Source organism: Seriola dumerili, unplaced genomic scaffold, assembly GCF_002260705.1.
Source record: "Seriola dumerili isolate Sdu_G_001 unplaced genomic scaffold, Sdu_1.0 BDQW01000191.1, whole genome shotgun sequence".
Taxonomy (NCBI): domain Eukaryota; kingdom Metazoa; phylum Chordata; class Actinopteri; order Carangiformes; family Carangidae; genus Seriola; species Seriola dumerili.
Window position 1 is genome coordinate 3,344,940 of NW_019174446.1, and position 71,713 is coordinate 3,416,652.

Here is a 71,713-nt window from a genome sequence, read left to right on the forward strand (position 1 = left end):
ATTTAATGTGACCAATCTAGTTATTAAAAGAATAACAGCCCTGTTTACTACAGCTCTGCCTACTAAAAAAGCGTCTTTAGTCTACAATTAGTTGGATTTAGGGCGTTCCTACATTGTTGTAGCTAATCTTGGTTAGTTTTTTGGTTAATCATTTGGCTAAATTGTCGGCTAGACGTCCGTAGTTTCTCCTCTAACCTGTGAGTCTTTACTTTTCGCTAAGTCTTCTTCATTGAGACATTGGAGGTTACGAGCAGCACGTAAAGGCAGCATTGACACCGCGAGAGTTCCAGGCGCTGATGAGATCGATGCTAATAATGTGTATGACAGTGTCAGTCAGGTCATTGCTGTTATTAGAACCTGAAATGTTGCAGTCACTAGAAGGTGCATCCACTGTCTGCTTGCCCCATTAAAGACGAGAATATACATTCATGAAGATTTGGGTCTTTTTACACAGGTATTCAGAAAATACGCCCCCCCCCCGAATCTCTCTGACCAAAAGAGTAAACTAGCCTAACACACAGGGTGTCAATGTGTTAAAATATTTTTTGAGTGACATTCAAAAGTGCAGGACTAGGGCTTCACTCTGTGTATCAGCTGGTCCATAAAGTTTTGATTAATTGTAATTTCGCTTGAGAATAGAGATATGCTCCACTAAAACATAATGTCCATTGACACACCAGGTCCTTGTGATAAATCCAGTTTACTTACCTGACCATCTTCACCCTGTGATGTATAAGGTGTCTGTGTCAAAATCCAAAGTCTGTTATTTCCAACCGTTGTTATTTGCGCTGATTCTGCGCTTACATTGAACTGATTCCAAAATAAATTTATGGTTAATCAGATGCTGGAGCTGTTTAATGTTCCAGTAGCTACAAGACAATCATATTTTGTTTGATAAACATCAACACCAACAATCTCAGGCTGTAAAACCTTCTCTAAAAAACTAAAATAAAAAGGAAACCTACTTTAACATGCAGTTTTTTACATTTTTAAGCAAAATCTTTAGAGAAACTAGTTTTTAATGAGCTAAACGCCTTTTTAAACTCAAACTCAAACATACTAAAAAGTAGTGAACAATATCAGTACAAATCTTGGTACCAACAAGCCTACAGGTCCGGTGCTGCTTGACCTGAGTGCTGCCTTTGACACCTTAGACCACCAGATTCTTAGGTTAAGTGAGCATGTCCAAACTTAAATTTCTCTCTGAGCGACACAGAGACAGACACTTTTTTAACTAGCAGATTCTAGCACAATAAATAAGCTACATTTAATTCAAAATTGTGCTGACTAAGACAAAAAGGAGAGCACACATTAAGCCAAATTAGTCTTTACACTAATTAGTTTTTGTATTAATTTTAAAATTCTTTTATTAGTTTATAAAGCACTACATGGCATTGCACCTGACAACCTCCCAGAAATGCTTTTGCTTTATGAACCAGGAAGAGGAAGGTCCCCTCAGATCCTCCAGTTCTTCTCTTTTAGCTGAGCCCAGGAACACAAACATCTGGAGATGCTGCTTTCAGCTGTTACACACAAAGCTGCTGGAACAGTCTTCCAGAGGAGCTGAATATTTTGATATTTTTTAAACCTAAACTAAAAACCCATGTATTCAGTCTGTCTTATATGTAGTTTTTTTTATAATTTCATGGTTATAGTACTCTCAAAGAGGTCTTGGATGTTGATTTCAGTGACTCTACAATGAGAATCTCTGCAGGCTTCACACACTCTTCACCTTGAAAACACACTGTTCATTTTGTGTCTGAATGATCAACTGTGTTTGAGCACTCTCCAATCTACTGTTACACTTACAGTCATGAAATATTCGCTGTCACTTTGACTGTTAAACGGCAACAAAACATCTCCTGTCATCTCTACAGTGCAGGGTGACCTGACCAGCAGTGCTGAACCTCCTGCTAACTCCATCATCCACAATGGTTCGAACAAAAGAAGCAGAGGAACAGCCGGCACTCAGCCCAGAATCTGCTGTTATGTCTCTTCCACGAGTTCTTCTGAACCCCTCTCCTGACCCTCCTACCAACACCTCCAACAGCAGCCAACGCTCACACCAGATCCTCACTCCGCCTTTGATACCACTCGTGCTGATGAGTCTCCTGTCACCTCTGCAGTACAGGATGACCTGATCGTCACGCAGCAGCTAGTCAGGGTGGATGAGTCCTTCAACGCCATAACAGGTAGGAGTTATTATTGATGTTGACTTGTGTCTGAGCCATCAGGTCCACTCAGAGACAGAATCAAATTCCCTCTGTAAAACATCATTTTAGCAATGCATTGCATTAAGGCATGCCATTGTAATTGTGTTACATACTGTAATTTGTATATTAAATACTGCATATATTGTAAAGGCTCAGTATCTGGGGCTGCATTTCATGACCACTTTTATATCAAGGTGACAAAAACAAATGAATCTTTTCAACACAAACAGAAGAAAGTGGGAGATGGCCATTTTTCAGCGGTGGGTACTTGTAACTTTGCAGATTCAGATTTGAAACATAAAACTATTACAATTAAATATAACGCTTTGTTATCAGTCTATCCAACAGAATAAAGTAGGCAGATTTGCTCCAATTAGACCAACTACAACATTAAAATGTTGCGTGCAGTGATGCATCATCAGTAACAATCCACTAATATAACAGGAGTCATACTGCCACCTGATAAGTACTTTTACTTTTGATACTTAAAGCACATTTGCTTCTATTACCTTTAGACTTTTACTGAAGTTAGCTCTTTACTTGTAAAGCAATATTTTTGCATAGTGATATTACTACTTTTATTCAAGTAAAAGATCTCAGTACTTCCTTCAACACTCCATAATATCAACTGAAATATTAAAACTAGTTTATTTTGACACATGGCCACAAGATTAATTAAAAAAAAAAACAGAAACCTCCCACACACACAAAACAAAACAAAAACAAAACAGAAATTATTCTATTTGGATAATCCAACCTTTTAGATGGTTACGATAGTGCCATCGGCCCATTAGCCTCCGACTGTCACCCTGTTGTAAGGAACCCTGGTGTGATTTTTGACTGTGCCTTCAGATTTGATAAACAGATCAGCTCGGTTGTCAAGATTAGCTTTTCTCAATTAAGGCTCTTTAGTAAGGTGAGGGCCTACCTCCCTCCACATGATTTTGAGAGAGTAATTCATACCTTCATTACCTCTTGTTTCCATTATTGCAATTCTTTTTATGTTGGACTTGATCAGTCGTCACTTCGTCGCCTGCAGGCTGTTCAAAATGCAGCAGCCCGACTTTTGACAGGAAAAAAACGGCGTGATCACGGCGAGATCACATCGCACCTGTACTGGCCTCTCTACACTGGCTTCCAGTCTATTTCAGGATCCAGTTTAAAATTCTACTACTTGTTTTTAAGAGTCTCAATGGCATGGTGCCACCTTACATGTCCGAGCTCTTACAGCCTCACACTCCAGCTAGAGCGCTGAGGTCAACGAACCAGTTGCTCTTGGAAATTCCTAGATCCAGGCTCAGAAACAGAGGCGATAGAGCCTTTTCAGTCGCGGACCCCAGTCTGTGGAACAGCCTACCTATTCACATAAAAACTGCCCAGACCCTTGATCATTTTAAAACGCTGCTGAAGACCCATTTCTTCTCGCTGGCCTTCAGTCCTGGTTGAGCAAGATACCTTGGCACAATTTATTTTACTCGTTTTATTTGATGATGTTTTATTGTTTAATTTGCTGATTTATGTTAATAGGGATTGTGGATTATATTTATATTTGTATAGCTTGTACAGCACTTTGGTCAACTGAGGTTGGTTTTAAATGTGCTATAAAAATAAACTTTGATTTGACTTGACATCCTTACCACTTCAGTTTATATTGTGTGCCACTTCATTTTTTTTTGGATGAAACTGTGATTCACCACATTACCACACAGTAATTGCCTTGGGGCCTTCAGGGCCCATGAGAGTCTGATGTCTCAGTGCAGTTGTCTAGTTTGACCATTTGGTAATCCAGCATTTTCTCCTCCCGAGTGCTTGTGCTTCTTAATGCACAGAGATGTTTCTATGGGTAGAGGGCAGCGGACTGTACGCACACGTTTATCTTTCCTGGATAAACTTCAATGGCAAGTTTAACATAGAAACATTTTCCAAAGCCAGACTAATGAGTCTGATTAGCCTGTAACTACAGAGTCAGGTGGAGAGTCTAGTGTGCAGTTGCTCTGCAGCTCTGACTGGATGTCACAGGTTTCCTAAGACATGTCTGAAATATAGTTTGTTGTATAAAAGGGTTATTTGCAGGTGTTGTTCAGCGCTCTGTCATGTGCTACATTGGTGTTAAGATTGTGTTGTTGATGTGTGTTCACTGTGAAACGTTGTGTTGTGTGTTAATGCATGTCTGTGGTTTGGTGTGAGGCTAGGTGAGACTGGCAGTGACAGTGACAGTCACATGGTGAGAGCAGAAAGATTTAACCTCCACTGCTGGTAGATGAACATCCCAGCACCACCTTATTAGTTTCTTACAACTGTCTCACACAGGGGGGAGGGTGCTTTTCATTAACTGAGATTAAATCACATCTAATGCTTCAGCAGCATGTCCTAGAGCCATGAGCCAACCCCGCCTCAACCCCCACTTTAAAAATAGACAAATACATTTCAGAAAAGATTTGATCTTTTTGTTGGTGGCGGCTTGACAACCTGCTTTAAAGCTCCAGCAGCATGACTGGGATGTCACAGCGTGTGGGAACGAGAGGACCCGTGAGGCGATGTTTTTGGACGTTGCCCTTTTCCTGATTCCACACCCACCTCCTCTTCACCAGCTCGCGACATGTTCTGAAGCAGTGCTGCTCTGCACCCGTCAGGGCCGATCACCGGCGAAGATGGGTTGAATATGGCGCCCTGGGATCTGCGGTGACAGCTGAGAGCAATGGTGGACAACATCTCGCTTACAGTAAAAAAAAAAGGATGACATCAATTCCAAAGCAAAAAACACAAAATCCATTGTGATTTCTCGTCTACTAGTGCTGTTGCACAAGAGAGGCCACAGCATAAAGAGAGACGAGTCCTGTGAAATATTCAGTTCATAAATTAGATTTATTTTGATATAGGATGTAGTTATACTCATTCCAAATGTTTATTATTTCAAAACTGAACAAAACAAAACTCTGTCTTGAGGAAAAACCCTGCACGTCTGAAGCACCATGATTGTGAATTGTTACTCCTATGTACAATGACATATACTCATTATTTTTGCTTACAGTAACTTATACTGTACATAAATACACCACACATATCCCTCTTTGCATTTGACTCTGCATATGTTTTTCTTCTCACCATGCACAGATTTCTTAAACCCGAAGCACAGGCACTGAATTTGTCCTTATTTCAAAAGAAAACAATAAACCTCTGAACTCTGATGCATATGTTTCACACCTTTCCTTCTACTGTTTTGGCAAACAAGCAAGAAAATGTTTTCATCTAAAATATTTTCATAGAAAAAGATGACCAGCTCATCTAACAGACATTTCAAGAATAGGCAATACATTCATTTGAACATTAACCCATGCACATTACAGCAAAGATGTTTTTCTCATCCGGCTTGAAGCCTTCAAGGTTTTTTTTTTTTTTTTTAAATAGTTTTCTTATTTGCTGGACCTTATTGATAATATTAGGGAATAAAAAGTCAGTCCTGTAGCGTCGACTCTTCCTCAAACGTCTTCACGGTTTTGTGTGAGCGCCTACAGAGTTATAGTAGAGCTGAAATACAATGAAAGGCAAACAAGGTGCTTTGTTGGGCTGATTTACATCGTTTGTGCAACAGCACTTGAGAACCATACTGATGACCTTGAAAGAACAAATATTAAATAAACTCTGTATGATGTTTGGTTCTGATTTTCTGCTCTGACATGCAGCTGCAAAACTCATCTTTGGCAAATGTAACTGACAGTATTACATTTATACATTCTGATGTAAAAAAAAAAAACAACTGTTGTTAACTGTTTTGTGCTACTCTTTAAAGGTGCTGTGTGCAGCAATTTCCATCAGTGTGTCGATGTAAACTGCTGTAAGATCTGATAATTTGGTTTGTATTATTATCATAAACAAACAGGGGCCGAGGCTGAAACAATAACTCGCCACTATTCAACAGCATTGGGATTATTAGCGCTAGAGTCTCTCAGATGTGTGACCATATTTCCCATAAACTCTGTCATGACTCATGCTCAAATGTCCTCAGTAAAAAGGACAAACATGTCTGAATTCATTGTTCTGCTGCAGTTTCCTACCGTCTATCATCTGCCATTACCAGAAACAGTCAAACGCATTTCTCAGCACGACTAAGTCAGTGCCAAACAAGGTCAAGTCTTTTGTGTAGTGCGCTGACAGAGGAGCCAGTCTTCTGTATGATGTTCCTGAATTATTACGTTAATTATAACAACTATGCCAATTTAATCTGGCAGTTGTTTACTGATATGAAAATGGTACACACAACACCTTAAAACTACATTCTCCTGTCTCTCACTCACTCACTCACTCACACGTGTGTATGTGCACAGACACACACATACATACGGTATTGACATCAACTAGTCAGCTTAACATGCAATAACTCTGCTTATTTCCTGTTAGTTACTGTAACAAACTCCTTCATGCAGTTTAAATCCCAGGCACGTGGTCGTGACGGAGATAGACAATAAATTCAGAACAGCTCAGGTTCAATAACACTCTTTTCACTCGACCTCTTTTTAAAGGGTAGGATTTTTATAATAGAAACATGAATGACTCTATCAAAGCAGAAAATGATGACTTCAATGTCTGATGTTAATCTTTTATGTATCGAAGATATTTAGAAGTGCCCATTTTAGATTTAGATTTAAGAGTTTGCATGGACATAACACAATGGCCATTCTTCTCATGTATGAAAAGTGAGTGTACAGTGAAGTCTTTCCCTTTTCTTCCCTCCACACACTCACAGATACAGTAAGAGGAGTTGTACAGTCTGCACCAAAAACAATACAAAGGGAAAAATTTCTAGGGAAAACTACGTTCGCTGGTTACATTACAGAATTTCCTCATAAAAGAGCAGGTATGCCTGAGAGTTGAGTACCCTTGACTCTGGTACTGTCTGAACAGTAGTATCGCTGACGTACACCCACTGGCCCTGGGAGCTGCTGCTGGCCTCCCGCGCACCTAAAAGACACACAAAGCTTCAGTTGAGAAGTGGGTATTTATTTGCCGTTGTGCTTGTCCTGGGGTGGGGATGTCACGAAAAAATATAGAAATAAAGAAAATACGTGTAGGAAGCATTGTTTTGCACTCATCCTCTGTGGCCCATTCAGGGTATACTATCATGTTCAAGGTAAACACACATGGAAGACGGCTCCTCAGCAACAAAGCAACAACAAATCATGCTATTCCTAGAGAAAGATGTACTCTGCCAAAACTTGCCAATGTTCTGTCTGTGTGCGCGTGTGTGTATGTGGGTTAGGTGGTTCCTGTCTTTATATTCTTCAGTTCAGTTCAGGTTGGTAGTTAAGAGCAGAAGCAGTGCTGTCCTTGCTGGTCTCCAACCTGGAACTTGTACATAGTATAATAGCATTAAAAGCTACTGTATCTGCTAGAAATACTCTGCTTTCTGGAAGTTGTATGCGTAAACTACTTTTTCTTCTGTTTATTTTCAGTTAAGGACTTAGAATTATTTGTTTATTTCATTTATTTCCTTTGGTAGGTGGGTTAGTATAGCAATTCAACCATAGATATTTTGTTATTTTGGTCAGGGTTCATCCTGAAGGTAAGATTCTGTAATGTTATATAAAAGACACTGTGTAATAAATGAGAAAAGCATAGTTTTCCAGTCTTATAAGGCTTGATTACTGAAGCGGGGAGGGGACGAGACCTTCTTTGATGTTGCACACATTGCGTTTTGTTGACTTAATATTTTAACATATAGTCAAATGACAGCGTGTGGAGGTGAACTGAGATGAAGGTATATACTGAACTACATGATTGGAACACAGTCTGTCAGAAGTCATTATAACACGTTTGAACCCTCTGTCATCACATAGCAATGGCTCCAGTTATGTCAAGTCTTATATTAGCTTGATAGTAGCAAGGACGAATGCTTTTTGAGTTTTCCAACTACCTTTCAGCACTACACTTTGCTTAAGAAGAGAAAAGAAAAAAAGAGAAAACAACATGGATCTATACAACACGAAGATCTCAATTCATTGTGCCCTTTTTATAGAGCACATCTATAAGCTTAGGAGAAATTAGGCCTTTGCTGCACAAATACGGACCACTTTCATGAAGTGCACACAAACACACTGACGCAGGAAACAGATAAACCGTCTTGAAAAGAACCTGAACCCTGACCTGACAGGTTCCTGTGGTGCTGTTCTGTTTTCCTCTGGGGAGCTCGCACTTTTACATAAGCAGTGTAGTGGCCTCCCCGCATTGAGCCACTATGTTCGACAATCCCATACAGACTGTAGAGGACACGCTCACCGGCTGCCAGGTTCTAGCAGAAATGAGAAAAAAAAAAAAAAAACATTAGTAAAAAGGGAAAAAGAGCTAAAAAAAAAAAGAAAAAAAAGAGAGAGAGAGAAGCCTCCCGGAACAGTCCCAACCAAGGACATTCATTACAAACTGAACTACTGAAGCATGGAGTAATAACAAAACCCTTTGGCAAAGTAAAAGTGAAATAGTATAAAATGTAAATTTGACATAAAGGAGAGTCATTCACTTTCAACTACAATATTTTTTGACTTTGGATTAGTTGCTTCATACCTTGCAGGAGGCTGAACAGAATGGAGCCAGATCCAAGATCAGTGGAAAGTCAACATGGCGGTTCACCTTTCGTAAGTTCATCCCTGCCTTAAAACACAAAAACAGAACCACAGCCACTAACATTTGGGCTCGCAGACTAATGACGATTAATTCGTTGATTGATTGTTAATGTTACCAATGATCGGTTAAAGATTGTGTTTAGAATTTGCAACCCTACTGTTTAGGATACATAAAAAAAAACAAAAAAAAAAAAAAACAGAGATATATACAAATATAAAAGCACTTGAATATCTGTTTGCTAAAATGGAGAGTGATGAAAAGGCTGTGTGGCTGCTAACCTGGTGGAAGCGTTTAAGATGCAATGTGATGACTGGAGGCAGCGAGGATATCAGCATTTGCTTCCTGGCACTGGTGTAAATCTTCTCCACCTTCTTATCTGTGCAAACAACAACGGAAACACACGGACATGTCAGGTTTCACTGTTAAGACATTAATTCTGTTTTGTTCAAACAATCAAAGTCATTAATCTCTTGTAACAACAAATCAAATAGATAATGAGAGTTTGATATTTAAAAGATGGATTTCAGGTGGAGTATCACTTTAAGGGTTTCCTACAGAGGGTTTCTTACAGAAAATCTGTGATGTATTCATCAGCTGTATAGTGTAATCTGGTGATCATTTTAAATAAAATTTGCAGGTAGACAACACTGACTGGTTGTTCATCCTCATTGCTCTTTGCAGTGTGGTTCCAGATGTTTTGTCTTACCAGCTGAGCTGCTCTTGCGCAGCTGTTTCTGTCTGCGTTCAGTGCAGCTCTCACACAGTAGCTTGTTGTTGCCCATCAGCAGTTCCACAGAGGTGAACTGGTGGAGGCAGGACTGGATGGAGCACTCCTTGGAGCTGGGTGTGTAACTGTGGGACAGCGCCTGGAAGGCTCCCTGGTGGTGCTGATGGTGGAGGTTATCTCTTGGCTGTGCTTCTCCCTGCTCCTCTGGAGAACAGTGCGTGGAAGGCAAGCAGTCCCCAGAACTGAAGCCCAGGTTGACTTTAGACACTGCAGAAACTAGCTGCTCTACGGCGCCACCATGCCTTGTGGAGGATGATGAGGAGGGGGAAGAGGCAGAGACAGGTGTAGGAGATGGAGTGAGGGTGGACGCTGACGATGGAGTGGACATGTGCCCGTGCCCGTGCCCATGGCTGGAGGAGGGGGTGCGTGGGGCCCACTCACTCTCTGAGGCTTCACTGTCAGCGTCATTGCTGCTGTCCTGAGCACCTGAGTCTCTTTCACTGCCATCTGATAGGCTGCCCGCAGCGGCCATCTTGCAAACTGTAACACCACGAGCTGATCCACTAGCTACCCCCTCCTCTTCTGGTCGCTCCGCACCACAGCCTGCTCCCTTCTCCTCCACAGAGCTTGAAGCCCTCCTGCTCTGTTGCTTCTGGGGAAAGGAGAACAGACACATTATCATTATCAGAGACACAGTTAGTGTCATGGTTTAAAATAATTTTTCCATAAAAGTTGCTTTGACCAACTACAGAGGGACCTCTGTAATATTTTTTGCACAGCTCAAAAGTGTGTAAAATAATTCACATTTCCAGTGTAAAAGATTCTGACATTCTTCTGTGCAACATTTTCATGGGAGACTTAAGAAGGAATGCTTAAAATACTGACACTTAACCACAGAAATCACTTTAAAGCAGAACATTTCACTATGAAAAGAGACTTTTACAAGCTACAAGAGCTATACTACTACTGCTATACTGCTAGTAATTGGTTCGATCCCCGGCTCCTCCAGGCCGCAGGTCCAAGTGTTCTTGGGTAAGATACTGAACCCCACATTGGCCCTGATGGCTGTTCCATCAGTGTGTGATTGTGCATATGAGTGTGATGTATGTGAGTGAAGTATGAGGTATTGTAAAGTGCTTTGAGTGGTCAGTAAGACTTGAAAAGCGCTATATGAATGCAAGTCCATTTACCAAAAAAAGAATCTGCTCTCTCAGCACAAATATAATACAACGATCGAAACACTTGCAGTGAACACTTGCCCTCTGCCTAAATCAGCATAAGTATCCCATGTTACTTAGTCTGGAGTGGCATTGTGTAAACAGTCTTTACTGAACATCTGCGGCTCAAGTCAACATGGAAACTGGAAGGGAAAGATTTCAGAGGTTAAAGATAAGCTACCAACTTCCCCACCATTACACCACGTTTAATTTGACATCATGTAATTCCCTTTCATCTCTATTGGTGGTAGAGTTAAAAAGTAAATTTCACTTTTGAGTACATATTGTATTTATAGTGTATTTGTTGTTCTTGTTCTGCTCTTTGTTGATTGTATTAGTGTGTAAGTCCATTGAGAGAAACAAACAGAGTCAAATTCCTTTTATGTGATCACAAGCTTGGCCAATAAAGCTGATTATGATAGAACACAAAGGTGTAGCGTCCTTGCAGCCAATGTTGCTGCAGAGAAGCTACAAATTATAGAATATGAATCCTTCACTCACATCTTCAACGCGGCAACACAAAAGATCTACACAATCACCATAGTTTGAAGATGGGCACCCAAAATTTGTGTCAGTGTCTGAGCAAATGTGAAATATAGTCAAAATCTCCCCTTCTTGAGTTACAGCGTTGAATAATGGCCAGGAAAGTGTTTTTGCGCAGCATTATGATGTAACAGAGACCTTGACCTTTGACCTCTGATCACCAAAATCTGATTAGTTCATCTTTCCAAGTGAATGTTTGTGCCAAATTTGTGCTGCTGAGTGGCTGGAGCTGGTCAAAGGTCAAAGGTCCAAGGTCAAGGTAACTGTGACCTCTCAAAACACTAACTCAACATAACTCTAGAATTTATGTTCTAATGATGACACAATTTCACACAATTGTCTAATAGGATGAACGGATGAAGTGATAACATTTTCTATTCAAAAGGTCAAAGGTCAACTTCACTGTGACGTCATAAAAATTGAAACTAACATGAGTGAATGAGATATGTGCATTTGGCCCCAGCACTGCACAGTACAATCATGTGTATGTGCATCAGTTTACAGACAAATAGAAACATAATTAATATGATTCAGAAAAACAAAAAGAACAAACAAACAAACAAACATACAAACAAACAAACAAGATAATTACCTGATCAGAAGTGTGAATGTGAACAGTAAAGAAAAACCCTTTTCATAGGGATGAAAAGCAACTACAACACAACACAATACGTTCAGACACGCATGTACACACTCTTACCTGTCCACTCAGCTTCCTGGTGTTTCTGTTGACAGAGTGCGCTGCAGAAAGAACCTGGTCAGTGTGAGCTGCGTGGGCGTCCTGCTCCCTGCTGCCTTTGCCCAGCCTCCCAGGATTGGATGGTTTTGACATCTGAGCACAATAAAATAAATTTTTTTTTTATGAAAACATAACATACAGCCAACCACTGCTTAACTGTATCTGCTGATAATAAGGAGGCATGCAAAGAAATGTAAAGTGTAGTATTACATCATTAACTCACTCATAGTGTATTAAAGTGTCAATCATCATCCTCTTACATGAACAATTGGAGCAACTCACCCTCTCCTCTATGATGGGTAAAGAGATATCTATGAAAGCCTCCTTTACTGTGGAGATCTGAAAGAAGAATCACATATAAGTGTCTGCATATGTAATTATCATCTTCCTTAGGCAGTTGTTCACATTTTCAAAAGGTCTGAGAGGAGATGTGGGAAGCGGCTGTTTCTCTGCTTTTTCTACTCCAGCTCCTCACCAGGTACTCTCTACCTTCAAGGATATTTTAGTTTGCGTTGTGGCATTTGTTTTGTCAACGACCCAGAGCTCCCACATTTTATTGTAAATGCCTGCTGCAAACAGTTGGTGTTTGAGCTGGTCCTTGAAGTGCTTGTTTTTTTTTCTTTCCTCTGATGATTTCTGTTGTTTCCTCTGACCTATTTCATGAAATTTTTTGTGGGTAGTGAGAAATGCTTCCTGCGTGTAACAGCTAGTAAACAATCATCTGCTCATTCATGACTGTAATGGAGAATGCTAGTGATGCTGGAAATTGTTTGGCAATCTTCTTTGCTTCCAGCAGCAATAATTTAAAGCAGCAGGAAAAAAATTATATATGTTTACACAGACAGGTGACAAATTTAAAAATTGAATGGAAAAACCGATATTAGTGAGGTGTTGGGTCACCACATGCTGCCAGAACAGCTTCAATGACAGCACTGCCTAACATGCTGGTCCGAAATCTAGTTCATCATAGTTCATACTGTAGTTGTTTAATCAGGTTGAGATCTGGTGTCTGTTAAGGCCACAAGATACACACATAAGAAGTAACTTTTGTCTGAATACAAGGTTGGTCAGGGAAAAAAAAAACGTGAAATAGTCAACCCTGCTGTGCTTTATATTTGTTGCCTGATTGGCCAACACTCACTATTCAGATCCTTTGCTATAGTTCACCCACACACACTTACATGCTCACATTCTTCACACATAATTGTGTTGGTCAGCTCGCCTACAAAGATGCGGTCAACGAAGTTCATCTTCACACCTTCCTTTCCGTACGCTGATGGAAAAGAAAGACACAGTGTTCTGTTAATCAGAAGTGGCCAAAGAAAGTAAGTGAACATGGACAATGGCTAACTGGAGTCAGGAGTTAATAAACCTGGAGTCCAGTCAATGAAACCAGATTGGTTCCAGGTTAGAGCTAGCTTTTAAAAACACTCAAAGATTTTGAGTTAGCTATTCACAAGAAGAATCTTCTGTGAACCAGGCCTCACAAAAGAGAGCTTAACTTATGATCAAGAGTTGCTGATTTGCATAAAGCTGCAAAGTGTTACAAAGTCATCTCAAAGAGTTTAGATATTCATCAGTCCTTAGTCTGACAAACGGTATCATTGGAGCTGGTTAACATCTTGGTTCATGAGCTTACCACAGCACTTCACGGTACATTATAGCACTGAGCATTGCGGCCATGGCAGATGATGACGGAGGAAGATGCTGCTCTCCACAAAAAAACATCACGGCACGCTTTAAATTTTCCAAAGAATACCATGACACTCTAAAATGCTACTGAGATTCTGGATTCTTGGCAAAATCTGAGGCACTCAAGAGGGTGGTGATTTAAAAAAAACAAAAAAACAAGTGGAAAAATCACTTAAAAAGACTTTACTGTTCTCCTATCCTTCTTCAAACTGCCCTCTGCCTGATTAGTATCTTAGCTGTATTTCCATTAACTGCCACAAGGTGGGACTATTGGTCTTGGTCATCTGTCTAGTGTAGCCAGCATATGCACCTTTGACTTGGCGTTTTGTCTCCTCGTCCGCCGTCTTCTCTGTGGGATTGTTGAAAGCTTTCAGAATGCCAGCTTTCACCCTCTGCAAACAAACACAATAACAACATAACAATGCTGCGTTTAAGTGACATTCATTAAAGCAAAAATCATATAAATTAAAGTTAATTTCACTCTGTGGTTTTGTTGTATTTTTCTAGATTTCTCTCTATTACACCCATTACTGACACATCACAGTCTAGTCAATAGCTGAGATTGACAGGTATACCTATTATAAGCATCATTAGTGTAAAATAATTATTGTGCTTGTCTAAAAACATTAACATGTAAATCTCATAATTAACTGTGCATGTTTGTGTGTGTGTAAGTTCTTCGTGGGGCCCTCTTATTGAAGGTGACATGGTCAGTGAGTGTTGGTGAGAGAGCTGTGAAGAGACACAGCCACAGTAAAGCACCAATCAATAGATAATTGGCCATGGTCTGTATCTGCGGTCGAAACCAGTCGGCCCCCATTGTCCCGGGAACCACGCACTGGACTGGCTATTTAGGTCAAAAAGCCCTGTTAATCCCAGCCTAGCCAGTCTGCACCCCACTCAGTCAGCACAGTCAAACCAGGCTCGGGCTCTCATACTAATTAATTACCAGTAACCCCCACCCAGCCCTCTAGCCCTCCCCAAAGTAAAAGCATGCACTGCTCTACACAGGATAGGCTGTAGGAGGAGGGGGGTTGTAGGGCGGGGGGTGGGCGGTGGAGATGGTTACTGGTAGAAGGGTGCATGGGTGGAAACTAAAATTAAGACGAGTGAAGAAGGACAGTCCATGCCCTGAGAGAGTAATACCTACCGTCTCAGCTAATTGGTGATAATTGACTGGGGCTATATTAGCATATTCAGATCTCTGATACTAATGACCAATCAACACAAACACTTAGGGCCTCTAAAAGGTTGGTACCACCCACTGCAAAAACACCAGTCTCCCTCTCTGACACACACACACACACAGAGGACAGTGTGTGAGTGTTTATTGTGCTGTATTTTTGTGTTACTATTCAAGATCACTGTCCCTGTTCAAGATCGCTAAGTAAAGATTAATTGCTGCAGGTTTGAAAAAAAATACTTTGTGTCATGTTTTCCCTATGCTTGACTCAGAGATTTATTAATAATACTCCTAAAATATGTTTGTTTTAATGTCTGTGTTCATTTTAAAAATTATTCAACAACCTATCTAAAATGCCACGGTATCTCTGAATTTGCTTGGATGTATAAATGAGTTTCTGAGTGAATGAATAGGGGAGGCCGTACCCGTACCCCCTCCCTCTTTACCTCCTTGATTGGATTGGGAGACGGGCTGATGAGTGTATGTGTGTGTGTGTGTGTGTGTGCAGGAGGGGGCCGTGGGTGACCCTCAAGCACAATGGGACAGCCCCGGAGCTCATTCAGCAGCTGTGGGTTTCCCAAGATCACACAATGATGTCGGTCGTGCCACTTGCAAGTCCTCTAAGTGGCACAACTGTCAGTGTTCACAAGTTTGAATGGAAGCAGTGGAGCCCAGCCTGCGGCCCCTCCTGGGCCTGGGGCTGGCCACTAAACACACCCGCTAACTTCTCCTCCTTGGCTCACGTAGCCACTGGTGGGGCCACAGGGGCCAGCTCTGCTGTGGGGTCTCCTAATTGCCCTGTGAATGGTTTGGGGGGGGGGAGTGGGGGCTTCCTGCACTTGCCAAAAACATGGCACCATAAGGTTAAAACACAGAAACTGGCTAGCCAGGCAAAGAGGGCCACTGGGTTACGTCAATGCAGACAGCCACCCACAAACACACAGCCGCAAGTCTTACATCACGACAATAAGTGTCATTACTGAACTCCAGCATGGAGGGGTGATAAGACTGACAACAAATGTCAGTGACAAAAATTATGTTTGTATTCTGGCCTTTCATTATTGCTGCTTGGTTATTTTGTCTTTTTTGTTGTTGTTTTTTTTAAATAAATTGTACAATTTACTGAATCGAATTCAAGAACAGAGAGTCTACAGTCATGCTAGTGCTTCTGTGAGGCTGTACTTAGGAATCAAGTTCTAAAACCTTGGACTGTGTCAAGTTTTGTTATAACCCGACTAAGCATGTACATACAGCCTCCTCATTTCTTTCACATTTTCTTGTACCAAATGTTCAATACACGTTTGCAAAGAAACTTATAACACCATGAGTTCTAGAGCACTTTGTGCAGATTTAAAGGACCTTTCTGCCACAGAAGGTAAAACATACACTTTGAAAGAACATGTTGCCAATTGTGGACATGGAAAAAGCATGTGAGTAAATGCTGTTTTAAAGTTATTAAAGTTAATCGAATACATGCATATGTGTAAGCTGCATACTGTGTCTTAGCTCACTTTAGTTTCTTCTACTCGTATGGAGTCCAGTAAGTAGTGCAGAAGCTCCTGGCTGTCTTGTTGTTGGTAGCCCTTGAAGCGCGGAGCTCTGGAAAAAAAAACAGAAAAAAACACAGATAAAGATCAAACTTATGAAAAGAGTGGGAGAGGAATCAGAATACGTGCATTTTGTTTTACATGTGTCTTTGCAGGAACATCTGTACACTCTGAAGGAGAAATAATTTGTAGTGAGGACACACAGACATAACATGCAATAATGCACTCAGTCATGCTGGCATTCCCCAAGCACGGTATATAATATAAATACATAGTAACTGTCAGTGTGTGGGTGGAAAGTAAGATATGTAAAATGTCATAATTATCGCTGCTAAAAAGATACCTAATAAATGTACAAAAGACATCAAAGTATAAGTACTGTAGCTACTGTCCTCATGTATTATCCTGATTGATAGATAGATAGATAGATAGATAGATAGATAGATAGATAGATAGATAGATAGATAGATAGATAGATAGATAGATAGATAAGACTGTTCTGTATCATGTCAACATAACTGACATACTGTAGTGAAATTTCTGATCTTAAGTAACTTACTTCAGTAACCAAAGTATCAGCTATTGTGGGAGTTGTGCTGTGTCCAGTTTTTACTTCACAGACAATCAACACCATATTTATGCTTTTACATGTTTGTCAAAGTTTCAGCTAAATTGTATGGTCCCATTTTTGTAGATAATGTACAGTTCAGATTGTGTCAAACAGAGAATGTCCTGTGTCTCTTACAGAGTAAGACAAGTAACTACTTGTCATAAAGGATTACTGGCAAAACTCTTATATCATATTTTCCTACATGAAATCAAATAAGTTGTTCATATGACCTGTGTAAAATGTGTAATTACAAAAAAATGTTCTATTGGTATTTCTCCAATACCACAGGATCAATACTACTACATTTAAATTAATTTACAGCAAATGAAATGTAAATATAACTCGGGTATACATGATGCACAAAGCAGTGAAAGTCTTTAGTCATGTCTTCCATCAGGATAAAGGGTTTCTTGTATACTAAAGTTGTGTCAGCTGGTGCTGGAGGTCGGACTGGAGGTCAGACTGGTCATCCTGAAGCGTCTTCCTGTGAATACTATTTTCTTGATGCAGCTAGCACCTGTGTTGTCTTCAGGCTGTCACTAGACTGAAGCACAACAGCCACCCATGGATGGCCTCCTATACAGAGTGTGGTGGGTCCGGGAGAGCAGGGGTGTGTTTATGGGTGAAGGGTTTAGCTGCAGCTTTGCAGACACCACAAACTGTCATCTACACCCATTTATCATAACCTTCTCCAGCCCAGGAACTATATTATGAAGTTCAACTTCCTTCATGTTCGTGCTGCAGCTGGATAAAAATTTCTGGTCTTCCATGAAGTTCACAAGTCAGAGTGACAGGAAAGTAGAAAAATACTGATGGAGTGGAGCGTTCAGAGCAGACTGAAACCTGGGCTTTTGTCTGACAGGGAGAATTCTAACATTCACCTCTGGAACTTCAGTTATGTTACTATGTTGTTTGTAGCATGGACAGCCAACTTCACAACAGTATATAAAAGAGAAAAAATAACAAAAAGCATGATATGTCTCCCTTTAATAATAATAATGAGAGATATATAATATAGAAAAACATCAAAAAAGGAGAAAACTACAGTTATTTCTTTTCAAGGTCTTTTCACCCTTGTATCTATAAAATCCTGCCTGTCGTTAGAGCTTTGTGCTACAAACGGTATTTAATATTGTGACATTTCTATCACTTATGGTGAATCCAGGTGACCACGTATAAACAACGCACATTATAGATTTAACAAACAATTACTAAACAGTTTGTGAAACACATTCTAATTAAGGTTGAGTCAATGTACCATATGCATTCTACACGTTGCCCCACAGCTGCCAACCAACTCAATCTAGCCTCTGCTTGCGCCTAAGAACGATCTAAAGAATAAAAAACATAAAAATCTAACTTAAATTGTTTAAATATCAATTGATGAATATGCATGAAGACATGAAACATGGTGATAAAATTTAGCACACCATGACTCCCTTCCCAGCAAAAACCAATGACTTTAATCAGTTATTTACTTTACTTTACTATAATTACACAGATCTTTTTAATTTATGCAGGTAAGAATTCTTAAAAAAGACAATCCATTAAAATGAAAAGTCCTTGTTCCAATGGGTTATCCCTGGAGAGTTCAGTGATCCAATGCAAGGCCAAAGAGGCCTGTACAGAACAAAAGAAAAGAATAATCGGCAGTTAAACCACAGCTCTGCCATGGTAGCTGTCAAGTTAGGGCTGCCCGATTGGACATTAAAGTCAGAGTCATTAGAGGGGAGGCTGTCCTTGGGTCCGTCCCCTGGCCTACCATGGTGAAGCAGATGTGAGGACAGATGCCAGGGGCAGATGGGCAGCCAAGGCTAGAGCCACTGCAACCTGTTGGGCCAAGCCAGCCACATAACCACAGGACAGGTTGGTCCAACAGGCACAACACACACTGAGAGGCCACATTCGTGGTTAGAGAAGCCATCAGTCAAGTGTTAACGACGTTCAGGGGGTGGGGGGTGGGGGTGGGGGGTTAACTCCTTCAATAGCACTATGGAGGTCCTTTACTGGTACTTCATGACCGGTGGTCTTCAGGGTCCAGTATTAGCAGGTTACCTGTCACTTTGAAAAGGCAAAGACTGAATCCTCTTTGGTCTTGCAAGATATTTTCAAAAGGGGATACCAACCACCAATTCTTTAACATGGCAGATGGCTGGTACCAATCATGATTTATTAATGCTAATACACAGTCATAAATTCATAGCTATCTATTTTTTTTTTTTTATCCTTGATGTCTTTTCTGAGCAATTTATATTGATGTTTACAAGGAGGGACTAGATTTTTGCTGTAAATTTAGTTAAAATCAAATTAAATCTTACACCGAGAGATTTTATTCATAAAACCTTTATAATAGAACTTTTAGTACAATATATTGCAATAGAGGTAAGTACATTCATTAGCAGTCTTTTTATATCAAAAGAAAAACATTTCTAAGCTGAAGTGTTTCGAAGCCATTTAATGCCATTCATAATCCAATTTATTGAAAGAATTCACGCGGCATGAGTCAATCATCTCTTTAAGACAAGCCGACATGTGGCCCAAGAATGGATGTCCAAGACTGGGGAAGAGATGGCCGACCACCTGCCCTCGACACAGGTCATAACCAGGAGGTCTGGAGGAGCCCAAAGTCACACCCCCACTCTTCCATGCTGACACGCTCTGTCTCTTATGCCCTTTTCGTGCAGACACATGGAGAGGGATGGACATAGGGGTGGGGATGGTGGGGAGCACATATGTCATTTATTCGCTAGCTCCACAAAAATGAACAGCATGTGAAGGAATGTCTCCCTCTTGTTCTGCTAACTAGCCTGTCATCTCCCATGAGAGAGAGATACACACAGAGAAATATAAAGCAAACAGAGATGAAATGGGTGAGATAGAAAAAAAAAAAAAGAGGGGAGAAACAGACGCAGAGCAATATAGAGGAAAAAATGAAAAGCTTGGTTGGGATCAGTGGGAATGAGGAGGTCTGGAAGCTCATCCCAGTGGAGAGAAGCAGAAGGGCCCTGTAGCGCTGCTCTCAATCTGGCCAATGCAAACAGCTGCGGTGCTAACACAATTAATAGCCGGATGAGTTAGTACCAGACACAAGACCACACAAGCTCCCCCCCAAAAACACACACGTATGAACAACACAATGCACCCGCACACAGTTCACAAAATAAATTCACCCAACATTTACTCATACAGCCATGAACTATAGAAATGTGACTCAATAATCTACAATATGTTCATAAAAATGTGTTTTGTACACATACTGGCCCGTGCAAGGCATGTTTGACTTTGTCTAAATACTCGTGTAACAAACAGACGTGTTACAGTAGGTCACTACATTTCTGATTTGAATTAATAGAGATAAGACAAAGGACACTTTAAACAAAATAAGACAACACTGTTGTCCTGTGCTACATTTTCATAACGCAACTATTGTTTTGACCAATGTATATTTATATTTACCAGCACTACAAATATTGATGATGAATATGATTTGGGTGTGACAACTGAATGGACCAGGGTGGACCAGTTCTGTTCCAGTCTGGGTCAGTGGGTGGTGATAAAATCATATAATGTGTGATATGTAAAGATTCTAATCTTAAGTCCTCAGATCCAAATTGCTGCCAATATATCTCAAAGATTTTTTTTAATGTTTGATATGATGTCAATTGTGAGTCGCCCAAGGGAGACATACCGGTAAATAAACAAATGAAGAATGGCAAGCAAAAAGGTTTGTGGTGGGAGAGAAGGGATGTCACCATATTTGGTAATCGGTACCAATATGATGGAATCCAACAATTCTTGATACCAAATCTGATACCACCATGTTGTTGATATTGTTGCTCCGTCTGCCTTTCTTCTTCTACTTCTTCTTCCCTTTGCATTTGACGTCCGACTAGAACACTTGTAGGGTTATTATACTGCCCCCATCAGTTCCAGAAATATATCATATTTCCAGTATCTACGACCTCTGTAGTGTCTTTGGTACCCCTACAGTACCCCTTTGGCACTGTTAAAACAAGTCAACGAGTCACATTGTCAGAACTTTGGCATTGACTTGGTACTGAAGTATCACTTCTCGTCACATCCCTGTGTGTAAATGTACTGGACAACTGAAATGGAGGCTCTCAGCCAAACTCTGCTTTTTTCCCTCCTCTTTTTCAGCCTTTTCAATATAAACTGAGCATCAATAGTGTAAACTGCTGGTTTCCATCCATGTATGTTTTAGTACAAGAACATATGACATTCTCACTGCATTTGAAGGGGTCTTCCACTGCTATATCATGACATAGTCACACATTTGAGTCGCCTACCTATCAGTATAAATATGGCTCTAATTCAGATTAACTGTTTTACATCTGTTGAAACACTGTAAGACCTTGTACAAATTCTATTCACTCAGAAAAATCTTTAAACACCATACAGAAGGATTACATTTTTTTTCCATTTTTATTGTCATTTGCTACAAATTACGTATTTTCAATGTAACAAGTGAGAATAACCATCCATCATTTTTACTTCTGTGCCTCCCTCCACTTGTAAGGTTTTACGACAATAATTTAGATAACAATAACTGAGTCACAAGCAATGAACCAAGTGACACCAGCTTTAAAAGATGATTCATGGTTAGCTTCTTCTAAAACAACATATTTGTTATTAAATTGTGCTAATTTGCACAGGTTTTATTTCCTGTTTTGAAAGTGAAGGGGTTTGCGGACTGAAGCTCTCGGTTCAGCGTACGTGCACAAGCCAATATTTGTATTATTTCTAACCCAACTGCGAATGTTTGCTTCCTTTCTTAAACCTGAAAGAGGTCTTCCTCCAGCATGCCAGCCCTGCCTCATTGTGTGTGGATTATACGCATGTTCATGTAGGTGTGTGTGTGTGTGTGTGTGTGTGTGTGTGTGTGTGTGCCTTGGACGCCAGAGCACTAGATGGAATCCATTGTTGTCCTCTGCAATTTCAATCAGGGATGTAAGACTTCTCATAAAGGTTTATGAGCAATATTTGAAAGATGTGGGTATGGGGACATTTATACCCAGCACATGGATGGAGAAGAGAACCAGAGTACTTTTTATTACTTGAAATGCAAGAGTCCAGTGGCTGCTCTGAAAACTGAATCAGTCCTTAAGAGAAGCAGATGTAGATGAAAGCCTCTGTGTGGCCTTTTTGTCCATTAGACATGCACAGTAGACTACGTCCAAATAACTGGCAATAATAACAACTAGTAAAGTTCTCAGTAAATAGTACTTAACAAAAGCAGTAGACAAGCTGTAAGAAAACCTCCTTTCCTTCCTTGAAAAATATTTTAGCCTGTAATTAAATGTTATTAGACTAGCAGGCTGGGACCCTCCCTGGCACCAGATAGAGAGTGTGGTGCTGACCATCCAACCCACATAACTTGGCACAGTTGCGAGCACAGACCAGACCACTTCCGCCGGCAGAAGGACGACAATGGCCCGCTGTGGGGGGCTCAGCTGGTTGAGGTCAAATGCATGTGCACACGCGCACAGAGACACACATACACTTACACAAAACCGGTCTCAATAGGGCTCCAGTGTGGGAAATAAACACTCAAACCGGCCCCAATCTGAGCCAGAAAGCTTTATTAACCTGCCTGTCAACACAAACATACTGGGTAAGACAGTGAAAGACAGTGAAAGAGAAATGGAAAAGTGCTCTAAGCCCCCACAGGTCAAGGGCAGACCCAACCCTCTTGGAGTGACAAGAGCTGGCAGGGACAAGTGAAGATGACAGGCTATATTTAAAGAGGGCAGCCGTCATAAAGGTCACTTCAATTGAGAAAAATTTCCCAGTAAATAGGAGCAGTTTTTGACCCTGTCGTTTCAGCTCAAAGCTTTAGACTCGACTGAATGTATCCAAGCTGCTGTGTGGAGGAGTCTAAAAGAGAAACATGTAAGAGCTCAGGCTCATTCAGAATGCAAGTGCAATCATGTACACTTTGTGGATGATACAAGGAATAGCATATGTGAGTGAGACCTTGAAAGTGTAATAAACCTCCAGTTCTTCCACGAGCCCTGAATACTAAAAACTGCTTTTATGAAAAAGCTCCAGAAATTAAATAAATGAGGATTTCCTGTAAATTGTTAAAATTTAAATAATGTGATTCGGCTACTGTATCTCTGGATACAAAGCAATCTGGCTTTCTTTAGGTAACAATCAAGGAGAAGGACAGCTCAGCTGCTTAAGTTTCTTTGAGTGTGAGTGTGAGTGTGTGTGTGTGTGTGTGTGTGTGTGTGTGTGTGTGTGTGTTTGTGTGTGTGGGTGTGTGTGTGTGTGTGTGTGTGTGTGTATTCAGACCCCGTCACGTTTTGCACATTTTGTTATGTTGCATCTTATGCTAAATTTGTTTGAATTAATTTCCTTCTCTCATCAATCAGCACTCAATTCACCATAATGACAAAATGAAACTGAATTTTAGAAATACGTCCACCTGTGGTAAATTCAATTGTTAGGACATGATTTAGAAAGGCACACGTCTGTCCATATAAGGTCTCACAGCTGACAATGTATATCAGAGCAAAAACCAAGCCATGAGGTGGAAGGAACTGCCTGTAGAGCTCAGACAGGATTGTATTGAAGCACAGATCTGGGGAGGGACACAAACACATTTCTGCTGCATTGAAAGCTCCAAATGGTAAAAGTTTGGAACAACCAGGACTCTTCCTAGAACTGACCGCCTGACCAGTCAGGGGAGAAGGACCTTGATAAGAGAGGGGTCTGACAACATGATGAACAAGAAAGGAGAAACTTCCAGAAGGACAACCATCACTGCAGCACTCCACTGATCTAGGCTTTATGGCAGAGTGGCCAGACGGACGACTCTCCTCAGTGACAGACACATGAAAGCTGCTTGGAGTTTGCAAAAAAAGCACCTAAAAGACTCTCAGACTGTGAGAAACATAATTCTTTGGTCTGATGAAACCAAGATTGAACTGTCTGGCCTTAATTCTGAGTGTCATGTCTTGAGGAGGAGCACCAAGCTACACTCATCACCTGCCCAATACTATCCCAGCGGTAAAGCATGGTGGTGACAGCATCATGCTGTGGGGGTGTGTGAGGGACAGGGAGACTGGTCAGGGTGACGGACAGCTGAGTGACTGGTCCAAGCAGAATCCTGACTTGAACCCCACTGAATATCACTGAACAGACCTGAAAATGGCTGTCCACCGACAGTCCTCATCCAACCTGATGAAGAATGGCAGAAAAATCTTTAAATCCAGGTGTGCAAAGCTTGTCACGTCATATCCAAGAAGACACGAAACTGTAATCGCTGCCAAAGGTGCTTCTACCAAGCACTGGGGAAAGGTACGATATTTCAGTTTCTCATTTTTAATAAATTTGCAAGGATTTCTAAAATTTTGTTTTTACTTTGTAATTATGAGTTATTGAGTGCAGATTGATGAGGGACTTTTTTATGTTTAGTCTATAACTATTATCTATTTCATGTCAGAAAACTGAAAAATCCTCATCACAAGCTTACAGAGCCCAAGGTGATGTCTTCAAAATTGCTTGTTTTGTCCGACAAAATATCTTAAACATATTCAATTTACAATCATATTCAACACAGTAAATACTCAAATGTGAGAAGCTGGGGCTGGAGAATCACTGGTATTTTTGCTTTCAGGAAATTTGAAGAAGCTTTTGCAAATCATTAAGTCTGTTAGAGAAGCAAGAAATCCCACATATCATTAATCTTGATTTTCTGGTACTTTTACAATTAAAACTTTTGATCTGATGCTAATGTTTTGTTGTGCAAAAACTCTGTTAAATTTCTTTACCTGCTGGTATCTTTTCCTTCTAAGCGCTCATTACTACGACTTGGAATTCAGAGCTCTTTTCAAGAAAAATTAACAAGGTCGCACGGAACAAAGACACCACTGGTGAATTCTTGGCAAAAGATACTCAGAGAATTTTGTCACCTAATATTGGCTTGGATGCTTTCAGCTTCTGTGAATGTGTTCAGATTAAAGTAAAAGAAAAAAGTGAGAACAAGTGATCAACACATGTTCTCAATTATTTATATAATTTTCAGTTATCAAAGTATCAAAATATATTAATTAATTAATATATATTAAAATATTTTGTCAATCAACTAATCAATTACACTTTACACCAGCAACTTTGTTTTTAATAAGAAAATGCTGAATTTTTTTTTTTTTTTTTTTTTTTTTTTTTAAAAAAGGGCTGAAACACACTTTTTGTTTGTTTTGAAATCTACAACTTCTTTACATTTTATGTTATTTTCTACCAATTCTTCAACAGCACTGCAGACAATGTGAGTGAATATTAAAGCTTCATATTTGCATTTACTGTATGGATGTACAAAACAATTACATAGTGGCCTTAATAAAGGTTCACTTGTGGTATAAGTGTGCCATGTGGGTAATGGGTGCTGAGGCCTGAAGTCATATCTCTCTATTCAAATGCATGTCAGTGGAATAGATTAACTGTACTTGAAATTAGATGCGTGTGAGTGCATCAAGGTGCGTGCAATACTCGCTGTCTGAATGCACAATTGCCTGCACGAGTGTTGCAGGCTGAGGTGGTACCAGGTGAGGTGGCAGCCCTCATATGCACATTCCACGCACACACACACAAAAGACACACACAGGCCTGTCTGATGAAAGCTAGGTACCAGAATAACTGTCAAAGCCACACCAGAGATGTATCCAGTCATCCAACATTAAATGCTCTGGTCACCCACCTGCACTACTAAACAGTTACACAGACCCCCCCCCCCCCCAACACACACACACACACACACACACACACACACACACACACACACACACACACACACACACACACACAGGACCCAACCAGCAGTGTACCATGATCAAACAAGAACCCAGCCAACCAAACATTCACACTATTCATAAAAGACAGCAAAACAACTTCACAAAAGTACGGCCATGTTTCTGCCTGTCACACAGACCTTGCTTTGGATCAAACATGACACAGGTGGCACAGCAGTGTGGCAAGTAGCAGAAAGAGCTACAAATAGCTAGCTGCTGCTAGGCATTTACCAAGGTACAGTGCTTTTAGCGTGTGTAGTGCATGTTGAGCCTAAAGTGCGTGAAAGGCATTCAGCTGGGACCAGGTGCTACCTGGGTCTGGCTGGTTAAAACGGTCACCACCACAGTAAGGGGATAAAAGCAGGTGAAAGCTGTGGCTCCTGTGCAATGCATTACCACTGTAATAATGGAGAAGTGCAGAAGTAACGACTTCAGTGACCCTGAGATAAAATAGTATTTGCATACAGAGTAGAAAGTGAGGGTGATTTTCTGGTAGTCATTATACAAACTGAGGTAAAATGGCTGCTCTAACCTCCTCAGTGTTTATTGAATAATATGTTTCCTCTATAGAGCTTTTTTTTGTTTTATATTTATGAAAAACACTTCAACTTCCGACTGATAAACTGTTGCCATTTTGTGCCACAGGTATCATCCACATATCCAACAGAAATGAGTTTACTTTATTGTTTTATTGTCATGTTTTTTTGTAACTATCTGCACAGTAGCTAAGCTTTATGCTTGGATACCAATATATTTTCCATGCATGAGTGCTCACAAACAAGAGGATCTAGGGTGAAATGAAGTAGCAACTGGTATGAAAAGTGATGCCTTACTTCTGGCAGAGTTGACTGAAAAGGATCTTGGGATTGATTGGGCCCTTCCCTTGTTCTTTCATGCTCTGGAGGAAGAGAAACATGGCTGCAGTCAGGGGCTCCGGACTGGGCAGTGTTACCATCAGTGGACTCTGGAAGGCGTGGAGACAAAATGAAAATAAATACATTTGTTTCCAAATTGGATGTGATGGCGGGAGTCGTGGAGGTCAATGCAATAACAAAGCAAGATCTGACTTGTATAAAAAGAGTATAAAAAGATTTCTGAAAAATTCAGAGTTGATAAAATTTATTTACTTATTTGTCAGCCTTCACTAAATGTCAGAAAAAAGTCTTAAATGTCTTCAGTGTTCATAGAGACATTTCAATTTTACATCCTAAAACATGTTGTAGCACTAAATTAGGGAAAATGTCCAAAAAAACAAAACAAATAATGCAGTTTAATTATGATAATATTTACATATTTTCATTTTTTTTTATTTGTAGTGTGTGTTTAAAATATAATTTATTTCATAAATGCAACATAATGACAGATTAGAATGATAATTTCAAAAGCAAAGTAATTGGCATTTGTCCTATTAGGGGTTTGGTTTAGAGATGACAAAGCTTTGAGAAGAAGAGAATAAACTGTACCAGATTGGTCTCGACAGGGGGGCAGATCCTCAGTTTGTACCCCTTCTCTTTCACTTCCTGGATAAGCTCAATGAGCATGTGTGTCTGTGACAAGTTCTGTGGGGACAGGATACAATTATTTTCAGTGTTAAATAACATTTCGTTAACCATTAACCGTGTGTTGAATGGCACTGGGGAAAGGTATTGTTCAGGTATAACATTAGATCAACAGCTGAAAACCATTCATAAAATCAGTGAAGCATAAAACTGGTCATACACACTGATTTTACTATTCATCAAATGAAAAGACCCACAGACAATTTCTTTGACAAGAAAAAACATTAACATCAAAAAAAGCTGTAATCCTCCAAATATATGAAACTCTATCTGCGAATAGTTTGTGGCAATTCGATGTGGTCAATTAAAATACCCTTGTGAAATGTTATCTCCATTTTAGTAGGATTTAAGGAACTTGTGGTGAGTTCATTACTCTGAAAGAGGCTTTCAAATCTATCCACAATCTGTGAGTTTGAAATGTAGAGAAGATCCTTGGTGAGGCGATAGCCTGAAGCAGTCATTGTCCCTTTATGTTAGAGAAGCATCTTTTCCTTCCCTTTCAAGAGATATTTGTTTTGTCACATCCTGGCAATGAAGACAGTTGCTATGGAAAACACACAATGGAGCTGGCATTGTGAACGCAGACACAGCTCATCCAGTGACAATTATGTGTTTTCACCAGAAAGATTGCAATTTTCAAGGAGACAATACAAACAGACAGGGAGAGGGAGGCAAAAGCATGTAAAGCGCGCTCACTCGAATTTCAATCAACGAGGAAGGCCCTGAGGGTGATTAACAAAATGGCGGAAAAAAACAGCTTCATTGTTGAAGAGGCTTGTCAGTTTGCAGTCACCATGACACGACCAGAGAAAGACTGGGGAGACTCTTTAGCTATGTTGTATGGTGAACATGCTCTGCACCATCTGAGTGCCACTCATGCATAGGCAGGTGAAAGTGCCCAAGCCAGCTCTGCATTTACTGCTGCATTGAATATTCTTCAAAATGATCTCAAGGCCTAGCCTGTTTACAATCACAGTCAATGTAAGAACATAGTCTGGTTACTACAGGCCAGAAAAAGAAAAAGCACCACTTGAGGAGTGTTTATGCATTGTAAAGACATACATATTCATATAACAACCATCTTCCAACGGAAATCCCTGTGACTCACAAGGCTATCACAACGTCTCTTGAGATAAAGCAATAACTGGTAAGCAGGTAATCCTCAGTTAGAGATCCACTTAATCAGATTTATAGAGACAGGTAGCTGTAATCATGCCTACTTCTGTTATGTAATAAGGTATTCGTTCTGACTAAAAGGAGCAATACTTTTGCAGCATATTTCATAATGCACAATAAAATAATTAATTTGCATCATGTTGAGCTTTTCTTTCTTTTGTTTTTTTTTAGTATATTTTTTTGGGCTTTTTATGCCTTTATTCGACAGCACAGTAGAGAGACAGGAAATGGCAGAGAGGGGGAATGACATGCAGTAAGGGCCGTCCGATGCGGGACTCGAACCGGGGCCGACTGCAGCGAGGACTGTAGCCTCTACACATGGGGCGCCTGCTTAGACCACTACGCCCCGAGCTTTTCTCTTAAAGGTTTAGTTTCTGCTCTACACTATAATGACACAAACACTTCCAGGAATGTTTACATTTGACCCGATGGAAATACCGACCTGCATGACAGCATTGAAGAAGCAGGTGTTACCAAGGTTACTGATGCCTTTGACAGGAACCAAAGTGCTGTTGATGACTGGACTCTTGCCTCTAGGTGGCTCACTATAATCTGATGGATCTTCCCGCAGCTTGATGATCTTGGGTGATGCTGCTGTAATACACACACAAAAAAACAAGTCTGTGATGTACAATAGTAGAAACTCAAAAACCATGTATATTAGTAAAATGATGCAAGGGATAGTGAACAGTACAAGCCTGGAAGTTACAGAAACATTATGGTGGTTTCAGTGTGTGGACAGTCTGACAAAAGAGTCCACTTCTAAACCCTGATTTGGCTTTTACTTTTAAGTTATTTCTGTACCAAGACTTGGCAGCCAAGCTCAACGCTGCAGCTGAGATGGTGGCTGGCTTGACAACTTGGTTGAGATTGAGGGTGGAAGTCTGCCTTGCAGCTGGAAAAATTTCGGCTTCCTTTAAATTGGGATTGCGCCTAGATACGGAAAAAAATTGGGCTTAGCCTTGAAGCGAGACTGGGCCTGGGAGCAGAGTGCTGGGATGGCAGCTGGAAGGAAAGCTGGGTCATTTGGGAAAGCAGATGACAGCTGTAGAAGTTTCCGCTGGTTAGTGAGGGAGGAGTGGGGGCCGGGGTTGGCTCTCCAGAGCCAGCTGTTCCTCCTGATCACCAATGAAAACTAACCTTAAACAGCAACTAAGACACAGATGGTCAGAATCTAACAGTGTCATACAGATAGTCTGCTGGGGACAGACTCTGAGTAGGTACTGTAGCTGCGCGAGCCAATAGCGTGCCAGCAGCTAACAATAAAGCTAACACCACGATAACTCAATACCAATAATATGTTACTAACGTGTTGGTAGCTAGTGGGGAATCCTGGAAATGTAGATTAGAGTGGAAGAGGTTCAAGCCTTCACGCACACTGTTTGTTTAGTTACAAAGGATGAAGTGTATTCAGCCAAAAGTATTACCTATTGGCAAGTTTAAAGGAAGGTAAAAGCCACAGCTTTGAGTCAAACAACAACCCTCTGTGGCTTCTCTCTCTGTCTCTCTCATGATTCAACAGATAACAGCTACTTTTACTAAACTTAGCGTTTTACCTTAATGATCAGAAGAGACAAAACATTACTGAAGCTGTGAGCAGTGTTTGATGTGCAAGAAACTGCACAAAACTGAGCAGTTTTTTTTGCACAGGGCCCTAAGTAGAGTAATTTAAGACAGAGTGTCTGCTGACACAGACTTCTAATATTCACATTGTCCCACATACTGTAAATTCACAGAGCACACTTACACAAGTACAACACAGTTAGTAAAACAACTATTTATTCTATACACTGTAGAACAAAACAGGGGATACCTATATAATGGCATCTGCTACACTACTACTACAAATTACAACCACAAAAACTGTCAGTGTTAAAAACACCTCTCTGACAAAGTCCCAGCAAGTATGGAACAGTCTAAGTTTCACAAAGGTAACTTTATTTCAAGACTATTGTGTTGGATAGGACATTATATATTAAAGAGCTACTTCGTAAGTGTCTTGCTGCCACTTCCTGTTGCTTTCTATGTCAAATTGGTAGTTGCATTTGGGGAAGAAGAAAAATATGTGCGAGCACAGCACAGCACTATGTTCAGACAGAAACTGAAAAGATGGAGGTGGTGCTAATGGACTCAGAGTCGAGGTAAGGAGATGAATGGAAGACGTGCTGCTCTAGAAGGTGCACATTAAGCCAAAGAGCTGTTCACTCAAGGAGATATTGGAGACGTTTGACGGATCCAGAAAAGTACAGACATTCAGCTTCATTCAGGCTCCATGATGGATGACAAGCTCAGTATAGTGTAGTAACACGTGGTCCATCTGATCTTTATGGCACTAACACATTACTTGTGATTATATGGGCATTTACAAAGATGTCATGGGCACAGACAAAGGTCCACACTGTGTACTTTACCAGCCACAAGAAGTGATTAGTTGTAGCATATTTTGTATGCACACAAGACTTATAGAAAAAAATAAACTCCCCAAGATGATCACTTCTAATCAATTCAGCTAGCACAGCCCTTGTTAGTGCAAACGAAAACAAGGGGTGTTCAATCACATGAGGAAAAAAGGCTGTACAGAGGCCACAGATGATTTTCTCCCTTTCCTGCTTAAATTTCATATTTCATACTATTTGTGCTGTTTTCATGCTCCATGAAACCTAATGCTGCTGAACATAAAAAAACACATGCACATACATGCTGAATGGCAGACACATGGATGAAATAAAATACATCATATTACTATTTTTATTACTATTTGATTGGTATTGCCTGATTGGTAGGAAGGGATTAGATTTTATTAAGAATGCAAAACTGTATATGTATTCTTATGATGATTATTAGGTATAATTATACCTTAAATGACATCATTGTTTACATTGCAAATTGATGTATTTTCAGCAGCAGTCTTAAAAATCTGGGATGTTGGATTATCCTTGTGAACACTGCTACATCATAAAATGCCTAAATGCTTCTTCAATACATTGCAGAAAACTATTAGATTTATTATTCAATTTTCATTTTATTTAAAATATTATTGCTGTACAAATACAATGACTGATAAAAATGCTATGATTCTCTAAAAGTGAATTTTCCACTGTATAGCAAATAAAACGACAAATTCCTGATAACAAGACATTTCAGTGCAAATGCCAAATTCTTGCTGGGACTGATGGCAGTACCTTAAGGCCTAAAAGCTGTAGAGTAATCAACTAAATGCTGGTAAACACAAAAAAAGTTTGGTCCATGAGCACTTCACCCATATAAGCCAGTCAAGAGAGCAGGCTAGCAGCGAGGTCACTGGCCTGAACCCGCTCATGCCCCAGCTACGGAAAATCAATTGCACCGTTAACTGTCATAATCATCATAACAACCTGCACCTTTACTCTCACTGTTCTTCTCCTCAACACACAAATGGCCTTGCCTTAGGACATATTCCATTCATAGAACCACTCCTTGTGCATAACACATTTGTTGAAAAAGCTATTCAACCTACAGCTTTTCCTCTCCAAGGCCAAGGACATTAGCAAGAGTGCCCTGGTCACAGTCGGTGGAATCTGAACCTTGGGCTTTTTACTCGTGGCCTGGCAGCTTGCATTTTATACTCAATCAAATTGCACTCAAATTTGTCAAAGTAAAAGGGCAACTTTTCTGTCAAACAGATTGGAAATTTGAAATTTACTTTGCTTTCTAATGTTTAACACTGATGAGAAATGAAGAGAACATCTTTCTGTAGTTTTGGGACCGAGAAGGGCGAGGTTCAGCTTGCTGGGACAACATGCTGTTGTGGCGCTCCACCCAGTGATGCTAAATGCATCTGGCCCTCTGTGCAGGCAACATCTGGAGGTCTATTTCCATCTTCAATATGCAGCCATAAGGGAGCTCCCATATGTCAACACACGAAATGCATGGAAAACAAGTGGAGATGGGGAATGATTGCAGCCCCGATCAGGAAAAACAAACTGTGGATTACTGGATTTGGTGTGAGACTGGGAAGGTGTGAAAAGATGTTTGCGCAAGTGTGAACAACTGAGCCAAAGAGAAAGTAATGGAGAGACAGAAAAAGTGTGTAAATGACTGTGTCTACGTCTTGTGGTGTTTGTGAGCAGAGGCCCAAAATCAACAGACTTAATGTTACTTGACTCTAAGAGCTACGACTGACACTAGAGCTAAGAGGGAGCAGAGGAATGAGGAAACTAACTGGGCGGAATGGGGATGCCGACGGACACACTCTGCATCTGGGACCGTCACCCAAGGTAAACAATGTTCAGGGAGCCATCTGGTTGAGACTTGGGAGAGGGGGGCAGAGGAGGGCAATAGGGGGAGCAGTGGGTGGAGGGAAGGCTTGCAACGAGCACAAGCATATGGAAAAGCAGATTTTTCCTCTCCCTGCAGCAGTCAGCGAAGGCAAATGTCAGCATGCACTGCGTCCACGCTTGACTGTGCTGCACTCGGCACCACCACCTGGCCCTCCTTGCTCAGCCACCGAGTATGGGCAGCAGTGACACTGCGGAGCCTTTCCCCAGGGCAGAGGAAAGCATCACGGTGCTGAGGCTCATCCACATGCATGCATGTACACCAACACCTCCTGCAATGCCTGCTCTTTTTCACACAAGAGACACACAAAGAAACATGGGACTTGTTTACTTTTTACAGAGAACAGTACTTGAGTGGTTCAAAAAAGAAAAAACAAGCAAGCTTAGCTGAAATTTCTCATAAAATAAATTGTTCTGTCTTGCGTGCGTTTGCATTATTTTTGAGTCTGTCAAGCTGAACACCAGACTTTATGTAAAAACTTCAAGCTAATGAAACAATGCCATAAACAAAGTGTATTCTTTTCAAGTTTGTTGTACACCAATACTTGCTGCTCTCTTAATTTTACAAGTGAACCAGATCTAACACAAGTATTTTGTAGTCCAATAGCTGCTTATTGTAAAAGCGCATCGATATAATCGAGTCAAAAACAAGATTCTGTAAAATACATCTTAAAGCCCTCTTAATGTGGTTCACAGTTGGGCTGAGAAACCATCAAATCGTATGGCCAGTGGGCTTCATGCACCCATTTTCACTCATAGTGCAGCACTGTGGAGGGTCAAGGCCAGATCCCTTCATGCAGAGCATGCAGTCAAGAGGAAGGCCAGGCAACACCAAATGTCTTATTAATTCGCTAATTTGTTGTGACTGCAGGGCATGAAAAGCCTGTTTCCTTGCCATCTGAGGCCAAGAGAATCCAGTGCCATGTTACTTACACACACACACACACACACACACACACACACACACACACACACACACACAGCTTTTCCTAACCCACTATCTGGCCTACTTTCATGTGCGATGGTGGGAATAAAGACAAAATCACCCTTGATTACATCCATGAAAGTACCACCAGGGGACAAGCATCTTACTGGCTACTGACTCAGCCAAGCTAAACTGATGGAATACTAAAGACTGTGGTTTCCAAAAATCAACAACCAGAGGCAGGACACCAGGTGAATAAAAGTGCAATGATGATACAACACTATACTCTCTACATCAGCCTTTCACCAAGGTTTCTCAGAGGAGAAGTCAGTAGAGACATGGAAAAACTGAGCCCAGTACAAACTGGACTCACAAGTGTCCAACTGTAGAGTCAAAACAGGATGTAAACATCCCTGATATAAGCTTGTAATAACCTTCCCACCATGACAGCACCCCATTCAGGACACGGGGCTAAAAGAAGAAAACAAGATTCACATTTGGTTTAAAATCTGAAACTGTGATGCACAGGTATACAGCACACCACCAAGACATTTAGTCCGATTACGACCAACACTACAGTAACATTACACCATGTTAAAGAGGAGTGGTGACCTACTAAACTGTTCCAACAGTTTTGTGGGTCAGAGAAAACTGTGAACCTTATTTATTTTAAAGATGAATCAACAACTAAAGACAGACACAGATGAAGAGTAGGGGTTAATGCACTCTTGCCTAATTTGTGCAACTTGATTGTGCATTTCATTGTTGTCAGTAGTGGTTTGTAACTGTCTATAAAAGGTATGTTGTTGTGTTTGCGTTGTGGGAATGAGGGAAAAGAACAATCCTACAAGTTTGAGAGGAAGCTGAAAAACAACAGATGTGCTCCATCCTGTGACTGACAACTCACTCTGATGATTTCAAGTGTGGGTTATTTTCAACAGTACTTTGCAGAGCCATACGAGAACGTGATTTGATAGAGTTGAGAAAAGTAGACATGAAAATGTCACATAAAATTATCATTATTAATCTATGGTAAAACCATCTTTAAATGGGTCTGATCTAAATTATTTTCCCGATTTGAAAATTCCCTCATTCCTTTCTAAAAACATTTCCGAAAAAATGCATAAATACTTAGAGTTTGCATATTTTTAACTTTATTCCTTTATGCTTTAATATATGTATTCCCAGATTTATCTGAAAGAAGTGGAAGGTCATATGTTTAATAGATACTGTCAATGTTAGAAATCAAATCTGTGGAATAAAAATTTTTATAAACTATGTCTCCATATACTTAAGGCTGGTAATTGTAAAATATAGCTATAGTTTTTGCTTATTTAAGTTATAAATGTTTCCAAAAAATGTTTTCCCCAAAAGATACATAATATACATACATATTATAATATTACAACAACACAACGATACAGTAATGTAGTGATTGATAACAATAAGTAACATAAAACAAGAAAGAGTTGACAGAGTCCAATGAGAAACAAGCTCTGATGTCTATTCAGAACCAACATTTTAATTTGCTCCACAAAGACTCCCCAGCTGTGTTACAAGCTGGAGTCTAGCTCCCTGAGGTCAATTAGCTTTTTACTGGGACTCTGGTACTTGAGCTGAAGGCCTTGATGATGAGAGAGCACAGTTAATCGACTTTCTTTCTTCCCTGAGCTGTTGTTGTACAAAATTATTATGGATTCTGAAAAAATATCCTTGCTGGGGCTCTTTTGTGCTTGGGGTGTATAGGAAAAACAGCAGCTTTTTCTGAAAACCTGGCCTTCACACTGAAATGCAATTTCACAAGCTCCTCAACAGATGACAACCGTCTATTTTGCTGCAACAGTGGCTGCCCGCTTCTATACCCATGTGGCCGACCGGTGTGGAACAATTGGGTGGCAAGAAAGGTGACAGGTAATTTAAAGAGGCAAATGGGAAAGCTGTAGTAAGCGACTGTCCGGCTCATCAGATTACTGGACCACTGGTTGGCACCATGTAAACTAAAGGGCAGCTCCACCAACATATAAACATACAGAACAGACCACACACACATTGCTCATTCATGGTCTTTGCTTAACTGGCTCAAAGATGCATGAATTTCTTGATGAATGCTGCGTATTGTGATTAAAAAAACAGCATCAACAAAGTGGAATCTACAGGAATAGTAATGCTGAAAATGTACATGTGTCAACCAACTTCAAGTAATCTTTCAATACCTCTCTTTCTTAGAGGTCTGACACAACAAACTATACAGGCCTTCTCAAAACAAATTTTACTAAAAGATGACACAAATTCCTCAGGTATGTAATGTACTTGGAGAAACTCCAGGAAGAGCTTGTGCTCTGTGTTGCAAAGAAAACATTGTCAAGAGAATTCAGCCTTCAGCTTCAGTTTATTAGTGAAACTTTAAATCATCTATAATGGCCAGAAAACGTATAAGACAAGCTGAAAGAAAAAAGGGTATTTGCTTGATTTGAACATTCTTTTCAACACACTGTGTATGTGTATCTGTGTATCTGTGAATGTGTGTGTCCACTGAGAGTTAGTGCGCTCCAGCTGTTAGGATCTAGTCGCTCTGACTTGTTGAGGATCCTGGCTCTCACTAGTGTAGCGCACAGGCCCAGAGGTGGTGAGACATACAGCAGCTCAGCAGAGGAAGCAAGGGACAGAAACAGATAGTGATGGAAAGACAAAGAACGACAAAACAGAGGCTGAACCCCACGCAGCTGCTCTTGTTCTTCAGGGAACCCAGCCGGGAAGCATCACTCAAGCGCCTAATTCCTCTAATGTGTTCAGTCATGCGACATGCAGGGTGAGGGTGAGGGTGGGGGGATTGCTGCAGCATATATCCCACAACTCTACAGTCGTGGCTGAGAGACTAAGGGTGGACCAGCCTGACTGGGCCTGGGTGGCTGGCCTCTGGCCACTCAGCACCGGGCAGGGGGCTAAGCTGAGGCAGCCAGTGAGACTAAAAGTGATGATGCCCACCACCCTGATCAGCTACAGCCTGTTAAAAGGCCTCTCAGTGTGCCAGCACAAACTAGGAGAGGTACAGGGAGGGAGCAACAGAAGGTGTATGTGTGTGTAAGTACAGAGAAGGAGGGGGGTTGTAATAAATATATGGTTGACTGATTGTGGGAAGGAGGGCTCAGGTGGTCTGAGTAAGGTCAAAGGAAGTGAAGACTGAAAGTAGGCAGTCAGGCGGTCAAACGTCAGTATGAACTGATCAGTATGAAATTTAAATTCTTCACAATTTTACTGGTAAGTAAAAAGCATGATGATTTTCTTACTTTGTAGTAACAGTTCCTCAAATTTTATGACCCTAATAAGGCATGAAAAAGGGGCTCTCAAAACCCTGGTAAATCAAAGCAAAAGTAGTTCCATCCATAAGAAATCATGCTTGTAACACTGAATGGTCACACCCATCACACTGCAGTACGACTTAATACTGCATATAAGCTGCCCCTACATTGAGTACCATAGGTTAAATCCAGGGATTCAGCCAACCACTGCCACCAGGGGGAGCAGGTGGTCTGCAGTCGAGTCCTGATATGTAGGTGAATCACTGACAATGATACATTTGAACTTGAGTGACCAGGGAAGTCAGTCCATCAGTTTTACAGATCACTTCGTTCAACAGTCTCTGATCTTGCAACAAGACAGCCAGTAATAATCTTGTATGCAGTCATGGTATTTCTGGTGAAAAAGTAGTCCACCCACTTCACTTTCTGATCACATTATACTCTGGGTATGTGTTCAAATACAAAAGCACATTAAGCCTTGTCTGAGATTCACCAGTGCAGATTATTAAACAGAATTTTGAAGCATTAATATCTGATTATCATTAAGAGTTGTGTGTGTTCAAGGTAACCCATTTTCTACTTCAAATGAAGACAGTGTTGCTAAATTAAATGAAGGTTTGTACAAAACTCCAACTGAACTGACTTCTGCCTTGCTGAAATTGCAGTGAGGATCTACATGTCTAATAAAAGCTTAATTCAACATCAGTAGCTGGCCAGACCTTCAGAATGTTACCAAACACCTTACCTGATGTTGCCTTGACAGAGTGCTTTTGTAAAAAGTCCAGGGTCTGAGCCAAAGCCTTCTTGTTGCAGTGAGTGGAGAGCTCCTCATTACATTCAAAACACCTGTTACAATAAGAGGGGGTCATAGACAGACACAAAAAGGCTTTAAGTTACTGTGGGATTTAACAGCCCTTAAGAAACTACTGTTGAAATTAACCATCATTTGACAACAGAATTACTTGGCTTGAGTGGAAAACCATCACCTTCAAATACCATAATGGAGTGAAAAATCATTTAATACCAGGTTATTGGTAAAAATCTATTATTTATGCTCCTAAACTGAAGCAAAAATAATACACAGGTTGAAAGACTGAAACTGCCCTGAAAAATGTGGAGGCAAGACCAAGAACACTTCAGGACAACAGACACCTACAGTGTATGATGTATGTAAAAATACTGGTGCCTATTGTGTTCATTATTTAGGCTATTTGTTAATTTATTTTGTTTAGTTCTCATTAAGTTGACCACAGTAGCCAGGACGCTTCAAAACATGCAACTTTTACTTTGAGGGAGAGATGTCTCTGTTTCCAGCTCTCTAATTTTAATTGTAATAGATGGATAATGAAACAAGCTTTGACGCACTGAATTGCATGTCGTCATTCAATGGGACAATAAAACAGGCAAAGCCTTAAAAGCGTTTAGGCAGCCTCGGCTATCGTTGAACGAGCTCACAGGCGTCAACACACATTTGCATTAGTACAAGTAGGACAATGACATTAGGCAATACCTCCTGAACTGGCATTTTTCATTAAACAACACGAACAACCTGCATATGAATGATAATTTATGCACAGACCATGTAGTCTTGGCTTTTTCATTAGAGTTCACAATGAATGTAGGTTTTCCTCACCAGGCCTTCCATGTGCTCAAGCTAATGGTGATGCAGTGAGACTCTGGATGGAAAGTGTGGTAGTGCTTGACAGCATGCTGGATCCCCAACTGGTTACAGCCCTGTAAGATAGTTCATTTAAAAATCTTTGTTAACCAGCACAGAGCAAATTCAGACCCACAGCACACATGTCCATGTTTAAAGACTATGGCTCATTCCCACCTCAATAAAGCCAAATTTGCAGGTGGTAGAACTAGAGCTAGAAGTAAGAAAGTCCTTTGACAATATACAATAGACTCACTGTAAATGTATCTGTTGAATTGTTTTACAAACATAACTTTCAAATGAGAACCATTTCTGAATGTCACGTTATTTTAATAATTATCATCTAAATTTTAGACTTTTAGACCATTACATTTTAACAGACCAGTTCCAGCATTGTTTCACTGTATTATTAAGCATTATCAATAATTAGACAGAATGAAATAAAATAATTATTTTCATTTTTATTCAAAATAATTTTTTTTGATTTTCCAACGATATTCCCCTCTCTCCGTGTTCTTTGTCTTTGTTTCTCTCTCTCACACACACACACACACACACACACACACATACAAACAGACACATACACACAGACATAAACACAACCAGCAGCGTCAAACAACATGTAAAAGTTGTATCTCTGTGTTGTTAGAAACAAAATGTACATCAAGATTTCTCTTTCATCATTTCAATGTAGAAAGTGTAGCTTTAATTATTCTGATGAAAGAAACAGAAGAACAAAATGCAAGCTTTCCTTTCTGTGATTCCTGGTGTAATAATTCATACTGTAACATGTTACAGTCACACTGAATATACTGGTGACTGACATAGAACTGAACGATATATGCTTCCTTTCATATATGCATAAAACTTAATTAATGACCAATTAAACACACATAGAATTAAAAATAGAATTACAATGACCATGACTTTGACAATGCTGTAAGTCAAGGTTATAATTGATAATGTCCCTCTGTGTATACTGGGTACAGGCAGGTATGATAAAAAAAAGTAAGAAATAAAGTTAAGTTAAAAAAAATATATACATATATATATATATATTTTGTGTGTGTGTGTGTGTGTGTGTGTGTGTATATATATATATATATATATATATATATAGTATATGTACATGTATGTATGTATATATAACTCAGTACTAGTTTGTGCTATGTGTTGTGTTTTAATGTTAGAAAAACAAATCTCACCTGGAAACCACACTTTAAACACACCAGGATGTCATGTGATGCTGCTGGCTCGCCATCGATCATGGTCCTCTCCTTTAGACACTCTGAGCACACCAACCACACGCTGGAAAGCACTGACTTCTTCACTGAGCTCAGGTCCACTGCCTTACTCACATGCTGGCAAGTCAACCCTGATTAAAAAAACAAAATATACTATAACGATTAACATACTATAATGATAGATTTATCATAATCCAATCACTTTTAGGGACCAGTTGATTTTCCCTTTTTAAAAAAAGGGAGACAATGTGTGCTGCACCTGCAGAAAATCATACAAAGTGGGACATCCCTCTAAAACACAAGCATATATTCTATTAATCGCAAGATAAATCCCCTTTAATGGATATTCCACTAGTGTAATGGGGCTTGGTTAACATACACTTCATTGTGTTGATTTAGTAGGACAAATTTATAACACCCCATAAATCGACAAATCAGACAAAAATGACAAAAGGCAGTGGACAAATATACTTGGTACATTGCTTGAGGTGTACATTTTACAAAACTTCTACAACTTCTACACTGCTTTTTGAGCATAAGTATACACTTACTCCTATTTACGATCCATTAGCACAGTGGATACGAACCTATACCAAATGAAAACTCACAGCCCTAACTTTTAATAGTCTGGGGCCTCAGTGACTTACCACTGACTTCATCTGATGACTCTTCATCTCGAGGTTTCCTCGGTTTATTAGTCCGCTTAGTCATGTCTGCGGCTTTCAAATAGAAAGGGTCCTTTAGCCGCATCTGGAGCTCTGGAGGTGAACATGGAAGACAACATAAATTTACTAAACTAACCTAACACTAAACTACCTCACCATAACTATGGCTTAACAATGATTCCTGAACTTAGCAAAACTAGCACTCATCTCTAACTTCCATTATTATTTTACTTAGTGCAGCATGCAATACCTCGAAAGTAGCTACAGCGCAGTCTGCAAGTATTTGCACAGTTGCACATTTCTGTTGTGTTGCCTTTTAACTTCAGCACAAACCTTCACAGACACCTCCACATGTGGACTGAGGTCAGGTGATTGACTTGGATTGGCTGCGTTGTCCTAAAATTGGGGTGTCATGTTTGAAACTATTTCTAAACTTTTCACCCAACATAGATGGGAGGACCTTCAAGCACTATTAAAGCTGACAAGTCACTTATCCAAACCTATTATATATATATATAAATAAATAAGCATTTATAAATCATTGTATAGGAGCACTGAGTCAAAACAATAGAAAATTGTAAATACTAACGGAATGCATAGTCTGCCACTGAGAATAAATATATCCTCTCAGATGAAAGGTGATTAGGGCTAACTATCTGGTAATGGGCAAGAACACGGTTAAGAGGCCTCAATTAGCCCCGACTGTCCAGCTTAGGTGAATATGAAAGGCTTGTAAATCGTTTCTCAAACAAATTTAAACAGCGAATTAATTATTTTTTCATGTTTAGAGTTAACGAAAAAGCAGAACGAACTCACCTCTTTATTTCAGCTCCTATGTTCACTGTGTTAGCTAACCTGAAGCCAACAGTGAGATGTCAACTCTTCCTGGCTAGCAAACAGGCTAGCTACATTAGCTTGTCAGAATAAATAAAACATTAACAGGTGTGTATATCCAACAATACACGGCGATATTAAGACATTTCAAAGTAATGTAGCGACAACAACAGATCAATGTCTTAATAGCTCTTCGTTTTTGCGCCTGACTTTCTTAAATGTTGTCAAGCTTTCGTTAGCAACAACTAGCAACACTAGTCAACATGTGACGCACTACGGAGGCTCAGTTTGTCCCAATGTTGCATTCATGGACAATGGTGGCAAAATATTACGCTTTTGTATTCAAAAGCTCTTCTGGTGTTTTAAAACTTTTGCAAACATAGGGTGATACGTTTGTTGTTATATTTCATTTACAGAGACTAAAAACTGGAACTCTAAGATAAATATATTGTGCTGAAGAATTATATCGTGTGTTGTTGTCTCAAATCTGTTAATTTTTTTTTATGAAACAAGTAGTATCATCACAATTTTCAAATTCAGTCCTTTGGTGTCATAAGACTAAGCATTCATTTAGATGGTATAGTTTATAACCTTTATTTTGAACATAAACAGATATGACTCAGTTCAAGATCATGAGTGATATTATGAACACATCTTAGGGTAATTTGTTTATTTAGTTGTCAGAGAAGCTGAGGTAGTTATCTGCTGCCTCTGAGAGCGGCACGGGGCATCGATGAATTACGAGTAAATCTATGCTCAGATATGGACAAGTATTTGGTTATCACTTTTCCGTTTTTCCCACGACCACGAATGCATCAGATATTATGTCGTTGATAATACCCCATTGCATTAGTTTGAGTTACCTCGGGTACATGGCGCTTATTTATGTTGATAATGTTTTGACCTTTGAAATATTTGGGAAATGACTTGCGTTCGAGTTTGACATGATGGAATCAAGGGAAAGAGTATTTTGTCCTTTAGGTGATCCGTAGTACTGCGCACGCGCAGGTCATTATAGAAAGGGTGAGCTTGAGCAGTGTTATCGCTAACGGTTGTCACACGCAGTATTCCTGTCAAATTACGGGTTTGTGTTTAAAAGGTGTGAATATAGAGTGTAACTAATCACACATGGCTCTCAGAAGGTGTTGGAGGTTTGCAGGGGTGGTCCCGCGGCTGTTATGGAACAGCACCGCCCTGCCAGGGGCTACTGTCCCGGGGGCACGAAGCTCTGTGTCCAGCCTTGTCAACTCTCATCCTGGCTGCAAAAGTGAGTTTTACATTTAGCGCTGTTTTCATTTGTTATCTTATCTACCGCCCATTTAAATGTCAGCTCTTCAGTCTGTGACTTACCATCATGTTTGTTTTGCTCTCAGCCGGAGAGTTGCTGTTATGTAGCAGGTTCAGTTCTGCGCCACCGAGCACAGATGTGACTTACGAGCAGCTGAAACAGCTCCTGGCCGGCCGGAAAGCTGTAGTTATAGATGTCAGAGAACCCTGGGAGCTCAGAGAGTACGGCTTCATCCCCGGGTCCATTAACGTTCCCCGTGAGTGTTGGTCTACCTGAAGTACACAGAAAATTGTTGTAAAGTTGTTGTAGTTTATAGTCTAATAGTCTGTGTTATCTGTAGGCCATGAACAAATATAGGAAAGTCCTGAATCTTAAAGTCTGTCTCATAAAGCATACATTGACCTCTAGAGGTCTGTCAGAGGCCTCTGCTTTTATTGTGGTAAGATTACTTAAAAGCTAAATTCCCCAAATTTTACATTCAGTGCAACATTAAAATAAGCTTGAATTCAGCATGGATGACACCTGCAGACAACCTGGTAAATGGTATGAGAGAGAATAAGCTGTTACAGTGATTTGAGATTATTACTACAACAATTAGAAACACCAAACCCACCAATGTTTTGTTTTACCTAATAGCACATATTCACCACTTGACCTCTCTGTGCTTGTTTGTCTCTGCAGTGGGTCAGGTGAACACTGCCCTCCAGCTGGGTGCGGAAGAGTTCAAAGAAAAGTATGGTGGTGAAATGCCCGAGCAGACGGAAAACATCGTGTTCACCTGTCTGGCAGGGGTCCGAAGCAAAAACGCACTTGACACAGCTGCATCACTCGGATACAAAGAGTGAGACATATTTCCTTGGCATATGTCTGTCAAAATCATTTATTCTCGCTTCACCATTTAAGTCAACGAATGATTGAATTATTGCAGTCATGTACAGCAAATGTTGAAGAAGATATTATTGTTGTTTCTTCTTAAAGTTATAGCTTTTTTATTCTGGATAAAGGTCTGAGTAGCAGGACAGTTTTATGGCTTTGGTTGACTTTTATATCCCATCACGAGACAACATTAAGTTTCACCTGCTTGAAGTTATTGCCCTGTTGTTGCATGATGCCAACCATCATGCAGTGCTCTTTGAAAAGATGGCACATACCACATCTCCATTATATGATTGAAAATTTGAGAAAAAGATACTGAGTTTAACAATGAAATTATGAAATGCAGTGTGCAGTGTGATTGCTAGACACAACCCTGTTTATGCAACAGTTCATCCTGCTTTCTTCCAATTTTTTGTTCCCCATTTCAGTGTTCAGCATTACCCGGGTGGATGGCAAGACTGGGTGAAGAATGAGCAACATAAGTGACCCAGGGATGAAAGAAGAGATGACACATTATTTAAAGCTCTTTCTTTAATTTACCTGAGATCAAACTGGAAAGTGACAGCGCATAATGAGGAGTCTTGTAAAGGGTTTCTAAAAGGTTCAAACACTTTGATTTAAGTTGTTTTCCTCATCAGTGAATCCCAAAGATTGAAACCAGAGGGCTCAACACACATCAGCACACACAATCACGTCTGTTGCTTTTCAGAACTATTATAAAATGACTTGAAGTTTCTTGTAAATTTGTTTCAGCGCAGAACTACTTACAAACCCTTTACAACTTTGAAACAAACATATATAACCAGTGACTGTTGTAAACATTACCACGGTTATGAGAAGACAGACTAACTATGCAAATGACTACTTAACAGTGTATGATTGTGAGTAAATGAGTCTTGCATTTGCATATTATGAACAGTTTTCAAGTTGATGTATTGTAAATATTAAACAGCCGGTTTGCTCATAGATGCAACAGTCGGTGCTTGTTGCCAACATGATTCAATAAATAAAAATTATAGTTTTGATTAACATATTTACACAGTAACATTTTTTTTACAACTTAGGGACAAACACATTCACTTGGATCATTTGTGATATAAGTAAACATGCAGAGCCATGCTGAGGTGACAGTTACTGGGACAAAGATGATCTACGGTATTGAAGGACCATGTCTAATATCCACAGTTCCTCAGTATGAATTTGCCACCAACCCTCCATGGAACGTTAACAGGTCCCTCTGTCATTCATGATAATGAATGTGTTTGTTTTCAGCTGAGCAGAATGCCTCTGTGTTGACCACGGCCACGGACCTTGTTCCCTATAAACTTCCCCTTTTATAGCTCCAGCTGAAAGTCCAAACCGAATGCACGAATAATATTCTCATCATCAATTTCGTCTAGATTCATAAATGATCCGAGTTCCTCACAAGGCTTAGCAGGAGCTTGTTGGCACTGAGTCATTGTCACTGAAAAGGAAACTGACCTCTGCGAGACTTTCATGATGCACGAGTAAAGAATCTATCTCAGAAGTGTTAATACTATCCCTGCTTGTATTAAACAGTATTGTCCAAGCAGACAAGGAAACCCCCATGACTATTCGTATTCATATTTAAATATTAAACCAGATCTTTGAGTGTAACGCATCACCCTGAGTACACCCTATCATTACATTAGGAAAACATAAAATGCAATAAATGACTGAAAGACATCAGGTCTATACCCCCTGTATTGTTTGTGTCATTTTTAGCTTAACCCTCCACCTAAACAACCTGGACCCTCTTTAAAAAGTACATTTTACATCATCTTATCAACTTATACTTCATGGCTTTTCCACATTTTATGAGAATAACTGAATAAACATGATTTTGATCTGATAATTTGTTTCACAAGTCAGAAGCTACAAAAATGACAGTAAGTGAGACCTCTCTCCGGTCTAACTGACTTAAAACATGAGTAACATCATTACAGATAGATTGATAGATAGATAGATGGATAAATAGATACTTTATTTATCCCCTAGGGGAAATTCATGTGTCCATTAGCTCATTGTTAATAATAATAATAACAGTTAATAATAAATAAACATTAATAATTAAATTAGTCCACTTCCTTTGGCTGAGGTGCTGTATAGCCTGATAGTGGGAACAAAGAATCACCTGAACCTCTCTGTTCTGCAGCGCAGTGAGATGAGACATTTGCTTCTGTAGCTGCTTCATGCCAGAATGTTGTGGAGAAAATGGTTGGTATTGTCCAAGATGGCCTCCATCTTACATTGCATGCATCTCTCCACAACAGTCTTGAGTGAGTCCAAACTCCTGCCAAGCACAGACCCAGCCTTTTTGACCAGCTTGTCCAGTCTCCTTGTGTTCATGTCTGACATGCTGCTGCCCCAGCAGACTGCAGCATAAAAAAGTACACTAGCCCCCACTGACTGATAAAACGTGCAGCATTTCACTGCGGACGTCAAAGGATCACATACTGTATATTATATAATATTATATACCATATACAACATATCAAGCATTTCCTTATTTGGTGTAATAATACTTAATATGTTTATTAAAGAAAAGTAATATGAAATGTAGAAGGTAGGGTTGTGCTGGAATTTGAGGCGTGACATAATAAACGCTGTAATCTACCACATGAAAATACCACAGTGATGAGTGATGTGATTTGGTTGTGACATGAAAAGAATTAGCAGAGATAAAAATTCCGCCTCTTCCCAAAAGTCCCATGCAGCTGCGAGATCTGAGGTCAGTGGAAAAGAATAGATGATCACTCAATCCATCATGACGCAAGAACAATAAAATGTTGTGTGAAACTCATCTGGCTTTAGAACATGTTATGATCTATATTTTGGTTATTCTGTGATTTTCTCTGTGTGTGTCAGGTGTTCGTTTTTCTATGAGGGTTGATGTTGCCGGCAGTTAATGTTTACATTAAACTTTAAGGACTGCAGTGTTTACTGACCCTTGACAAAGCGACCCTGTAGGTGTCAATGAAGAGGCCTGACCACTGTTTTCTCCCCTCATATCACTGTGTCATGTCAAGCGTAAACTCCAGACTGCAGCCCCCCACCCCACCCCCCTCCTTTTTTTTTTCCTGCCTCCCTATTTTGCCTCTGAAGCAGTTAATTCCATTTTCTTTTTTCTGCGTATTTTAATATGTTGGAAACAGACCAGACTAATAAGTACTAATTTATGTCAAATCTTGCCAGGGCTCTTTGTTCCTCTGCAGCCGCAGCCTCATCAGGTCACCCTCCAGCTTCTGCTCAGCGTTCAATTAAAGTCCCACGTCCCATCAGAGCAGATCACATCAGTGCTGCACCTACTGGCTGCTGTGACTGACCGGACCCTGCATGTCTGCTTACATGCCTGCCTGGCTGTGTGCTGCCCAGTGCTGTGGTGGATACTGAGGTGGTGGATGCACCATAATCCCAGCAAAACCCATTACTGGTTCTGATAGAAGAGAGAGTGATACATGATCACAGTCTGTATATTGCAGAGAGACTAATAGGTGAACCCTCCACTGATGCCATCAGCCACAGCCCAGATCTGCCCCTCACAGGCTGCTGACAGATATCTGAGCAGCAGGTCAAGCCTGCGTTAATACAGAGGTTCGAGATTCCACAGGTGCTGGCTCATGAGCTGGGCTGTCTTGGGCAGAGATGGGGCATGACAGGGAATAGGAGGTATAAAAGATCCGACTGCGTGGACGATCAGAGAGTTGGAGCAGCACTGAAGTGCAGTAGACCACACACAGGCCCTGCCTACCGTATTTCTTTCATTCCCCTTCAGAGAATCAGAGGAAACACAGTCGCTGCCGCCACCATGAGCCGCAGCCCGGAGAGGATCTCGTCCTATCGCCGTCACTTTGAGGACAGCAGCGTGTCCCATCAGGTCAGGGTTTCCAGCCCATCCCCCAACAGGAGAGAGGCCCGTCGTGCCTCCGTGGGCTACTCCTGCAGAGCTGGGGCTGGCAGCATGCGTGTGGAGTCAGTGGGAAGAAGGACCGTCTCGGCTGCACGCAGGACTCGCATGGCTGGGGCAGGGTAAGCCAGATCAGAATGTCCATACATGTGAACTAATGTAGGGTTTATGAGTAAGAAGGCCACACAGTTATATTACTTCCTCAGGTGAGCTCATAGGTCAAAGTGCCACTTCTTCAAGCATTCTTTCAAACCTTGTGTCTCTGGGGTTAGTTTGTATTGGTGTGTGTTTTCAGTGTGAGTGCAGGAGCCATGGTGTGTGTTGGGCCTGGTGGAGAGCCTGCCATAGACCTGGATGTGGCTGCAGCTGAGAACCAGGAATTCCTCAGCACCCGCAACAGTGAAAGACAGGAGATGATTGTCCTCAATGACCGACTGGCTGTCTACATCGATAAAGTAAAAGCATTCGGACTAACTACTCCATCAGTGCAGATAGATATTTCTGTCAAGACTGGCTAAGAATGGGGGTGTATTATTCTCACCTCTGCGAGCACATGGACAAGAAAAATCCTATAGTTTCTGGTTCAGGCGCACTTGAAATATCACAGCTGGGGTTTTCCTGTGCTTACAGGTTCGAACGCTTGAGCAGCAGAACAAGCTCCTGGAAGCAGAGATCGAGGCCTACCAGAACCGCTTTGAGAAGCCGTCAGGTCTGCGCCTCCTGTATGAGGAACAGCTGAGGGAGCTGAAAAAGATCGCTGACCAGATGAGAGTTCAGCGGGTGAGACAGAATTATCCAAGCTGCACACTGCTTCTGTTTCTTTTCCTTTTTTTTTTTTTTTTTTTTTACATGTGAGGCGAGAGGCAATGGAGCAGAAAGCCTGAATTCTTTGTTTCTGGCGATGTTTACACCTCACTAATCTGCAGAAGATCCATCCAAGCAATGATACAAGACGTCAACTTGGTGTTTTCAAGGTTTTTTACCTGGTAACAGGCTTATTTCTGGCAGGCAAATGGAGAGGTGCCTCAGCGTGTTAGGGTGTCATGGAGTACAGCTGTCTTCAGCTATGCTTTATGCACAGATGAGATGGCTTGGTTATGCATTTGCAGATACACACACACACACGCGCGCACGCACACACACACACACACGCACATACACACATGCACACACAGACACACACGCACACACACACACACACACACACACACACACACACACACACACACACACACACACACACACTCAGGTTTGAAGTTAAAATACGAAATGCAAAAGAGGCTGATCTGCATTTTGCACACGCCCCTGCACACACCTTCAAATCTAATAGACGAGCATATTACTTATGGCTTCTTGGTTTTCAGGACATTTCCTTGGCGGCTAAGGAGTCCACAGCTGCTCAACTAGAGGCGATCAAAATCAAATATGAGGAAGCACTGGAGCTGAGGAAGAAAGCTGAGTTAGACATCGAAGCCTTCCGTCCAGTAGGTTCCATTTAATCAGGAAATATCCCCCTCCTCATCATATTCATTTGTAGTCATGAACCTGCATGGTAATGATGTGTGTGTGTGCTTCAGGATGTTGACAAAGCCACCTCCTCACGCATTGCCCTGGAGAAGAAGCTGGAGCAACTGGAAGTTGAAATTGAATTCCTGAAACGGGTCCATCAACAGGTGGTTAACATCTTCATGCAAGAGTCACATATTTGGTTTGCCTTTCATTTTGATACCCATTAAAGATTTCTCTTTTGCTCCAGGAAATCGATGAGCTCATGAAACAGATCTATGCAGCTCACGCCGCCGCTCAGAGTGCGTTCTCCCTGCCTGACCTCGCAGCTGCGATGAAACAAATCCAAACCCAGTATGACGACATCGCAGCCAAAAATCTCCAGGTAGAAATACACACATCAGCTCTGCAGTGTGCAGTGAAATCCTCTGTATTATAAATGATTCTAATAATTATTGTAAATTAATTCATGTGAATTTTTCCAACATTTCTAGGAGATGGATTCATGGTATAAAAACAAGTTTGAAGATCTAACCAAGAAGACGTCAAGGCATGTGGATAAGGTTCGAAGCATTAGAGAAGAAATAGCAGGTGCCAAAAAGGAGGTAAGTGTCATGGGTGAAAATTAATCAATCAAGGTTGATTGAGAATCAATATTTAATGGCTGTAATAAATAAAATCATACTAAAATGATCTCCAGATCCAAAGCAAAGAACGCGACTTGGATTCCCTTAGAACCAGGAACGAAGCTCTTGAGGCCCAGATCCGAGAGATGCAAGCAAAGTACAGGAAGGAACTGGAGGCCCTGCAGGTAAATGTAGACTCATGTAGTCGCAGTGTGCGCACCTGGTCACACCAGAGTCAGTTGTGAACACACACTCTCGCTTTCATGCGTGCAGACACAAAGGCGCTACAATGCTTCACCCTTGAGGTAAAATCATGGCTTTCTTAAACAGGCTCGGATTGAGGCTCTGCAACTCGAGCTGAAATCCACTAAGGAGAAAATTGCGCTGCACCTGCGCGAGTACCAGGACCTCCTGAATGTCAAGATGGCTCTGGAGATTGAGATCACAACTTACAGGTAAAGGAAATGCAACCTTAAAGTTGACTTAGTGCCATGTAGTTGAGTTCATGTGAGAATGATTTTGTCATTGTTTGTGCTTTCTTTGCAGAAAACTGATTGAAGGAGAGGACCTGCGGCTGGCTGGCATGGTGCAAACCCTGTCTCTTACCGCCGGCTGCATGGGCGCCATTGGTGGTGGCATGAGCTTCGGTGCAGGAGGCATGGGCGGTGCAGGAGGAATGAGTGGGGTTGGTACTGGTGCTGGTGGACTGGGTGCTGGAAGCATTGGTGGTGGTGCTGGTACTGGTGCTGCGGGGTTGGGTACCGGACCTGGGGGTGTGGGTTTGGGTGCTGGGGGAAAGGGTGACAGCAGCATGGGTGGTGCTGGAATGGGTGCAGGTAGTGGCTCTACAGGTTCAGCTGGCATGGGCAACGGCGGTGGAGGAAATGGTGGTGTAGGCGAGGGCAGGGGTGATGGAGCTGGTGGAGGAATAGGTGGGGATGGAGGCAAAGACCGTGGAGTGGGTGGTGGAATCGGAGGCAGTGGAGGAGCTGAGGGTGTGGGTGGGGATGTTGCACTGTCAGGCTCTGGTGGGAAGGGGAAGGCTGGTGGAGAATCAGATGGATATGACGACAACATCGACGCCTACTCTGGGCAGGCTGTGGAGCTGACGGAGAGAAGGACGGTGCTTATTAGGTAAAGGTACCATCAGGTATCTTTTCTATTCCTCTTCAACAAAGCACTCAACCTTAGAAAATAAAATAAAATGAGACCCTTGATGAAAACACGATGAGTTCAAGTGTCTTAACCTGCTTTATGACAGAGTTAGAGTTAGGACCAGCATACAGCTGCTGAGAGGTTTAACAGCTGTTACAAGAATCTTTCAGTCTCTCCAACCCTCTCTTTGTTCTGTCTTCCCCAACAGAACAGTTAAGAACGAGGGTGACGTGCTGGAGACGGACCACCAGGAACAAACCTACACCATCACTGGTGCGGCCGACGACTCTGACGAGGAATGAGCAGCATGAATTCCCAAGTGACCTCCTCTCACCCTTAAGCCTCCACGCCCCTCTGAGCTTTGCACTGACCAAACCCCATGTCTGGGCACTGACCTTTGCCCTTTGCCCTGGACAAGAAGACCATGAATGACCCTTTGCTACGATGTTAAACCTTCACCTCATAGGGTTTAAATATGCCTTAACACTCAACGTGGTCTGTAAACTTTTGTGTGCCTTACACTCCCCCTTTTTTTCTATGCACTGCAAATAAAGCTATCAGCATTCATTTTACCTTGTCTGATGTCTCTTTTAAATTTTTAGTTTGAGGTGCCTTTTAAGGACACTGAATATTAGACAGTGCTGTAAACATGAGATGCTGGTAAAAATTTTGAGAGAGATGTTGCTCATGTTCAACACAGAGTGAAAAAAAGGAAAGGAGGTAGAGAAGGAAAAGCAAAACATATATGTATATATAGAGAGAGAGAGACAGAGTCACCTGAGGGTCGGGTCGAGTGCCCTGACACTTTCTGGAGGGCTGAGGGATCCATCAGTCAAATTTAGTTCTGCAGCTTACTGACGGCACACAGCCGTTTTCTGTCCTCATTCCATCCACATCCACACCTTTTCCTCCTGCTGCTGATCGGGAGCGACTGGATGTGGCCAGCAGATGCCAAACACTCTCAGTGTCCTGCTCAAGGGCCGAGAGCAGAAACATGCAACACACCAATCCTCTGACAAAACACTGCAACAAAGACAAGAAGAGGACCAGTGTTATTATGGCAGCAGCTGCATTACTGTGCTATTATTATTATAATGGGACACATCTGACTAAAGTCAACTAAAGAGCAAAAACCATAAATCTTATTCTGCATTGAAATGCCTCTACATTATATATAAAGTGTTGTGCTTATGATGAACATGGATATCTGCAAAAATATGAATGTTTCTTCCTCCAAATGAACTGTTCTATTTTCCATGTTACAACAGTTTGCTCTGGATATGCTGATTTAACACTCTTGGAACTTGGGATACAATATGTGCTTCAAAACAACAGCATTTTCCACACAAGAGAAATTCATAATGTCAGATTAACTGAGGTATTTACATTAGCCATTAAAAAACAGGATTTAACCAGAAGAAGCAAAAACAAGGAATTATAATTACCTTAAGCCAACCTTTGTTCTTGGAGTCAAGGCACCACCAGCAGCTTATTTAAAGCCATATCACTGCATTACAAATCATTTTTATAATGAATCTGCGCAGGGTGCATGTTGAAACGATCAATATTTCTCTCGGGCATCACTTCCACAAGCTCATCCCACCCGAACACGCAGGACACAATTAGTTTGAACCCAAAACTGTCAATCGGAGACATAATGAGGAGCCGCGAGACGGTCATATCATTAGATCACATTTTGTTACAGCAAATTATTAATGTGCATCCAACCCTGAAAGATGTTTATACACAAATAACCCTATAAGTTCAGGGAGATAAATACACTTAGGTTATATGTAGGAATGGAATTTATTATCAATATAATTAGTGTGTGTGTGTGTTTGTGTGTGTGTGTGTGTGTGTGTGTGTGTGTGTGTGTGTGTGTGTGTGTCTGTGTGTGTGTGCGTGCGTGTAGAATGCGGAGCTCTCCATGGTGCTTCGTCCTCAGACAGGAAAAACTGGAAAAAAAGACGAGTGTAATAAAACAAGTAGAGACATAAAACGCACATTTGCAAATTTTTATTCGTAAATTTACATCCACAGACACAAGCAGTGACTAAAAGCATTCCTTCAAAATGACATTTTCTGATGCGCAAATGTGACACAGTTTTTATTTTATTTTATTTTTTATCTCAATAAGAGACTGCCTGGTTAGATAGAGATTAAAAAAAGGAATAGGCAGATAGTGACAAAGATAGAAATTATGATTACTACTACTACCATTATTATTATCATTATTATTATTAATATTATTATTTTATTATTATTATTATTATTATTTACTGTAAAACCGTTGGAACAAATTACATAATTCCGTTTGAAAATTATACATTTTTACTATATAAAAAACAAATGAAATGAAAAAAGGTTGGGAAATGATTCAGATATTTGTTCTGGTAATAACCGTGACTTCGGCTAAAATATTGGCCCTGATTCCAACATATAGGCCGGTCAAGGTTACATGTCTTTAAACATGCTCTTTGCCATCTTAGTTGTTTTGCTCCCACTTTTATTTTGCAGAAACACACCGCATAGCCAATTGGGTCAGTAACCTTCATCCTATGAGAAAAATGGTGTTTTACTCTGAGCTGAGGGAAAGAAGGGCAAAAGTTGGGACTTTCTTTGAAACCTGTGATTTTCTGTCACTTTGTGCATATGCTTTGGGTGGCTAAATCCCAATTAGGGTCGGCTGACACGCTGCTCTATTCATGCGGAGCCCTGCCTGCATACATTTGCCTAGGAATGAACTTCTCAAATAGATCTCCTGCTAAATGCGTTGGACAGCAGAGAGAATCGGCCTGAGTGACACTTTCTTTCTGAGGCGCTCGAGTGAGAAAAGGTATGAATTTATAAGGTACACCGAAACATATCAATTCACGCAACTTCACACGCTTTTATCCGCGTCTCCTCATGCGAGACAAAGTGAGTTTAAGTCAGGGAAATGTGGCCTGAAAAAAAAAAAGCCTGGCGCAAAAAACTTTGAATACCGAAACGGTGCAGCCCCCTTCTGGGGGAAAAAAGAGAGAAGGCATTTTGAATGAAATCACGCATGAACAGCGTTGAATCAGGTGCCGTTTATTCGGCTCCTCTCTAATGCGATTTTGAATATTAGTCTGGGTTAAAATCCCAATCATGTCATCTGGTGGGAGTCCCATACAAGCATCATTACTATTCAAACGCGTCGCAAATGTCCCACCCGCATCAAGGCAGCTGGTCTCCCTTTGGTGCAGCTTGCATCTTTCCCCAGGTTTCTCAGACAGTAAAACACCTCAAACATGACCCGGGTTTGTTTTAAATAAAGAAAAGAGAGGCGAAGAAAGGGATTAAAAAGGGCCTGTCTGAATCTTTTTTTTTTCTGGTTTCACATCTGAAAGGAATAATAATAAGTTCAGATTCTTTTGCTGGACAGAGTAAAAAAAACAAAACAAAAAAACAAAAAAAAAAAACAAAAAAAAAACCATGAGAATTTCAGCCTTCTTTTTTAATTAAAAGAAGTGTGACCAAATGAATGTGAGAGGTGCAGAAGGTGTGGGCTTACATGTGGAGAAATAAATGGATTTAGACCAACACAAAGTCATTTCTAAGACGTGGGAATCTGTGAGAAATAGACCACATTGCTAAGTGGGACAATGATTGGGCTCTGCTGAATAGACCCAAACAAAGTTTATGGGTCGACATAAAAAATGTGTTTTCTTCTGAGCTCAGAGGGGTCTTAAATGGTAGGCCATTGAAACCAGTCCAGGAGAGGTGGTGGTGAACCCTTGGCACCCCTGAGGTATAGTCAAGTCGCATGAATGGTGATCCCTGGTGGGGCATTGCTCTCTGTATTTACCGCGTTGCTTTGCAGACAGGTTGTTCCTCTATATTCATGGCTCATTAATGGCCAACCAGTTAAATCAGAGCCCCTCCGTTTAGACAGTTGAAATCCAAAAGAGGCTGGCAAGAGCCGGGCACAGCCGCCCATAAAAACGTCTCCCTCCTCTCCCGAACTCCGATTCTTCTCAGGTCGTTATTTAAGTTCATTAAACAGACGCAGAGTTCAGTTAAGAGAAGCGCACTTGCAAAATGCTGATGATTGACTCCGCAATATTGTCCCGGAGTAAAGATCCGACCTTGTAATTAATGTGTCTTTTTCTTTCTAAAAAGTAGGAGGGACAATACCGCCGGTCAGGCCATTTAATTTCATTTAATTTTCCATCCCATTTGCTTCCAACACTGCTTTCACTCTGACACCGAGCCTTTTCACTGCTCCTCGGGGCTGCGGAGCGCACAGCGGAGCGGGGATTCACCCCAGCGACTTCTCCGCAAAACAGAAAGGAAAACGTCTTCGCCTTCTTCCCCCTCTCCTCGGAAGAATAATTCATTTCACTGTGGAGAAGTGCGGGGCTTTAAAGCAACGGCGCAGGGGTGGATGGGAACCAGCAGCAAATGCCGAGGCGTTAATAAATAACCCCTCCGCACAGCCGGGTGCAAACGTTGCGCCTATTGATGAGATTGTTCGCGTGTCGTTCAGGCTCTTTGACTGAGTGTGGAGGAGCGCAGGGAGGAGAGAGAGAGAGAGAGAGAGAGAGAGAGAGAGAGAGAGACAGGAGCAACACGGGGCGCCTGCAGAGAGAGAGAGAGAGAGAGAGAGAGGGAGAGAGAGAGAGATGAATGTGTAATAGTTGTTTGTTTGCAGCCTTTTATTTTATCACCACCTGAACCGTTTAGTTTTTGGGGAGCAACAAAAGACAACTCTCATATAATAAAGTTAATGCATCAATGATTTCAACTGTAGATTGTGTTTTATTGATATTGTTTTCATTCATTCTTTAAAAAAAAAAAAAGAAAACAGCACAGATGCAGCGTTGCACTACTTTTTCTCCAGGACACTCTAGATATCACATGTTCCTGCTCCTTCTCATGATTCAGATCCAGAGTCCAGAGCGGACAGGTCAGAGGTCAACACGTTCATGGTCTGAATTGATCACCCACAAATTCTTGTTCTTCTTCTCTCTTCAGACTCATCACTGCAGCATGAAAAGGCTATTTAAACAACCTGCTGCACAGAGCCACATGCTGCAGCCTCCCTTTCCCTTCACACATGCCATTGGTACTATTGAATGTTTATGACAAACCAGCAAGTCAATCAGTCACTGAAAGCTTTTGGATCCTTCTGTCTGAAGTAGGTATATGATATTATATCACATTAAGCTTTTGATCACCTGAATGTTACAGTTCATCATCATCAAAGTTCCTCCAGAAAAGAGGTTTGGAGTTAATGTTGCATTTGAGTGTTAGGTTATTATTTTTCTCACCTACACTGCACAGTAGAAACAAGATGTCTCCATTTTTGGAAATATTGAATTTTTCAGATGAACGTCCACCGTTTAAGAAATAAAAATGCAGCTTCTCTCATGAAAATCTTTGGTGATAGGTGGTTTTCACAGGACACTACTGTCATGCAATTTTTTTAAATGACAAAAATCAATCAATCAATCAATCAATCAATCAATCAATCAATCAATCAATCAATCAATCAATCAATCAATCAATCAATCAATCAATCAATCAATCAATCAAGACACTTAAGTTACTCAAGTCAGTTCATCAATCAATAAGAATCAATCATCAATCAGTATATTTCTGTGATATTCCTGTATGTAAGCTGTCTCTGGGTTTGGTGTGGATTTACAGTGAGCATGTTCATTGAAATAAATTCTAAAACGCCTGATTTTCCTCACGTTATTTCATATTTATATTTTAACAATCTATTCAAAGAATATTCTTGCGGGACATTTGCAGCATATGATCATGTGAAAATCGTCCTATTTTTTTAAACATTGTTTTCTCGGTCATTTATTTTATAGGCCAAGAGGAACATCTTTTAAGAATAATTCAAATTCAAAATTCAGAATAATTTTTTTTCCCACTATAACAGAAAAAATGACGCAGTTATTAAAAGAAATATCACAACTGATTTGTGTAACTTTTTTTCTGTCTCTTGCACAAATAGCAGAATAAACGTGTTGAATGAGGGGGACACGACAAGAAGACCACAAGTGTGTGTGTGTGCGTTGGGAAAATGGTGATGTTATTTTCTAGTGTTTTTTTTTTCCTTCTTCTTCTTCCTACTGGTGGTTCTGCCTTTTCAGTACCTGCCTGATCTCAACCCGGCACACGCCGAGAGTCAATAGAAGTTAACAAGTCCTCTAAACTTTCCTGCTCCTTTTGTTCACGTAAGGACACAAAAGAGGAGGGAGAATAAAGAAGCTTTGAAGTATATAAAACCCAAAGAATGCCAGCCAAGTAGATTTAAAGTAGCCACTGATTTCCAAAACCTGGCTTGAAAGGGAAGAATGGAAAAGGGTGAGGATTTATGGATAAATTATACAGTGGATTTGTCAGTTAAAATATCGGAACTGTCTGGAGGACAAAGCCACATGCTGAGGATTAATGGTCGCTCTGGACCTTTGATTCTGCACCCTCTTTTCTCTGCCCTTGACAAATTGGATTTTGGGGATGGGAAGGTCGCCTGGCCCTTTGTGTCTCTTGACCGTTTTGGAGCAATTCATTATGCGGCGGGGTGAGGGAAAGTCTCCATGTGACCAGGCCGGCCCGTTTTCCCTCTCCACACAGCTGCTGGGAGAGCCCAACTCTCTCACACTCACACACACACACACACACACACACACACACACACACACACACACACACACACACCCCCGTAGCTATCCACAACACCACACAACAAACACGAACAACACACACACACTCCTGCTGGCTGCTGCTGCAAACTCAGGACCGCTCCCCCTCTCTCCTCCCCCCTTTAAACTACCTAACATAGCACAGCATCACCTCTCTGCCCACCCTACCCCCCACCCCCAATTCAATACACACACTTGCATCCTGAGTTAGAGAGGGGCGTGTGTGGAGTGGAGGGGGAGGGGGGGTGGGGGCTACCTTGCCTGCACCATCACTAGAAAAGCCGGAGAGCATAACGCCACCGCGTCACTTTGAGGGCGGATATCGGCCGGTCCTCATCCTCTCCTCCTCTCTTCCTCCTCCTCTTCCTCCTTCCCTGCACTCTCCCACTCGGTCTCCATCAGTCTTCATGGTTCTGATCTCACCCCACGCCATGCAAGCCACCCGGGCGTCCACCACCGTCAGTGTGTTTACGGACTGCAGCATCCCGGCCGGGCTCCGGATAGGACCGGTACCGGGCATCTTCAAACTCGGGAAGTACGTGTCGGATCGTAAGGAAGTTGGACCCAAGAAGAAGGTGAGGTTAAAATACTGAAACTTTTAAAATACGATAGTGGGTTTTTTTGTTTGTTTTTTTGTTTGTTTGTTTGTTTGTTTGTTTGTTTGTTTTTAATGCTCTTATTTTGAAATATTTTGAAGTGATCTGGGTTAATCAGCTGCACACTGGAGATCTCTGAATGAAAGCTGTATTGCGGTATTTCAAAATAAACTTTAACGTCTTTATTTAATATGTATTTATTTATTCCAATACCGAATCAAAGCCCTTTTAATTGAAAAGAAAATTGAGATTATTTTTGAACTAATTCCCAAGTTTTAATGAGCAAAATTTATGCCATCGATTACAAAAATAATGTAAACATCAAAACACACTGTAAATTGAAGCATGTGTAATATTAAAAACGACCCAGTTGGATTTAAAGCTGCACCGTCAAACTCCATCGGGCCTTTGGTTATTAATTGGTTTGGCCTGTCACGTTGGAAATAATTGAGCTCCATTAGTGGCAGACTTGTCAGTCTGTGCTTCTACTTAACCGGCCTAATGGGCGACCCGGGTCCGCTGTGTGGGATTTCATGCCCTCAGCCGCCTCACATTTCACTGCCTGGCGGGCCTGTTATTCCGATGAGCCGTTTAATTTTAATGTAATCCGGCCACAGAAAGATGCCACTGAGGCCGTGGCCCGCTGCCTGGGGCTAAGAAAAAATACTAACAATTATAACTAATATAAAAGATAAAATCAAACAAGCTGCATTCATGTTATTAGACTGGGTTATGCTGTTCAGATGAACAGGAGTCTGATATTCTTTTTTTTCCCAGTGGGCCTAATAATTAGAAAATAAAAGTCTTCAGATATGGATTTAAAAAAAAAAAAGACACTTAAAAAAATGAAGAAAAAAAAAATTTTAAAAAAATTTTGTTGTTTTTTTTTTTTTTTTTTTTTTACATAAACAGTGGTAAACAATTTGCTGCTGTGGGCGCATCTATAACCGCACCCAGTTATTGTTGAAGCTGTCAGCGATTGTGATTGATGCGTCTAAATGCTTGGCCCCGGGCTGCCGGCGATCATCAGGTGCAATCTCTGTGTCAAATGTCACGCTTCGATCTTTAATGTCCTTGAACAGTTTAGAAACGCTCTGACACTCCTCAAATTCGTTTCCCATATCAACTCAATTAGGCCTGTGTGTCATTCTCTTTAGTAAATTATCAGCAGAGCGGATAAAGACGCATTAAGCGCGTTTTGGTCAAGCGTGGCCGCGGCACCTCCAGGTACTTCACCACAAAGTCCTGGGCCACGACATTTAAAGCAGAATTCGTTAAATAAAATCATGTATTGGCCTAAAGAAATAAATGGATGATAATAATAATTAGTTTGGAGATACAAACTGAAAAAGACAAGCCAAATGTTTTCTTTTCTTGCCCACAGCCTGTAACCTATTCATTTCATCATGTATATGTTTTTCCTTTAAGGCCCTCTGTGTTCGTGCCCATCATTTTATCATATTGTAGAGCTCGTTCTCATCCGTTTCATTTTCTGGCCCGCTTAGATCCGCTTGGTTCGGGGGGAGTTCGTGGATGAGTCGGGCTGTCCCGTACCAGACTGGATCGGATTCATCCGCGCCGCCAGGAACAGTCAAGAGCAAAACCTGGAGGCTGTGTCGGACTTACCTGGTGGACAGGTGATTTTTTTTTTTACACATAGACCTATTGGAGTTTCTTCTGTTGTTGTTTTTTTTTTCTACCCATATTTAGACTCTTGAATTAACTCCATCCTCTCTTCCCCTCTTACATGTTCCTCTGTAAGATTTTCTACCGAGTGCTGAGAGAAATCCCCGCAGGAGAGGAGCTCAGTGTCTGGTACTCCAACCCTCTGGCCCAGTGGTACGACATCCCCACCACGGCCACTCCCACGCACGACGAGAAAGGTAAATCACACTAATAATGGAGGACCAATTTAACCAAACGTCTTTTACTCACTGATGGGAAATAAGATGATTGGGAAAGTTAATGCGAACTCTGAACGATGATATCTGGGTGGAAGCAGAAGATTTTACTTGTAAAAATAACAATACTAAATACTTATAATAACAATAATAACGATAATTATGTAACGACAAAATTCAATAGTCCATTTAAAAGACTGTTTTCAGATTCTGTGTCAACACGCTGAGAGCAGCTGCAGTCCTGTGTGTCCAGGCTACAGATTGGTCATCGACATGTTGAGGCTCCATCACTGTGCGGTTAAATGACTGCCAATACTTTATCACTCAGATATGGAAATCAATTGCATGTTGTTTTTCCTCGGGCTTCATGTTTTTTTTAATTATTAATTTATTTCATTTAAATAAAATCACACATATCCATTAAATACGAAAAAGGAAATATTAAAAAAAGATTAATTTTGGAATGAAAAGAGAAGCTTTAAGATAGAAACTGAAAGAGATAAAAAAAAGAGAAGAGATGATTATTACATTGACAACAAAGGCCCTGAAATAAAAAAGTGCAGTTTAGACTCTGTGGTCTGATCTCAATATTTTTTACCATCTATAACCGCTCCTCATTTTCAGACTGATTTCCTGTTTTGTCTTTGGTCTGTTTGGACGTTTAATCCATTTGTTTGGGCTGTAATGGTAATTTGGCCTCTGCGCTTGGGGATTAATGTCTTCTCTTTGGCAAAACACCAGCTCAACAGGAACTAATCCGTTTTAAAAAAGATTATTATCAACAGATACAGATTGCAGGAAATTCCTCCAAGAGACGATGATTTTGGATTAGTCTACTCTTTGTTTCCAGTTGGAAAAGTCTCTTTGCAAGCTGAATAAATGTAAAAGGAAAACGATGGTGCCTGAAGTGGCAGGCTATCAAATTTGTGTCGAGGAAAAAAAGAAAGAAAATGTAATAAAGTAATTACGGTGCTTGAAACACACAATAAAACAGCAATTAAAAGCAGAAAATGGCGTGTCTGCGCGACCGTGGAAGAAGAAGAGGCTGGTGATTCAGTCCCGAGACGGAGGTTAACAAATGCCACCGCGTCATTAATATTCATGTTGTCAAAAGCAAATAAATTCAAAAACAAGTGCTTCACGGTAAATTAGGTGGGTGCGTTAAGGTATTGTGGCCTAATGAATGCTAACTTTTATGTGGGGTGTATATTGCCCTGATTCTCCGGCCCAACACACCGTGTGCGCTCCTGGACATACGCTCGCTCCCATTATTAGGCGTCAACAGATGGGCCGGCGCCATTGTTTCTGGAGACTTGCGATTTCAAGCAACAGCTGCTGTCACTTCCACGGGAAAGAGCACAGAGAGAGGGAAAGTGCCGCGTTCAATGCATTGCGTTTCTGAGCGCCAGATTGGGCAGGGCGTTTGCTCTTTTGATGGCGATCATAAACAATGGCCCGTATGAGGATTACAAAATCATTACATCTATATTAACCTCTGAGTGCTCGCCTGGAGGTCATTAAGATGGGTCCCTGGGTCTATTACCATTTGGCATCAGATCTTAGAAACCGGATCATATCCATTAGGCCTGAATTTAAATATCAGGTGAAGCGACTGGTGAAAATCTTTCTTTAAAGTGACATTTTAAAGTGGAAATTCATCAAATATGAAAATGTTTTAACACAAATTTGATGTAATCACGTGTATTTTCTATTATATCACTCTTTATTCAAATTATATGCGGGTGGTGTGTGTAGAGTGGTGTGCTGCTCTGTGTAAGCGATCACAAGTCGTGTCTCCACAGGTTGCCAAACCTGTTATTTTGATTTTACGCATGGGCCTGGCAGTTTTACGCACGGAAATATACTGCAAATTCGCATGTCATCAGTATGAAGTTGTTTCACTCTGTGTTGTGTCGCGTAATCATCCGCATCCAGCTCATCACTGACGCCATGTTTGCTGTTGTCTCTACAGGTGAGGAGCGCTACATCTGCTGGTACTGTTGGAGAATATTCAAATACCCGAACACGCTCAAGGCCCACGTCCACTTCCACTGTGCTCTGAGCAACGGGCGGGGGTTTGTGAGCAGCGAACAGGCCAGAGGCACCGAGACGTTCAGCAGGTCACCAAAGTCTGGAGACATCCCCAACACCTCCACCTCTCCGAGGAGCGGCCACAGCAACTCCTCCATCTCAGACTCTGGCAGGCGGGCAGTGTCCTCCTCGTCGTTTCTAAACAAAGCGGGACTGTCAAAGAAAAGCAGCTCTGAGGAGCAGGACAGGGCCCTCGACATGAGCGTCACCTCAGCCAGAAGCCACGGACAGCTCCTCAGCCTGGGCGCCACATCCTCTGTGCTGAGCAGCATGGGCTTCCACCCGGGTGTGCGCTCTGCCTTCAAGCCGACCGGCGTCTCCAAAGTCCCTGCCGCGGACGCCTCCAGAGAGGACGCCAACGGGAAGCTTAGTGGTCTGGGATTCAGCAAACTCATTGGGAACATGAAACCAATCCGCAATGTGGGCGAGACTCTAAATGGAGGAGGGAGCCATCCTCCAAAATGCGCACCTGCAATCATGGACGCCACATCTCCAATGGCGCCTTGCACAAACGCTATCCGGGGTTTCCCGTTGCTGCCTCACATGGAGGAGACCTCGGCTTTTAAACACGTGGAGAGTCGGATGCACTCCGGCCTGTCCCCGTCCCGTTACCCTCAGATGCCCCCTGGACTCCATTTTGAGAGGTTCACCCTCCCTCACTTCGACGGTGTTAAAACTTATGGGGGAGACTGTAACATCCCACTGATGCCCTTCACTGTCTACAACGGGGAGCTTCTGTACAGCTCCCCTTACTATCCGCTGAAATTCCACTTCGGCAACCTCCTCAAGTACCCAGAGTCCATGTCCTACTTTGGCGCGCCCGCACTGAGCCAAGACCTGGGCTCCATCACAAACATCGACCGGGAGATCGCCATGCACACGCAACAGCTGTCAGAAATCGCCGCGGAGAAGAACCGGACGAGGCTGGACACGATGCCCACCGGGGCTGCCAGCAACGCCGGGTCTGGCAAACCGAAAAAGGGACACCTGTGTCTGTACTGCGGCAAGCTGTACTCCAGAAAATACGGCCTGAAAATCCACATGAGGACTCACACAGGTTACAAACCGCTCAAGTGCAAGGTGTGCTTCAGGCCCTTTGGAGACCCGAGCAACCTGAACAAACACATCCGGCTCCACGCCGAGGGAAACACCCCCTACAGGTGCGACTTCTGCGGCAAGGTGCTGGTGCGGAGGCGGGACCTGGAGAGGCACGTCAAGTCCAGACACCCGGGACAGACCGTCAAGAAATTGGACGACAAACCGGGAGGCCTGTTCGAGGACGCGGAGCAAAAGAGCGACAATGACAGTGATGTGGACGTGTGCTTCACTGACGACCAGAGCGACCAGGAGTCCAGCAAAAATAATGACTGAGGTGTTTTCACGCGCGTAGAGAGACTGCCCATTGTCTTTAAATGGTGTACACAACAAACAAAAAAAGTCATTTAGTCTTGTATTTACCCAAGAGCGTCTGAACTACACAACATGACACCAAAACCTCCAAATTTAGCCCAACATAAATCTGCAATTCAAATCATTAACCACACAGCTAAATAGAGTTTTTGTTTGGTTTTTCATAAACTTTATTGTTCATATATTATTTACAGGTGACAGGTAAAATGTTTGGTGTCTTGCTCTAGGACACTGTCTTCAAAAAAAACAAACAAAAAAAAAAACAAAACATCTGTGGCCTGTGGGTTTTGGCATGCGTCCTCAGCCACGATCACAGACAAACGACACAATCTTCCAGTGCTGTTTCAGGCATTTTCGTTTGTTTGAAATGCAAATCACCATAATAGTTTTCTTTTTTTTTCATTAACCTGCCTTTATCTGCCGCGTTTCAAATACTGACACTTCTACAAAACCATCAAAACAACTGCACACAAAACAACAACAATGATCCACCCTCAGTTACAGACATTTTCAGTCGCTTTTTAGAAAAAGAAAAATTAAAAAAATCAAGGTTGAATATGAGACTAAATGACTTCTTAAGTTAGATATATTTTTGCAGTGTAAAAAAAAAAAAGAACAGTTTTTTGTAACATGTCTCCCCCTGAGAGAAGATCCATGAGCTTCACTAAAAAGAAAAGAAAAAAGCACTACATTCCATCAGACTGGATGTGGACACATTCTGGGAAATTAAGAGCTGCAAAAGAATATGATTCTTTTTTTTATTATTATTATTATTATTTTGTTTTAATTGTGAATAACAATGCGTAACGCACTCGCAATATCCCCACATTCCCTCCTAAACTGTTAGTTGCACTTTAAAAACAGCAATGGGCATTTCACTTCAAAAAATCACCTGCACAATAATTCTTATAACCGAACTTATTCATTTCATCTCTTCATTAAAGCTTTGTTTTTCCCTGCGCCTCGCAGGATCACACACTGGACTTCAATTTGCACTTTCTTGCGGAGGCGCGCTGTTCTTAAAGAGGCAGCAGCAGCAGCAGCAGCAACAGCAGCAGCACCCAGTTTATTTAAGGAAGTATTTCTAGAGAAAGAAAAATGTATTGATTGCAGTTAAAAGGCTATGTAAAGAAGTGTAAAGTATGATATTTCACATTTGAGTGGAGAAGTGTTGTATACGTTTGTTTATAAGTGATATTGTCTGCGAGGACAATATCTTACTCCTGTCCATTAAGTCGTTGGTTTTTGAATAAATTTATTTAAAACATCAGAAGACTTGTTTGGAGATGTTTTTATCCATGAGATTTTCAGTATTAATAACAACGCTAACCATCACGTTTTCCATGTAAAACACGATTAAAGGTCTAAAAGATATTTTATTTTATTTTACTTCCTATATATAGTTCCAGCTGTGTGAGACAAAACCAGCCCCAAGAATGCAGTTTAACAGACAGACATGTACACATACAGATGGGCGAGAACATTATGTCGGTTTATAATTAAGTGTCTCTACAGCTGAGCTGCAGTAATAAATCCACAGCAGCGCTCAGCCATCGGGCCTGTTGCCGTGGAAGGAGCAGCAAGGCTAAAAGAGAACAATATCTGTTTCTATTCTTATTCTTCTCCTTTCATTAATAATAATAATAATAATAATAATAATAATAAGGTCACATTAAACCCATTACACTAGGTGGAAATGTTATGAGATGTTTTTGTTCCTGTGGTAGAAGAAGCATTCAAATCCTTGACTTCATGTCACTGTAATGGATTTATAAAGCACTGCCGTGTTAAACGCTGTTACAGGTATAAAAGTCCTGCACTAACCTATGTAAATATTATCAGCAAACTGTACTTAAAGCATTCAGTGCAAAAACACTGGCTGTTGTGAGTGTTACACCTTTAAACAGGCAACAGTATTATTATATTATTAAATCATTAATACTCATGCATGAATGTGTTATTAGTATTTTCATTGAGGAGTTAATTTAAGTTTTTTTTATAGGCCCATCATATATTTGTATGTATAATACTGATGTGTAAATAGTGTAATTATAGCTGTCTAATTAAAAACAAACTCTCAGAAATGTGGAGTAAAATAATAAAGTGACATGAAATGGAAACACTGGAGTGAAATACAAGCAACTGCAATTTGCACTTAGGTACAAGACTTGAGTAAATGTACTTAGTTACATTCCAACACTGCTTTCTGCACGGACCCATTGTAAAAAAAAAAAAAAACAGAACAAACACAAAAAAAACCTACTGATCAGAGGTCACACTGACAGATTAGAAGAAAAAGAAAACTGAAACCTGCAGAAGCCTCCAGCTGCTTGGCCAGAGAGAAAAATAAAATCCTTCAGCAGCTTTAGAGAAAATTATCCAAAGAGATCCTTTGAAAATGTTGGGTCAAAGGATCAGAGAAGAAGATTTATGGTATATAAGAATTCATCTTCAAAGGGAAATTCCTCAGAAATATTTAAACCAAGCTAAAATACGAATATTGAATATTTCTAGTGTATGCCAAGGAATTTGTCTTATTAGATGCTTGCAGTTCATGTGTCTTTATCAGCGTTCCCACAAGCCTCTACGGTTTTGTTTCATTGTTAAGGCATGGATTTTGAAATGGGGAAAATAAGCTGCCACCTCCTATTTGAATGTGGTGGAGTCCAGCAGGCTTGGTATCCTGTCAGTTCAGCGGCTGCTTTCCACACACTTCTCCTCCAATGACCAGTCAAACCGCCTCCACTTCACACACAGGAGAGCAGAGAAAACAAGTGCAGCCATTTTTGAGACATTCCACTGATGTGGTATAACAAATCTAAAATCTTAAAGCTTCAGAATAACTGACTCCACTTCTGATGACTATATTTCAGTTGTGTCTATTATTTCCTTTATGCTTTGTGTCATATTTTCTGATTGAAAATATGAAAAACTGATAGTTGTTGCAGAGTTTCTTTCACTCTACAACTACCCTGCATCCGTGCTTTGTTTTGCCACACAATTCCCTTTGGCTGTGTGCAACGGACAAATAAAGAGCAGACAACCCAATGACAGTCGCCAGCAATTTAATACTTTAAATTGGCCGCTGGTGAATGACCGTCTCATTTCTACAAGCTGCACAGGCGGTAAGGATAAGTGTGACCTTGATGTGGCATAGTCAATCCATTTGTAATAATTTTAAAGAATTCACCTATAGTGCACCACTATATTCAATCTCTCCTGTCCCTGTCACTTCTGTTGAATACATTGTCATGGTGGTGACACTGGAAAAACACTTCAGCTCAAAAATACATATAACAGGAGTCACACACATATTTCTCTCCTTTCTCTTTTCAAAGTGTTCAGGCTGAGATCTTCTAAATCTGACATTTCTCGCATTTTCAATACAAGCCAGACATTGTGTGTCTCCTATGTCACAACTCACACCTACACTTTTAAACAAGGCTGCTGCATCATTACTTAAGGTACAATATTCCCCTAAACAGCCCGTGTGTTAAACTGAAATAGCCTGCAGAAAAGGATTTCCAACCATCAGACATGCATTGATTTTCTGTGACATAAAAGGACTCAAAATTCAAATTTTGTAAGACAAGCAGCAAAAATATAAGGTAAAGCTGCTGAAAATCACAATATATGAAAGTGAAGCAATCTTCACTGACTCAGCTTTTCTGTTTGGGGACTAATGTGATAGGAGAATGATAGATCTCCACCTATTGTGTCTTTGGCCGAAATAACCTGTAGGTCCTCTGAGGTTGTAGATTATTCATTTCAATGTAATATAAACTAACATGGGGTTCATCTTTCATGTATGAAACTTCACCTCACCAGGCAAGATACAAGATTGTGAGTGGAGTGCAAAACTCAGTGGACTCCAGTTTCGATTGTTTCTATCATTAACAAATCTTATCTTATTTGCATTTAATAATGATAATATATTTTAAATGTGCTTGAATTAAAAAAAAAACAAAACAAGCCTGCATAGCTAACACATGCAGTATTTCAGGCCATGAATTACTGATTTGAGGTTACTAATTACTCATTTCTAGTATGAAATGCAGTTAATCAGTTACTCATAATGCATTACTGACTGAAAAATAATCAAATTACATCACCAATTACTTAACAGCAAAATTAATCTGTCACATTACTTTTGTTACTCAGCTGACACCCACAACCTTTAAAATCCTCACATATTCTGTATATAACACGTGTAAAATCACAAACAAGACACGATGGTTTAAAAAGCAGCCAGCCAAGGTCTTTACTGACCATCAGCTAGCTTATCGTTAGCACTTCCTCACAGTGAAGCTACAGGGTTCACGTACCCTCCAGCTTCAGGTGATATTTGAATGTAGGCTAATGTTAGAAAGCTAGCTAAGAATATACAACCTATAAACATGACATCGTTGGGGTCAGCTGGAGTTGTTATTCTCCTCTTTTTGGTAAAGGCTAACTACATGTGGAAGCTAACTACACCCCCCCATGCTTTTAGTCTGCTATAGTTAATGGACCGGTCATTCCACAAAAACCAGACTAATATCAACACCTCCACTGAACTTCCTGTCACACGCCAGACAAGCCAATGTTGTCTCATTACTAAATTTCACATTGCTGTAACTTGTTACTAGCTAATGCAGTATAGGGAAATGTATGTGGACAAGTTACCAGGTGTCTGCAGGACTCTGTACTAAATAACATTCATATTTTTGAATTTTCAAAGCAAACTCTAACCTATTTTACCTGACATAGCTGCACGCTTTTTCTTTTTTTGTGGCTCATTTCAGCAAAAAATGTGTGTATTTTGCTTGAAAAAATAACAATACCACAAGTATCAAAATACATTAGAAAGTGGTAGTATTCAGTAACAAGTTGGACCCCAATCTAACATGCTGGGACACACATGTACTATCCCAATTCAAGCACTACCTCTTATGCCTCAATGGATTTGAGTGGAAGCTTTGACTCTCGCACAAAAATGTGGCCTTTTCCACCCAGTTAACAACCGCCCAAAAGTGGAGCAGTGCAGATATCTTGAGCTTTTTCCATTAGTGCAGGCAAAACGGATGGTGGGGTTGAGTGCAAGTCAGGTGCCCACGGTGGTAAAGACAGAACCAAACAACGAGGCACAGCTTTTGATCTGCTGGTTGATCTTTTTCACCTGCTGGTCAAGCTTTGGTTGCTGTTGGAAAAAAATGTGATTACAGATACAAGTGAACAAATTAGATTTTTCTGAGGGGATGTTGACCTCTACTCTTCCTAACAGGAGAGTTTAGTGATTGCATGGTTGCAAGGAGCTATCTGGAAAAAAAAGATTGTGAGAGTGATGTGACACATTTACTTTCTAGGTGGCTCAGATTGAATTTATTCCCTTGCTTCTAGTGAGTTTAAGACAACGAGAAGAAAAGGCCAGTGTGACGCACATGAAATCTGTCACCAGAATTTATACTAAACATGTATTCTCATTATAATTGGCCACAAATGCACACCATGATTCAACCCACGGGAATTATTGTAATTAACCGCAGAGTGTTTTCACTCTCAGCAGGGGAGCAGCTTCAGAGGGTCAGAGCTGACTGTCCCTTTATGTGTCTGCTCCCTTGTATTCACTGTACCCTGTATTATATTCTCTCCTCAATGTAAAATACTCCGGGCTCTCCACTGTGGGCCCCCGCATCAGTCTGGACCGGATCCAGTCGCTGTTTGTGTTAAAACCCCCTTCACTCTCACACTGTAACACCCTGCTCGCTCATCCCCTCCCACCAGCGTTTTCAATCAATTAGTGCCGTTCATTAGTGGGAACATTGGGGAAAAAGAGTTTGATTGAGAGAGTTTGACTCCCAGCCTAGAATTTGATCCAAAACCAGACTTCACCGGCAGGCCAACCACCACATCGAGGCCGACTTGTTTCCAGGCTACGACTGAGTGTCCTCTAAAGCCTGGTGCGGGTATCCTTGATCATAAGAATCCTTTTTTAGCCACTTGCCTCAATTGTCCAACTGGTGAATAAGACATGATAAAGATAATGAATATTTCAGCTTCATGTTGAGGTTTTAAACTACTAAATATACCATTCACTGCACTGACGTGGCTAGTTCAAGCTTATCTGTATGATTTTTAAGAAATGAATTTGAAATGGTCTTATGGTCTTTAGTCACTTCAAAAGGAAATCTCCTTTTGCAGCAGCCTTTACAATGTTCTTCCAATGCAAAAGGCTGAATACAAAGCTATATTAAACGGAGTGCCAATCATCATACATAACCCAATCAATAGTTCTTGGCATGTGCACAGAAAAAAAAGTACGATTACAGCAAGGACACAAAAGCTGAAATCACAAGAGGAAAAAAGGCAATGTCGGACTGGATATGTTGTACTAAGGAGGGACAGGGATGAATAGTTGTGGGTCAGCCATGTACTGCCATTTATTCAGCCCTTTTCTTTTGTAAAATTAACCGTAACGAACTGTATGCATTACATTATTAACTACAGACTGTAAAGGCTGGACACTGTGAACCTGAAAAAGAAATGTAAATGTTTCATTGAAGAATTTATTCAGCTGAAAGTGTTCAGAAGAGTCTTGTGGAGATTAAGTTCTGCATAAAATCTCTGTTGCATCATTGAACAAATACCCTTCGAATCACAGACACGGCAGAAAATACAGTTTTAATACTGTAGAACTCCTTTAACAGTAGATTGACTGTGTATATTACACACTGAATTATTCAGAAACAGAACAACTATTAGGAGAACTGATGGTGAAATACAATAGATTACTGGCAGTATCTATCTCACTTTGTGTTTGTATTCTCAAAATTAATACTACATCTTAATGTGTTTCATGGCTGAATGAAGCTGGAGACAAAATGACAACAGAAAATATCTTTTCTTTTTCCCTCCTGCTGACTGTGTTGTGGTGTGAAATCATTTGGCCTTTATTCAGCAATTTATGATGACGGAGGTTAATGTCAGAGAGCATCCAATGTTGTAGCTGTTTCCGCATGTGTGTGTGTTTGTGTGTGTGTGTGTGTGTGTGTGTGTGTGCGTGTGCAGATGCCAGCATATTCAAAATGTTTCTGCAGACAATAAAGTCTGACAGCCACTCTCTGCAATGCCAGTGAACAGAAATGCCTGCACTTTGGGTTAACACATCTAATTTCTAGGGCAGCTTGAGAGTCAGTGTCTCTCACAGTACTACACAGCAATTTAACTGTGTCCTTTGCAATAAAAACCATGGCCAGACCCAGCTTAAGAAAGACTCATGAGTGAGAAAACCTTCGTACTGTACATGTCCACTGACAACATGATCTTCGTCTTGACACTGGCAGCACTGGTGACTAACTGATTACCCAAATACAGTTTAGAGAGAGAGATTTTCTTGGAAGGAGTCAGCAACGTCTTCAGTACAGTTTCCTGCAAGGTGATGGGAAAATCCATGACTTCTAATAAAAACTAATGAAACATCGTGCTTTAAAGGATAGGTTCGTCAGGTGCCCATATGAACAATGAAACATGTTCTTGAAGCAATTCAGTGTAGGTGATGGGGGAAACAAAAGCCATAGTCTTCGTTGTGTGGAAAAATACATTCCAAACTTACACTGAAGCTAATGTGACACGTCACCAGTCTGAGTTAGCCTTCCAAAGTTACAGTTACAATTTCCTCTTTGTGTGACTATCTCTCCATCGCAGCAAAACAAAGACATGCTGTCTGGGGAAACAAATAGAAGGACTTTGGTGCTGTATCGACTGCGACTTTGGAAGTTTCATTTAAGCTTCAAACAAACTTTGGCAAAACTATGGCTCAGGAGGTCGAGCGGGTCACCTGCTAATCGGGAAAGGCGTTATTCCTGGCTCCACCAGTCTGCACGTGGAAGTGTTTTTGGGCAAGATACTGAACCCTGAATTGCCCCCGATCTATCATTGGTGTATGTGTGATAGCAAAGTGCAGTATGTATAGTAGGTGCACTGAATTAATGTGTGTGTGGATGGGTGAATATGTCTCGTAGTGTAAAGCACTTTAAGTGGTTGATAATATTAGAGATGCTCTATATAATTGCAGTCCATTTACCATTTTAGAATCAGGAC

General features: G+C 40.9%; 4 protein-coding genes across 6 annotated transcripts; 3 read left to right on the forward strand and 1 right to left on the reverse strand.

Moving 5' to 3' along the window:
* Positions 1–5,604: 5,604 nt before the first annotated feature.
* Positions 5,605–41,841, reverse strand: usp45 (ubiquitin specific peptidase 45). 3 transcript variants are annotated; one of them, XM_022753269.1, is made up of 18 exons: positions 41,557–41,841; positions 40,723–40,833; positions 40,037–40,206; positions 38,808–38,908; positions 37,920–38,020; positions 29,077–29,225; positions 27,363–27,458; positions 26,733–26,863; positions 16,441–16,528; positions 14,057–14,138; positions 13,236–13,327; positions 12,337–12,393; positions 12,016–12,147; positions 9,535–10,207; positions 9,107–9,204; positions 8,769–8,855; positions 8,355–8,499; positions 5,605–7,172 (listed from the first exon to the last, which is right to left on the reverse strand). In XM_022753269.1, exons 2-18 carry the CDS (start codon positions 40,823–40,825, stop codon positions 7,042–7,044), a joined length of 2,436 nt encoding a protein of 811 aa, XP_022608990.1. In that variant the 5' UTR covers positions 40,826–40,833; positions 41,557–41,841; the 3' UTR covers positions 5,605–7,041. The 3 variants fall into 3 exon arrangements, with proteins under 3 accessions (XP_022608990.1, XP_022608988.1, XP_022608991.1); XM_022753267.1 differs by having other exon boundaries at positions 29,077–29,228; XM_022753270.1 differs by lacking the exons at positions 5,605–7,172; positions 8,355–8,499; positions 8,769–8,855; ... (5 more) ...; positions 14,057–14,138; positions 16,441–16,528 and adding an exon at positions 19,585–19,758 and having other exon boundaries at positions 29,077–29,228.
* A 484-nt stretch (positions 41,842–42,325) lies between these two features.
* tstd3 (thiosulfate sulfurtransferase (rhodanese)-like domain containing 3) lies at positions 42,326–45,452 on the forward strand. Its single transcript, XM_022753271.1, has 4 exons — positions 42,326–42,841; positions 42,948–43,118; positions 43,544–43,703; positions 44,167–45,452. Exons 1-4 carry the CDS (start codon positions 42,703–42,705, stop codon positions 44,222–44,224), a joined length of 528 nt encoding a protein of 175 aa, XP_022608992.1. The 5' UTR covers positions 42,326–42,702; the 3' UTR covers positions 44,225–45,452.
* A 2,115-nt stretch (positions 45,453–47,567) lies between these two features.
* LOC111227855 (glial fibrillary acidic protein-like) lies at positions 47,568–51,255 on the forward strand. Its single transcript, XM_022753581.1, has 11 exons — positions 47,568–47,788; positions 47,968–48,121; positions 48,297–48,446; positions 49,031–49,150; positions 49,244–49,339; positions 49,423–49,557; positions 49,667–49,777; positions 49,873–49,983; positions 50,129–50,253; positions 50,345–50,932; positions 51,162–51,255. The coding sequence occupies exons 1-11, from the start codon at positions 47,568–47,570 to the stop codon at positions 51,253–51,255; spliced, it is 1,905 nt and encodes a 634-aa protein (XP_022609302.1).
* A 6,788-nt stretch (positions 51,256–58,043) lies between these two features.
* prdm13 (PR/SET domain 13) lies at positions 58,044–63,595 on the forward strand. Its single transcript, XM_022753569.1, has 4 exons — positions 58,044–58,211; positions 59,738–59,869; positions 59,995–60,115; positions 62,106–63,595. The coding sequence occupies exons 1-4, from the start codon at positions 58,044–58,046 to the stop codon at positions 63,593–63,595; spliced, it is 1,911 nt and encodes a 636-aa protein (XP_022609290.1).
* The last annotated feature ends 8,118 nt before the right edge of the window (positions 63,596–71,713 follow it).

Bases quoted from the DNA above. Each gene is read 5' to 3' on its own strand.
- prdm13 (XM_022753569.1), top strand. From the start codon at position 58,044: ATGGTTCTGATCTCACCCCACGCCATGCAAGCCACCCGGGCGTCCACC. The intron at 58,212-59,737 runs GTGAGGTTAAAA...TGGCCCGCTTAG, and splicing joins AAGTTGGACCCAAGAAGAAG to ATCCGCTTGGTTCGGGGGGA. The intron at 59,870-59,994 runs GTGATTTTTTTT...TTCCTCTGTAAG, and splicing joins CGGACTTACCTGGTGGACAG to ATTTTCTACCGAGTGCTGAG.
- LOC111227855 (XM_022753581.1), top strand. From the start codon at position 47,568: ATGAGCCGCAGCCCGGAGAGGATCTCGTCCTATCGCCGTCACTTTGAG. The intron at 49,340-49,422 runs GTGGTTAACATC...CTTTTGCTCCAG, and splicing joins TGAAACGGGTCCATCAACAG to GAAATCGATGAGCTCATGAA. The intron at 49,778-49,872 runs GTAAGTGTCATG...AATGATCTCCAG, and splicing joins TAGCAGGTGCCAAAAAGGAG to ATCCAAAGCAAAGAACGCGA.
- tstd3 (XM_022753271.1), top strand. From the start codon at position 42,703: ATGGCTCTCAGAAGGTGTTGGAGGTTTGCAGGGGTGGTCCCGCGGCTG. The intron at 42,842-42,947 runs GTGAGTTTTACA...TTTTGCTCTCAG, and splicing joins CTCTCATCCTGGCTGCAAAA to CCGGAGAGTTGCTGTTATGT. The intron at 43,704-44,166 runs GTGAGACATATT...TCCCCATTTCAG, and splicing joins GCATCACTCGGATACAAAGA to TGTTCAGCATTACCCGGGTG.
- usp45 (XM_022753267.1), bottom strand. From the start codon at position 40,825: ATGCGGCTAAAGGACCCTTTCTATTTGAAAGCCGCAGACATGACTAAG. The intron at 26,864-27,362 runs GTACAGTTTATT...CACGCCTTCCAG, and splicing joins CCCCTGTCGAGACCAATCTG to AGTCCACTGATGGTAACACT. The intron at 12,394-13,235 runs GTAAGTGTGTGT...TTCTTCTTTCAG, and splicing joins TGTGTGAAGAATGTGAGCAT to ATCTCCACAGTAAAGGAGGC.